The sequence below is a fragment of the Pleurodeles waltl genome, chromosome 9 (assembly GCF_031143425.1).
Source record: "Pleurodeles waltl isolate 20211129_DDA chromosome 9, aPleWal1.hap1.20221129, whole genome shotgun sequence".
Classification (NCBI taxonomy): domain Eukaryota; kingdom Metazoa; phylum Chordata; class Amphibia; order Caudata; family Salamandridae; genus Pleurodeles; species Pleurodeles waltl.
The window spans coordinates 174592737-174664825 of NC_090448.1; positions in this window are offsets into that span (position 1 = coordinate 174592737).

A 72089-nucleotide genomic window follows, 5' to 3' on the forward strand; every position below is an offset into this window, starting at 1 on the left:
AAGAGGACTGAATAATTTGCAAAAAAGCATGAAATAATCTGCAGCAGGAGGAGCAAGTTAGGTTGTCTACTGATATTGCCTGTGTTCTGATATTATCCAACTTGTCCAGCTCCCCAAAACTGTTATATATTCATTTACATAGTGCAGGAGTTCTGTACACTGCTGACATATTGATTTCTGTCATCCTCAGAGCACTTGCTGATACATTAGAAATCCTACAAGCTTAAGGTGCCTAAAGTCTTTGATCCTCATTACAAGTACCCCGTAAATTTTGATGGCCCCTTATTAGAAGATACAGGGTTCATCGGATTTATAACTTATTTGTATTTTACTCAGAAATTTTAAGATTTCTAAAGTAAGCCTTGTAGTTTACCTCCTGGCTTTTGTTTGAGTGTATTTCTTCCGACCTAGCTCACAGCAACGGTTTGAGAATAGCTAATGGAATCCAGTCGCCGTCGCTGCCAGGGATGGCTGAAGTAGCAGTGTGGTGGGTGGCAGGTTGGGAAGGTAAGAAAAGATAACATTTTAAAAAAGAAACACTTACCTGCACTGTCGAACACTGCCTCAGTGCTCCCACCGCCTGAGTGCTTCTCTGCTCCCCTCCCTACCCAATCCAGTCACTTCTCTCATGCTATTACACAGCATGACAGCAGCACTAGGATTAGCCTGAGCGGGCTGAAATGCCTCTTAGGGAGGGAGTGGGAGCCTGCACTTACTCTCAAACTGGCTGTAAAAGACAGCTTGGGTGGAGAGTTCTAAGTGTGCATGTCAGTTTGGCTGGCCCAGGGCGACCGGCCAAACTGCTATGTGCACTTAGAGCATACCACCCCTACTCCTCCTCCCTGGTGACGTTGGGCTTGCTGGCCCCGCCCCACCCTCCATAAGCGGAAAAATAAAATGATAATAAAGTACTTTATTATAATTTTATTTGTCTGCCTTTCAGCAGTGGGCTGACGCTCCTCCACCATAGCAGAAGGGACACCCCTGAGGAAATCTAATCGGCCCCACCTTTGAAATAGCAGACCTTCTATTCAACATATCCTTGCTTCCTCATACGCCTTTGACTAATAACTTTTTAGATTGGTCTCCTGGTAGGTAATCTACTGTATTGAAAATATATTCTTAATTAGAAAAAATATCAGTCTGAAGATATTACAATTCTTTGTTTACTATCAATGTTTAATAATTTGTATAAAAAAGAGATGTGCTAATCCTGTAAGAAAATAAAAGGAAGAGATAAATAAACTCAACAGCTAAGTCCATGAAAGGAATATCCTAATGGAGACTAAAATAAGGAACCATACAAGCTGCCAATGAAGAATGCGTTTTATAAGAGAGGAAACCCACAATTGTGTCGCTTTTGCACTGGTGTATAATAATAAATGAAAGAAAAGAAAATACATGAAAAAGGCTTACAGAACAGAGCAGACAAAATGGCGAAATGAAGTGAAAAAGAAAGAACCTTTGAAGGAGGTGAGCAAAGCAGAAATGGCTGCCTTTAACATAATTTCATCAAGACATGCTATGCATTGGTCAAGTACTGATTCTATAACTTTGATCAAGCCATTTTGTACCAGCAATCAGATTGATTGACTTGTACAAAATTACATTTCTGTTAACTAGTCGAGAAAGAACTACATGTACATTTGTTGAAATTAAATGTCGGACTAACGGAGAAAAGTAAAATTGCTCTGCTACCAGGTCAAAAGTACCCCACTCATTTACTCAAAGCATGTAAACTTGAATTTACATATAAAGCACATACTATTTCTAATCCTGATATAACATTGCACATACTATTGACTGATAAATAGCTCAGTCTGGACATGTTGACTCAGTTCTTGTTATCAAGTGTTAACAGATATTTTCAGCAAACATTTTCAAACCACAACATTAGTTTAATTCAGTCATCAAATGTTTGTGAATATAGCAATGTTCATGAATTCATTGATTTCCGGTGTGGTGATCTAATTAATTTAATGAAATCAAATAAGGCTACAACATTAAGAATGCATTAAGCTAACATACAAAAGTCTAAGTTTGGAGAAAGTAACTGTAAAGATCTTGAGGGAGGTGCCCCTCCTATTCGAAGGCAGGTTAGTCTTCCACAGAAAGGAATTAACTGGGAAGTTAATGACAGTCACATAGACTAGAGATTCTTCAAGCTCTTCCTTATATATAAGGTCGGTCAAGGGAATACAGAGGACTTTCAGATTCTATTAATTGGCATGGCTTCTCTAACTTCTTTCGGTTCGAGTGCCACTCTTTTCAGCTGATTCATAGGTCTGCTATTATATGTAGATAGGTTCAACCATATGGCAAAACATGAATGCATTTAAATTGTTGGAATGACTATAGAAGCTGGAACCTGATGTTATCTTTAGGGGGAGGCTGGGGTACCCGTATTCCCACTGCAAACCTCATGGTCCCCCATGGTGACTCCCCAATACAAAGTGTCATGAGGGTAGCCAAACATCCTCCATTTTGCAGATTTGCCTACAATTGTGGCTATAGTCCTGTTGTCCTGTTGTCCACTTTGGGGGTCATTACAACATTGGCGGTAAAAGCCGCTTACCGCCGTGCAGAACACCGCCAACACACCGCCGCCGCGGCGGAATTCCGCCACAGCTATTATGACCCACATCTCGAAATCTGACAAAATTCAGACACCCACACAAGTCCGCCACACCAAAGGTCAGTGATAAACTGGCGAAAACAAAACCTACACCGTCACGCCAACAGAAATACGCCCATGCTATCACAACCCACGAATCCACGCGGCGGTCTTTCAACCGCGGTATTCCATTGGCGGTACACACCGCCGCGCTCAAAATACACACACTTCTACAAAACACCGCCACATTGGACAATTCCAAATACACACACCTGATACACATACACACACCACTCCGACACTCCCAATACAATATAACACACCCACACCCACATCACCCACAAACCCTTATGACAACAAATCACGAACGAAAGCCAGAGAGAGACAACACCAGCAAGAACACTAGCATCCACAGGCACACAACACCATCACCCACACTACTTCCACGCACAAAACACCACACACCACTACATATCACCACACTTAGCAGCACATACACCACCCCACACATCACACACACCACCCCATGGCACGGCAAAGACACCCCAGGTTCTCAGAGGAGGAGCTCAGGGTCATGGTGGAAGAAATCATACGGGTAGAGCCACAGCTATTTGGAGCACAGGTGCAGCACACCTCCATAGCAAGGAAGATGAAGCTATGGCGAAGAATAGTCGACAGGGTCAACGCAGTGGGACAGCACCCAAGAAATCGGGACGACATCAGGAAGAGGTGGAACGACCTATGGGGGAAGGTGCGTTCCGTGGTCTCAAGACACAACATCGCGGTACAGCGGACTGGCGGCAGACCCCCACCTCCTCCCCCACAACTAACAACATGGGAGGAGCAGGTCTTGACTATTCTGCATCCTGAGGGCCTCGCAGGAGTCGGTGGAGGAATGGACTCTGGTAAGTCAAATCTTAACTATCATATCCCCCACCCTACCTGCATGCTTTCACAGACCCCTCGTCCTCGCCCCCTCCCCTATTACTCCAACTCCTCACAAATGTACTAATAACACAAACCACCCATCCCAACACCAAGCCCTGCATGACACAACATAGCATGGACACCCATCACTAAAGCATGCCCATTGCACATACCCATAACACCCCCCTCAACCATCCTCACACAAGCCCACACACGGGAATGCTAGCACTGGGGTACATGCTTACCCACCCATTGCCCACCATGATACACACAGATGCAATAATCATGCTTTTATACCCCTGCAGGACCACTACCCAACGTCACCAGACAGGAGGGTTCAGACATCTCCACCCCACCCACAGAAGAGGCCCACAGTGATGACAGCAGCTCTGTCCAACTGGAACTAGATGACCAGCCCGGACCATCGTGGGCCTCGGGACAGTTGGTTCCCCACACCCAGTCACAGGCCACCACAGACCTTCCACCCTCTGGTAACAGAAGCACAGCACCCACCCAGCGGGCCCATACCTCCGTCCCCAGGACACGTCAATCAGCTGTGTGTCCACCACTACAGGGAACCCAGGATAACCCACCACCCTAAAAACAACAGGGACCTGGGGGCAGTGGTAGTGGGCAGACGGTCCAGGGGACGGAGGCACAGGAACACAGGGGAACTGGGAGGGCTGCTGTGCGACATGGGGCAGACAGGCCTAGGGAACCCACTCTCCACAAGGCCCTCTCCTCCATCATGGGAGCCTACCACCACTCCCAGGAGACGATGGCAACGGTACTGGCCAAGTTTCAGGAGACCCAGCGTCTGCAGGAGGAACAGTATTTGGGCTTTAGGGAGGAACTCAGAACCACCAGCTCCGCCCTGGGCACCATCGTAGGGGTGCTGAAGGAGATACTTAACACCAGGAGGGACACTGTGGCACTGCAAGGGGCCCCTGACACTAGCATGGACGATGAACTGCCCACAACCTCCGCCGGCGCTAGTGGACAGGACGCCCCGCCACAGGGCCACCACACCAGCACCCCACCCCCTGCAGACGGAGAACCACCCTGCAAACGGTCCCTGAGATCCAGGAACAAGACAGAGCACGATGCCAAGACCCCCGACAAGAAATGAGACCACCCTGATTGTCATCCTACTGTCCCACTTTGTAACCCTGTCCATCTTGGAACTGCCCCAGCTCCACTTCCTATGCCCATCTGGGCATTGCACCTGTGAGACTAATAGACTGGACTCTGCCATGGACATTCCTCCACGATCACCCCTCACCATTTTACAACCCCCCTCCAATATTGAGCACTTCAATAAACACCCTTGAACCACAAAACAATCTGGAGTCAGTCTGTGATTTCGAAAAATGTGTATTAGCAATTACAGTGCCAAAATGCGTTTTCAAATTTAATGTCAACATACCTATGTCACACATCTCAAGTCCATGAGGAATCTAAGCAGATGACACACGTTGTAAACCACACCTGTGAAACCGTAAGGGAAATATACAACTTAGTTACCGTATACTGGGTGAAATCGACAGACAGGATAGAGGTAGAAGTGAGAAAGTACTTGTTGTAGGCAGGAATGTGTTCTCACCTGTGTGTCACTGGAAATATTGCTGGATAACTGAGTCCCTGTTGTCAATGTCTTCTTCCTCTGCTTCCTCCTCATCACTGTCCACAGGCTCCACAGCTGCTACAACACCGTCATCTGGACCAACCTTCTGCAGAAAAGGCACCTGTCGTTGCAAAGCCAAGTTGTGAAGAATATAGCAGGCCACGATGATCTGGCACATCTTCTTTGGTGAGTAGAATAGGGAACCACCTGTCATATGGAGGCACCTGAACCTGGCCTTCAGGAGGCCGAAGGTGCGTTCGATCACCCTCCTAGTCCGCCCATGAGCCTCATTGTAGCGTTCCTCTGCCCTGGGATTCCTCACTGGGGTCAGTAGCCATGACGGGTTGGGGTAACCAGAGTCCCCTAATAGCCACACCCGGTGCCTCTGGAGTTGACCCATGACATAAGGGATGCTGCTATTCCGCAGGATGTAGGCGTCATGCACAGAGCCAGGGAACATAGCATTTACCTCGGAGATGTACTGGTCTGCCAAACATACCATCTGTACATTCATCGAATTATAACTCTTCCGGTTCCTGTACACCTGTTCACTCCTGTGGGGTGGGACCAGAGCTACATGGGTCCCATCAATGGCACCTATGATGTTGGGGATATGTCCAAGGGCATAGAAGTCACCTTTAACTGTAGGCAAATCCTCCACCTGAGGGAAAACGATGTAGCTCCGCATGTGTTTCAGCAGGGCAGACAACACTCTGGACAACACGTTGGAAAACATAGGCTGGGACATCCCTGATGCAATGGCCACTGTTGTTTGAAATGAACCACTTGCAAGGAAATGGAGCACTGATAGCACCTGCACTTGAGGGGGGATCCCTGTGGGATGGCGGATTGCTGACATCAGGTCTGGCTCCAACTGGGCACACAGTTCCTGGATTGTGGCACGGTCAAACCTGTAGGTGATGATCAAATGTCTTTCCTCCATTGTCGACAGGTCCACCAGCGGTCGGTACACCGGAGGATTCCTCCATCTCCTCACATGTCCCAGCGGACGGTGCCTAGGAATGACAACAGCGACCACAGAGTCAAACAACTCAGAGGTATGTACCCACAGTCTACACAGAACACCATTCATACAAAAAATCTGGCCTGTATTTGTGTTGCGCGACAAGGCCTAGGTCTGTGTGACGCAGTTGGTAATGAGGCCATGTGGGCCCCTGAAATGGCGGCTGCCTGACCTCTAAAGTGGGACAATGGGATGTGAGGTAACTGCGCTGGCGTTGTACACCGTCGCGGTAGGCGGTCGAAGACAGCGGCGCAATGCTGCATTGGTTAACATTGGACCCTATGGGTCCCAGGAGCCAATGACGATGTACGCTGGCGGTGATGTTACGCACCGCCACAGACGTGACCGCCATTTTCTATCTGTTGAATCACTCGATACCTGATCTTCGACAGGAGAGGACCTACACTGCAAATGCTGCTGTGACCTCGGTCTGGAACAGACAATGGCTCGTGCGTCTGGGGAAAGGGCCCCAGACTTCACTGCCGAGGAGTTGGAGAAGCTCGTGGACGGGGTCCTCCCCCAGTACACGCTACTCTACGGTCCTCCAGACCAACAGGTAAGTACACAGGGAGCACATTGTATGGACTATGCCTGTGTGCAGAGGGCTGGTTGTAAGAATGAAGGGGGCACAGTTCTGCGTGCATGAAGGGCTGTGAATGCATGTGCTACATGGCAAGGGTAGGGATGTGGGCCACTCACTTCAACGGTGCAGTTGGTAATGACTTCTCTTCTTCCCCTGTACATGTCATGTAGGTAAGCGCCCACCAGAAGAAGGATATTTGGCGTGCCATCGCCAAGACGTCCGGACCCTGGGGGTCCCCCACAGATGGAGCACCCACTGCCGTAAAAGATGGGAGGACATTCGCCGCTGGAGCAAGAAGATGGCGGAGGCTCAGCTGGGGATGGCCTCCCAACGTGGGAGGGGTGCCCGTCGAACCATGACCCCCCTGATGTTCCGGATCCTGGCGGTGGCCTACCCTGAGTTGGATGGGCGCTTGAGGGCATCACAGCAGACACAAGGGGGTGAGTACAACATAATTCAGCGGACTTTGCGCACAGTGAAGGTGTCTGGGTGGGGGAGGAGGGCTGTGGGTTTCCCTAGGCCAGGGCGAGTTCCGTGGGCTAGGCCCCTCCGTAATGCAGGCCATGTGGCACCCCACCCCACCACTGTAGAGTGCCAAGTACAGGTATACATGCCCCTGTGTCATCTATGTGTGCAGATGTCGACCATAGCCATGTAGGACATATCCCAGGAATTGCAACTGTAGAGCCCAACAGCGCGACGTAGTGCAGGGGGCTGCTGTGTCTGTCATGTCCGCCAACGGTAGCGGTAAGCCATGCACTGTCCCCCCCCCTTTTTGTGGTCTCCCTGTTCTTGTGTGCATCAGCATCATCAGGCGGAGGTACAGTGGCACCGGAGCACGAGGGAGCTGCATCCCACATGGCCATGGAGGGCCACACCACGGACTCGGAATACACCAGTGGGACGGAGGGCGAGGGGAGCTTCACGGAGGGGGACAGGATCAGCAACCAGTGACACGGACTCGTCCTCCGATGGGAGCTCCCTTGTGGTGGTGGCAAAATCTGTGCCCCCCACTTCTACAGGTACAGCCGCCACCCCCCCCTACCAGCACCGCCCTCCCAGCAGCCCCTCAGCCTTCGCCCGTGCCCACTCACCCAGGAGGTTGGGCATCACCTTCGCCCCAGGCACCTCAGCCCCTGCCCCTGTCACCTCTGCTGCCCTCAGTGAAGATGCTATTGACCTCCTCAGGTCCCTCACTGTTGGGCAGTCTACCATTTTGAATGCCATCCAGGGTGTAGAAAGGGAATTGCAACACACAAATGCATTCCTGGAGGGCATTCATTCTGGTCAGGCTGCCCTTCATCGAACCCTGCAAACTCTTGCCTCAGCACTAATGGCAGCCATTGTCCCTGTGTCTAGCCTCCCCCCTCCAACTTCCTCCACCCAGACCCAATCCCCTGTACCCCAGCCTATCCCAAGCACACCATCAGACCAGCCTGCACACACCTCACCACACAAGGGAAGCTCAGGCAAACATAAGCACCACACATCCCACAGGCACTCACGCAAGCATCACACACATACAGACACACCAACATCCACTGCCTCCACTGTGTCCCCCTCCTTGTCGTCTCCCTCCTCCCTCCCAGTCTTGTCTACACTTTCACCTGCATGCACTACCTCTACAGCCACTACGTCCCGCACCAGCACACCCACCAGCACGCCCCGCTCACGTGCACTCACCACCCCCACTCCCATTTACACGTCCCCTGTGTCCTCTCCCAGTGTGTGTGTGACGCCCCCTCCGAAGATACACAAACGCAGGCACACACCCACCCAACAGCCATCCACCTCACGACAGCCTCCAGCGCATGCACCTTCACCCAAAATCGCCAAACGTACACCTCCTACAACCACTACCTCTTCCTCCACTCCCAAACCCCCTCCAGCTACCCGTCCCAGTGTTCCTAAGAAACTTTTCCTGGCCAACCTTGACCTCTTTCCCACCCCCCCCTCCAACTCATAGGTCCCGTACTAGCACCTCAGACAAAAAATTGCCGGGACCAGTGGTGCCTGTTACAGGTATGTGGAGTGCATCGGCCACCAGGCCAGCCAGTGTGGTACGGAGCAACAGCACAGCCAGTCCCCCCCCCTGTGAAGCACCAGAAGTTGGACAGTGCCCGGCGGGAGAGGGGGAAGACTCCAGCCAGCAAAGCCACTCACAAGGGTCCCGGGGGTAGTGTTGACTCAGCTGTGACTCCTCCCAAGGTGGGGAAGGGGCAGAAGAAATCTCCAAAGTCTGGGAGGGGCAGCACGGCGGAGAAGACAGCCATCATCCCCGCTGCCCAGGAGGCCACCGCCAGCCCAATCGTCACTGGCCAGGAGGCCACCGCCGGAGTCACTGCCCAGGAGGCCAGCCTAATCGTCACTGGCCAGGAGGCCACCGCCGGAGTCACTGCCTAGGAGGCCAGCCCAATCGTCACTGGCCAGGAGGCCACTGCCGGAGTCACTGCGCAGGAGGCCAGCCCAATCGTCACTGGCCAGAAGGCCACCGCCAGAGTCACTGCCCAGGAGGCCAGCCCAATCATCACTGGCCAGGAGGCCACCACCGGAGTCACTGCCCAGGAGGCCAGCCCAATCGTCACTGGCCAGGAGATCACCGCCAGAGTCACTGCCCAGGAGGCCAGCCCTACTGCCCAGGAGGCCAGCCTAATCGTCACTGGCCAGGAGGCCACCGCCGGAGTCACTGCCCAGGAGGCCAGCCCAATCGTCACTGGCCAGGAGGGCCCCGCAAGCCACAGCCCAGCTGATCCATGAAGGACCGCCAGCCACAGGCCTGCTGGGCAATGAATGACTGCCTTGGCAAGCACCGCTGAACAGGTCAGAAACTGCCAACTCAAGCACCACTGAACAAGGCAAAGACCGCCATGGAATGCACCGCTGAACAGGGCAAGCACCACTGAACAGGTCAGAAACTGCCAACTCAAGCACCGCTGAACAAGGCAAAGACCGCCATGGAATGCACCGCTGAACAGGGCAAGCACCGCTGAATAGGTCAGAAACTGCCAACTCAAGCACCGCTGAACAAGGCAAAGACCGTCATGGAATGCACCGCTAAACAGGGCAAGCACCGCTAAACAGGTCAGAAACTGACAACTCAAACACCGCTGAACAGGTCAAAGACCGCCATGGAAAACACCGCTAGCCCATTAGCGGCAGGGGCAGTGACGCAACAGGGACCGTCACGGGGTGAGTGCTGCACTCTGGGCACCAGTCCCCCTCCAGAACCAGTAGAGACATGCGTCCACTCCGTCTGTCCTGCACAGGATGAAGCACTCTGGGCACCAGTCCCCCTCCAGAACCATTGGAGACATGCGTCCACTCCGTCTGTCCTGCACAGGATGAAGCACTCTGGGCACCAGTCCCCCTCCAGAACCAGTGGAGACATGCGTCCACTCCGTCTGTCCTTCACAGGATGAAGCACTCTGGGCACCAGTCCCCCTCCAGAACCAGTGGAGACATGCGTCCACTCCGTCTGTCCTGCACAGGATGAAGCACTCTGGGCACCAGTCCCCCTCCAGAACCAGTGGAGACATGCATCCACTCCGTCTGTCCTGCACAGGATGAAGCACTCTGGGCACCAGTCCCCCTCCAGAACCAGTGGAGCCTGTAATCCACTTGAGAGACTGTGGCTTTGCACTCCCCAGGATATGGCAGTGGGCAACCCACCCACTGTAGAGACGTGAAAGACTGTGGCTTTGCACTCCCCAGGATGGTACAGTGGGCAACCCACCCACTTTAGAGACTTGAGAGACTGTGGTTTTGCACTCCCCAGGATGGTACAGTGGGCAAGCCACCCACTGTAGAGACTTGAGAGACTATGGCTTTGCACTCCCCAGGATATGGCAGTGGGCAACCCACCCACTGTAGAGACTTGAGAGACTGTGGCTTTGCACTCCCCAGGATGGTACTGTGGGCAACCCACCCACTGTAGAGACTTGAGAGACTGGCTTTGCACTCCCCAGGATGGTACAGTGAGCAAGCCACCCACTGTAGAGACTTGAGAGACTGTGGCTTTGCACTCCCCAGGATGGTACAGTGGGCAACCCACCCACTGTAGAGACTTGAGAGACTGTGGCTTTGCACTCCCCAGGATGGCACAGTGGGCAACCCACGCACTGTAGAGACTTGAGAGACTGTGGCTTTGCACTCCCCAGGATACATCAATGGGCATGGAGCCCCCTTGTGGATCTAGCGTGGTGCACTCATCCGGCTGAGGTGCCCCCCCTTCCCTTCCCACTGAGGTGCCTGTTGTATTTCTATCTGATGCCCCTGCAGTGTTCTCTCCGTTTTGATCAGGTATCTAGTGTGGGCCTCGCCCATGCATTTTGGGCCCAGTGGTCCACGGACAATGAATGGTGCATTAGCTCACTACTAATCGTGGTGTGTATTTTGTTTAATGTGTATATATATATGTATATATTTGGTTACTGTATTTTTATATATTACAATGGTTCAACTCATTTCCTTTTATCTTTGCATTCTTCCGGGGGGGGTTGGGGGTTGTTACTGTAATGTTTGGTTATGCATTGGTGTGTATGTTGTAGTGGGTGAGGGTCGGGGTGGGGGTTGTGATGTTGGTTGTGTGTGTCCCTGTGTTTTTCCCTCCCCCTCCCCTATGTCGTAGGTGCAGTACTCACCGTGGTCTTCGCCGACGGCGTTGTTGATCCTCGTATAGGAGCAGGAAGACTATCGCAGGGAGAATATGGAGTTCCGGCTCCATGGCGTCAGGATTCCTCTTGGGGTGTGTAGAGGTGAGCGTTTTCCCTTTGAAATGGCTGTTTCTGCCGTGTTTTTATCTGCGGTGAATCCGCCCCGGAAAAGGTGGCGGATTGGTAGGTTGTGATACTGTGGGCGGTACATTGTCCTCCGCCTGTCTGTCGACGGTGACCGCCGCGCTGTTTGTCTGTACCGCCGTGGCGGTCGGAGTGTTAAAGTGGCTGTCTTTGTTGGCGGTTTCCGCCACGGTCATAATTCAAATTTTTTTGCCCACCGACCTGTTGGCGGTTTTACCGCCGCTTTAACACCGACCGCCAGGGTTTTAATGACCACCTTTGTGTTGCTAAAGTCCAACTCAACTGCCCACCACTTCAGAACTCCTCACAACAAGAGAGGAGGATTGGAGCTGCCAGGCAGGACACCTCAAGTACAACAGCAGGACACCCTTTAGGTCAGAGGGGCACCACAATGCAACTTTTGACTTTCATGAAGAGTGTCATTCAGGTTGAGCAAAGGTAAGTCTGACAGGCAATGCTTATGTTCAGGTTAAGACGCCAGGTGCTATAAGTGAGCTAAGTATGTAGGTGCCTGCTGCCTGAGGTAAACTTTGCTGGGCTAATGATACCACAGGCATGACCTCCTCAGCCTGCATGACCTCCTCAGCCTGCATGACCTCCTCAGCCTGCAGATCTAATCCTTCAGGAACCTCATAGGGCGAGAACAATGCTGCAGCTAGTAAGTTAATGTTCTAATGTTTGATATCTGCTATTGTATGAATGTATGTGCATTTGTGATTGTGTGCTTTGAAACAGCTTGTGTGTGTGTGAATTGTGGGTGAATGTGTACCTGCTTGTGAATTAATGGGGGTATCAGTGAGTCGAATGCAGATGAATGAGTGTGTGTCTACATGTGTGGGCCACCCGACTCCCCTTGAATCACCATCCACCACTGCTGAAGCTGGCTGGCTGGTGGCTCAACTCTCACCCTTCAGCATCTTCTGATCTATAAAGTAGGTGCCTGTTAGTGGCTGAGAGGGCGCACCTCAAGCATACAAGAGTTCGAGTACAATGCAGCTTTGTGAATGCTCAGCTAGAGATGTTAAATTGTCCTGAATCTATGAGTTGTGGGTGTCTTATACTGGGAATCTAACTTTGGCAATTACTTTTTCCATTAAATTGATTTCAAAGTGCTCATATATTGTGAAATCAGTGAACAGAGAGACAGGGTGATTTGCCTAGGATCAAACAATTTGCTAAACAAAGAGACCAGAGAAGGCAGTGCATTGCTACCTGCTCCAAAGGCTGTCAATGTATTTCTGTACTGCATTTTGGTGAATTTACAATTAAACAAGATGTTAGTTGTACACAGATGTGACAGTGAAGGGATGCCAAGTCTGTAGAAAGATGGAGCAATGAGGAATCGCTAGGACTGTGGCTAAATAGGACAGTGAATAGATGCTGGGAGAAATGGAGAGTGAAGAGATAGAAAGGCTGTAGAGAAATACAACAGTAAAAAGATACAGGTGATGTGGAAAAGGTAGGCAGATTTAGAGTGATGCTGGATCTATTTAGAGATAGGGCACCAAAGGCATTTATGGGCTAAGAGGAGATGGAGCAGTGAAGAGTTGCTGAGACTATAGAGAGATGTGACATTTATGAAATGTGAGTAATGTGAAGAAATGGGGTAGTAAAGAGTTGCCTAGACTGTAGTGAGATGTGATAGAGAAGAGACACAGGAGTGGGGAGTGAAAAAGAAGTGAAGAGATGAAGGATTTGTAGGGTGATTGTGAAGTGAAGAGAGTGAGGGACTAGGAGTGGGGGTGCTGAAGTATAAAAATAATCGCATTGCTATAATTCATATTTGTTGTGGAGTTTTGCAGAATAAGGATTTTCATGTTTTGATGTTTGACTTCAAGCATTCCAAATCACTATTCCACTTCCACCAACAAAAAGTGCATCACTACTATTTCCAGAATACCAGAGAAACACCAAATCACAAAAGAAATGGAGACCTTTTACAAGTCTGTGTTATATGTGGCATTGTCCAATTTTGGTCATCCATAGGATTCAAGACTCAAACATAATGCATTTTGTTGTCAAAAATGAGGGGTGTGCCCATGTTGCCTATTTCATTGAAAAGCATTTACATTTTAGATTGCTTGAAGCTTATCTGTTGGCCCGGGCCCTCTCTACAGGGTCACCCCAAGACATTTTTGCCAAACCTGTCCTACTTTTTTTAATGTGTTTTTGTTGGCCTTAGTGCTCTGCATTTATCAGGGCTAACCAGTGCTAAAGTGCTTATGCTCACTCCCTAAAACATCGTAAAATTGGCTTTCACCTGACAGGCACATTTAATTTAATGTGTGTTTCTCTATTAAAGTAGTATACCATATACTCAGGGCCAGTAAATTAAATGCTGCTAGTGGCCCTGCAGAACGTATTGTGCCACCCACTTAGGTAGCCACTAAAACATGACCAACGTCTGCCCTTGCAGCATGTTGGTAGTTGTAAACTGCCAATTAGACTAGGCAAAATAACCCCCTTAGCAAGCCTCAAACTCCCTTTTGTTGCGTATGTAAAGTAAGCTCTAGCCAACACATAAGGCAGTGTGATTTGTAATTACATTTTGGGCATACACTTTTAGGTTTTGCATGTCTTGGCAGTGAAAAACTCACAAATTCATTTTTCACTAATGTGAGGCCTATCTCTCCCACACCATAAGATTGGGTTACCTTATTACATTCAACAGTGAAAGTCTTTGATTGGGAGCAGGTGAGAAGTTTATGTTTGGTGTCTGAGAAATTGTAATTTAAAATTCTCCTTAATGCTAAAGTCAGATTTTAAGTCAACATTCTGAAAATGCCACTTTTAGAAAGTTGCAGTTTTCTTGCCATAACCATTTGGTGCCTGCAGCCTGTTCTTGTGTCACATGCCTGGGTGTAGTTGACAGCTGGCCTTTGTGTATTCCTCCCAGAGAGCCACACAATAAAGGGACTAGGTGTGCCTGGATGGACCATTTCAGGCAGGATGGGTGGTGGAGTTCTTCACAGACCCACTTGTACTTCAAATAACATGCCTCCCTCTCACACAAAGAACTTTACACTAGCATATTGTGCTTGTAGACAGACTAGGACCAGGGAAGGGCAGCAGAGAATTCCAGACACTTCTGTGAGGAGAAGCCTCCAGACATTTTTCCTATTTAAAAGGAGGCACCAGGTATAATAGTACTTTCAGATTTACTCTTGAGTTCACTTCCTGGACCTGTGTTAGGCCTCTCAAATGACTGCCTGCTGGTGTGACCCGCTGAGTACTTCAAAAGACTGCTTTGCTGCACCATGAAGGATGGCTCCGCTGCTTGAATTCTATTCTGCTGCTTGAGCCCTGCTCTTCTACTTGAAGCCAGGACTTCCACACTGACTCCAATTGCTAGTTGGATGGCATCATAAACTGAGCCTAAGGAAGAGAAAAGACTCCAACTATCTTGAACTTGCACCTCAATCCTTCCTGAGTGAGTACTGATCCTTCAAGAGGTGCCCCTCTAGTCCAGGGCACTTGAAAGTCATGCTTAATATGTCCAGATAGCCCAAATCCAAAACTTGGCACTTATAAAATGTTTGCTGAAAAAGTGCTCTGCGAAAAAGAGGAAACCAGGATCTACCTGCTTTACCATCTACCCAAGGTAAATTATTGGGATGCCTGACTTGCAGCAGCTCGTGCTAAGTTCTTCTCCACAGCATCAAATTGTGTACAGTGGTTCCTCACAGAGGTGTGTCTAGTCTCGCAAAACCCTCTCTGGCCACAGCCTGCAGTTTTGTCCCACCTGAGATTTTTGACATCTAAAAAAAGAGAGTCCAAGTGAAGGACACAGCCAGCTGCATTTCCCAGGTGAAATTTACTTTCTCAGCTATTTTATTCCAAAGTTTCTTTTACGTCTGGAAGTACACAGAGCCCAGGCCCAATTCATTTTGTGTATGTGATCCACACTCCATCTCGTTTGGCCATAACTATGGACTTTGACACAGCCTCTTACGACTAGATATCTGCAGATGGCCCTTTGATCTTTTAGGTGCTATTTTCCACTTTGAACTCTAAAAATTCATAACTCTGGTTCTACTGATTGGATTGTTGTTCTTTCAATGTCAAATAATGTATTAAAATTTACTCTTTTTTCTAAATTGGTGTGATATTTTTCTGTTGCTGTGTTTTCAATGTATTACTGTATGCCTCTGAGTTTGTGATGATACCAGAGGGTTATGCATGGGTTAATTTAGAGATTTTTGTTCAGCCTCAGAAGGACTGTAGCTGTTTCTTGAGAAGGGCTCTCACCCCTCTCAACCATCAACTTACTTTCTCACACTGAATTTTTGACTTGAGACTCCATAGTATGTGGCACAATTTGGCTCATGCCTAGAACATGATAAACGCATAATTGTCAACTGGCCCTATATCAAGGGGGTGTAACCTCAGCTTATTGTAATGTGATCATTGAACTGAGCTATATAGATAGATACTTTTTGCCTCCCCTATTCCTATTTTTGCTGAAAAATGTTTTTTGTGGTTTTAGTACTCTGTGCAATTTACCACTGCTACCCAGTGTACAATCCTTCAAACCTTGTAGAATTGGCTTACACCCTATCATCACATTTAAAAAACCTGTAAGTTCCTAGTAGAGTGGTATTATGTGTACCAAGGGCCTGCAAATTATATGTTACTAGTGGGACTACAGCACTTATTGTGCCACTTTGTACAGTACCCCTTCAAAACATATCTTAGGACTGCCATTGTAGCCTGCGTGGAGTTTTAGATTGCTGTTTTGCCCTGTCAAGGTGCAGTGTATTGAAAAAAGTTGGAAATGTACTCTTAAGTTTTACATGCCCTGGTAGTAAAAAAAAAATCTAAAATTCATTTTCAGTACTTCAAGGCCTCTCATAGGATGGCATGGGTTAACTTATTACGTGTAATAAGTGATAACTTTTGTTTGGAAACAGGTAGAACTATCACGTTAATTGTTACTCAAATTAATTGTTTAAAATCATCTTTGGTGGCAAATCTCGATTCAAGTCACAATCCTAAAAATGCCACTTTTAGAAAGATGGCATTTTCTTGTACTGACTTTTTGGTGCCTGCAGCCTATATCCTTGGTCACATGACTAGGTGGCAGTTAGTCTTTGTGTATTTTTCCCAGACAGTGATACAAAGGAGGACTAATTGTTGGCAGAAAGGGTGATCCTGCTGGATGGGAGGGGCAGAGCTGTGCACAGTCCCACTTACATTTTAAAGAAGCTACCCCAGCACACTTACAAAGGACTTTTGTCACCATAGATATCCTAGGACCAGGGCAGGTAGGAAAGAAATTCCAGCTCTGTGTGTGGGGGCGGGGGTGGCTTTAGATGTTTCTTCCACTTCAAAGCTGGCACTCAGTGCTAAAATAGGATCCTCAGTATCCTCAGACCCGCTCTTCAGTATTCACCTAGGCCTTTGGATACTACAAAAGAACAGCTCTGGTGCCAGAGGACCACTTTGCTGCTTGAGGCCTGCCCTGCTCTCTGAGAAGACAGACTGGACCTGCTCCCTTCATCCCAGGTAGAGTGTCTCCAAAAGTCAACTAGCTGATATCTTGTTCTACAGGGATACAACAAACTCCAGAGGCTGCCCTGCAACTGCCTATCTATCCTGTTGCAACTGGACTTGCCTGGTCTTGCCACTGGACCTGCCTGGGCCCTGCGTGCCCTTGATAGAGTGAGTACCTGATCCCCAAGAACCACCTCCACAGGTCCTGACCCTTTGATTGGAATTAAAGTGCACTCCTCCTCTAAAGAAGAAGACATTCTGAAGTTTTGGGCTTTTTGCAACCATAAACAGGCCACTTTGTGCCAAGATCTCTCCGCTTGCAATGACCATAAATGTGAGCTCCAGTGGACCTGACTCTTCACTATATAGAGTGCCAGAGATGACTGGCAACACAAGATCTGCACTTTGCATTAAAGTATCAACAGCATGTTGTGACCACCAACATGAAGCTCCAGCAACAATCTAGCATGACTCCCATCAGGATCTTCACGGTACACTGACAACTGCCTGTGACTCCCAGCCTGCCATTCGCACTACAATGATGACCATCCACAACACTCTCCCTGTTCATCATGGCCTCCTCCTCCATGAAGGGAACTCTTGGTTCCAGACTTTGAAAAGGTAACTTTTTCAGCAGGACTAACCTGGTCCGTGTATCTGTCCCACACTCCATTGCAGTTGACCTAAACTTGTGACTTTCCTCCAGTCTAGCATGACCAGATAACTGTGAGTGGTGTTTTGTGCTTTTGGCCACTATAATTACCTAAATCTTTGAAATTGCATATCTCCAGTTTTACTGATTGGATCTTTGTCATTTTGGTCTCATTTCACTTATTAGTATAAGAGTATTTGTGTTATGCATTTTATTAATCATGATGCGGGGGGCGAAGCTAGCCAGCCAGCAAGATGGCCGGCACTTTGTGAGGCTCTGCTCCGGCGGGGGCCCAACTTATGCATTTACCCGGCCAGGACGGAGCTGGCCGAGCGGTGAGGTGGCGGGGGGGGCCTGAGGTCGGCGTTGCCCCCTTGCCGCCATGAACGGAGGTAGATCAGCGGCCCGAGAGGGGGAAATCGGACCCCTTGGGGCGCGGCATGGTCTCAGCCGCCGCGCCAACGCGGAGACGGTTGCGCGGTTCCCGGGAAGTCCTGGAGGGCTCCAGGGGCTGCGCTCATTGAAGAGGCGTGGGGGGGCCTGCTCGGCGGCGGTGTTGTGCCGCAGCCTCCCCCCCTGCGACTGGAGAGCCTTTTCTTTTTGGCGCGGGCGGTTTGGCGCGCTGGGCGACCGGGGGGCCGCCTGCTGCTGGAGGGCGACTTGAGGCGGCAGAGAGGGCCCGTGGAGGTCATACATTGGTGCCTGGGGGATTTGGGAGGCCGCTCGGTGGTCGGATCGGACTGCTGCCCTCCACCCCAACCCCCCCTTCCTGCTGGCTGGAGTTTGGTGGCCACTCGGCCGGCTGCGGATCGCAGGCCTGAAGACGCCAAGTTTGGCGTGGGAAACGTCTTGAAGTGGCAGCACGGTGTGATTTGGCCCCGGTGCCTTGGGCCCACCTTATAGAGGTCAGTGGAGCTGCGGTGCCCTTTGGGACAAGCATTGTGCGAACTGCTGAAGTGACGGAGCTAGGTGTATGGCCCGGAGGCCCGGAGCCGGACAGGGCTGATTGGTAGAAGACTAGTGGAATTTGCATGAGAGACCTACTTACCTGCCTTCCTGGCTTGCACTTCCACGGAGGTCGGTGATATATAGCTGGAGAAGTTCTGTCGACTGAGTGATGGGGAAGGCGGAGCAGAGGCAAGCTAAACTTTCATTTGAGGGAGGCAGGCGGAGGGGGGGGCACCTGCTGCCCAGCCGGTGGAGCCTGCGACAGATGGGGAGACATCGGATGGATCGGTCAAGGCTATGTTTCTGGACTTAAAAACCAGCCTGGCTGGCATAGATGGGAAGCTAGACCAGGTGACTGAGCAACTTGATCGCATTAAGACTCGGGTGGACGAGCATGACTCCCGTCTTGACCAGTTGGAGGCGCGTACTTCCGGGCTGGAGGACGCACAGCGAGGGGAGAGTGAGCAGCTGCTGCGTATGGAGAGGGTGCTGGAGGTCATCCGGGCTAAAAATGAAGATTTGGAGGCCCGGTCGACCGAAATAACCTCAGACTGATAGGACTTCCCGAATCCACAGACATGGGCAGAATGGAGAACTTTGTTGAGGGAATGTTGTCCGATCTTTTTCCTGGTCAGTTATCCCGCTTACTGGTGGTGGAGAGGGCGCACAGATCGTTGGGGCTGCGGACCCCGCCTGGGACCCCTCTGCATCCTATTATCATCCGACTCCTAAATTATCGGGATCGGGACACGACTCTGCAACTGGCCAGAGTGCGCCGCCCGGTGGTCTATAAAAACACTGAATTAAACTTCTTTCCGGACTACACCCCTCGCGTGCAGGCGGCGCGCAGGGCGTTTTTGCCGGTAAAGCGCTCTCTGGCCCAAACGGCTGCTAGGTTTTCGCTTATATACCAGGCAAAGCTCATGGTGCAGCACGGTGGGTCTCTTCAATTCTTTACGGATCCCAAGCAGGCGGCGAGATATACTAAGTCCCTCCCACGGAGGTCTGAGGCGGCGCCTGCGGAGAGCCGTGCCGCTGAGAGGGAGTCGCTGAGCGACAATGACTGATCGACACGGAGGCCTTCTAGCAGAGAACGTGCTGCTGTATTTGGCTGTGAGATACTTTTGTGCCGTCCGTCCTGAAGACACTCCTTTCGCATTGGGCCCCCTGCCTGCCCTTCCTGCCGTTAGTAGGCGGGTTGGGCGGTTAGCTTTCGCCCTCTGGATGAGTCCCTACTATTCACATGTTCGGATATTTGTGGTTTTTGGGGATAGGGATGTGCATTTGACCCGTTTGGGGGGTCGGTGTGGGTGGGGGTGGTGGAGTTTTTGGGTCTGTTGAAACTCAGGTTTTTCTGCTTTTCTTTCTGCGTTCTGTGGATGGGGGAAGCTAGCCGGGATGAAGGAGCGATAGACTTCTGCTGTATGTCTGCTGGGAAGCGGAGATAACACAGATGAGAGCATCTTTGATTAGTTGCTTAACATGGAACGTGCGTGGCTTGAATGACAGACGGAAGGTGCGCCTTATGTCGGCTTACGTTAAGAGGCAGAACATAGATATATGCATGTTACAGGAGACGCACCTGGTGGAGAACACCTTGCATTACTTAAAGGCGGGATGGATTGGGGAGTGCCATGGGTCTGTGTATTCGCGTTATGCTAGAGGCGCAGCGATCTTGATACAAAGGGGTTAAAGTGGCGTACTAGTAAGGTGATTGTTGACCCGATGGGACGGTATGTATTGCTTAGTGGGGTGTTGATGGATAAGGCGTGCCGCCTCGTGTCGGTGTATGGACCCAATACAGATGACCCTGAGTTCTTCAGTGAGGTCTGGCGATTGATTGAGTCTCTGGGGGGAGGAGCGGTGATATGGGGAGGGGACTTTAATGTGACCCTTGATCCTGTTCTTGATAGAGAAAGTGCAGCTCGGGTGCAGCGTTCTGCCGCTGCTCGCGTCTTGTCCACAGTAATGGAGGATGCGTCGTTAGTTGACCTGTGGTGAATGAGACATCCTGCTGTCCGGGAGGGCACTTGTGTAAATTACGTGCATCGATCGCGCCTCGATCGCTGGATAGGCTTGCGTGATGTGGCTTTATGGACCCGTTCCGTTGACCATTTGGCTCGTACACTGTCGGACCACTCCCCGGTGCGGGTGGAGCTGGAGATACCTGGTGGGCCAGCTAAGACTCATGTTTGGAGGCTGCCAATAGGGGCGCTTAGCGATGAGGTATTTCGTGAGGAGCTGCGCCGAGACATTAATCTTTATTTTGAACAGAACGCGGGCTCGGTGGGGTCTGCTGGCACGCTGTGGTAAGCCTTTAAGGTGGTTGTACGCGGGATGTGTATTTCAAAGCAGCATGGTGTATTACTCGCGCTGTGGCGCGAACTGGCAGAACTAGAGGGTCAGATTGCTGATCTGGAGACCAGGCTGGTGTCAGACTGGTCGGGAGATACATTGGCAGCTTTGCGGACTGCGGTCTCTGTGTACGAGGAGGCCTCTTTGAGAGAATTACATTTCTTAGGGAAATTTGCACAGGCCAGGCGCTATGGAGAGGGCGACAGATCTGGGTGCACTTTGGCAAATTTATTCCGCAGGCCATGGGCTAGCAGCTACGTGACCGAGATGGATGACCCGAGTGGGGAGCGAGTGGCGGGTACGTCTGAGGTTTTGAAGGTCTTCACTGCATTTTTCTGGGACCTCTATTCTGCCCCCTCTGTGATTCCTCGGGAGGTGATTCAGAGATATTTCTCGGACATTAGTCTCCTCTGGTTTGACAGGGCGCATAGGGAATATTTGGATGCTCCCTTCTCTATAGAAGAGGTAAAGGCTGCAATTAGGAGCATTCCGGGAGACAAGGCCCCTGGGTTGGATGGGTTGACACCGGCGTTTTACAAAGAATATGCTGACATACTGGCGCCCTATCTGCTGGCGGTGTATGATGAGGCCCTGCAGGACGGTGTCCTCCCGGCCTCTCTGCGTGAGGCGCTTATTGTCACGATTCTCAAACCGGGTAAGGCTGCAGCTAGCTGTGATTCGTATCGACCTCTATCGATGATTAATATTGATAACAAGATACTGGCTAAGATGATAGCGGCCCGGCTGCAGCCTCTCATGACGAGACTGGTGTTGCCGGATCAGTTGGGGTTCATTCCGGGGCGGTCCACTGCGCACAACCTGCGCACATTCTTTGCAGTTGCTGGTTCAGTTTCCTCTGATGAGGCGGCTGCGGCGGTGTTTCTCGATGTCACTAAGGCGTTTGACTCATTGTTGTGGCAATACCTGTTTGCGCTTCTGGAAAGGGTGGGAATGAGCAGACGTTTTGTGAATTGGATACGCTTATTATATTCCCAGCCAGTGGCCCGCTTACGGGTGAACGGATGTGTGTCGGAGCCCTTCGTGTTGGCGCGCGGAACCAGGCAGGGATGCCCCTTGTCGCCATTGCTTTTTGCAATGGAGCCTCTGGCGGCTTTTTTGAGACAGCATCACAGTGAGCGAGGGCTGCCGTTCCGCCAGTGGGCGATTCTGATTTCCATGTATGCCGACGATGTGGCACTGTATGTGCGCGACCCTGCACGCAACTTAGACGTGATGTTAGATGAGATTGTCGGGTTTGGAGGTATTTCTGGAGTGGCGATAAATTGGACTAAGTCGGTTGTGTTACCTCTGTCGCCTGGAACGGCCGAATGTCGATCCCGATATCCCATTGTGTGGGCAGATGGGCCTGTAAGATACTTAGGTCTTTGGCTGAGCTGTGATGTTGAGACGCTCTGGCTGGCCAATTATGGTAAAGCCATGGCTTGGCTAGAGGACAGAATTACAGCATGGCATTCTTTACCATTGTCTTTGACTGGGCGGATTGCGGTGGCAAAGATGATTGTACTACCTAAATTTTTGTATTTGTTCATTAACCTCCCGCTGGTGCTTACGGTTAGTTTTTTACAGCGACTTCGTTCCGCGATGATCCGATTGGTGTGGGCGGGTGGTCAATCCCGCATAGCTGGGAAAAAATTAGTGCTGCCATTTGAGATGGGAGGACTCGCAGCCCCTGATTTGGAACTATACTATTACTGTGCGCAGGCCCTATTTGCATACTATTGGATCAGACCGATCCGATATCTGCCGCACCTGGCTCCCGAAAGCGATGCGGTGTGGCCTGACGGTCTTGAACGAGTGTTGGGCTGTCTGGACAGGGCTCGGCCTCGGGGCATAGATACAGTGGCTTCCACGGTCTAGGCCTGGTCGAACATATTAAAGCGTTCTGGAACTAATGTGTCGTTTGCGCCCTCTATGCGTGTGGTGGCTGCGGGTGATGAGATGATGTTTCGAGACTCGCAGCTCCGGAGTTTCCTTCAGGCTTTTGATTTGACAACTCTGGATGACTGGTTTGATAGATTGATGTCCCCCGGGGAGGTCCTGGGCGATAGACCTGCCACTGCGCTTCATTGCTTCTATGTTCTGCGGATATGTGCTATGCTGCGCGCTAGCTTTCCTGGCTCGCCTGCAGCCCCGGCGTCCTGCAGCGCACTGGAGGCACTGTGGAGTGCGCGGTCTCCTAAGAGGCTTATCACAAAGCTGTATGGCTGTGTACAGGAGCAAGGGGAGAAGACGGGGTTGTCAGCAAGGGTGAAGTGGGTGAGGGATGTAGGGGAGAACATTACAGAGAATGCCTGGAGAGCGTGCTGTGCGCAAATGAAAGAGCTGTCGCCCAACTACAGGTTACGCCTTCTACATTTTAAGTTCCTGCACCATCTGTATTACACCCCCCGAGGTCTATGTGCTATGGGACTACGGACGGATGACGTATGTGTGAGATGCCGGGCCCCTGCTGCTGATTTTCTGCACTTGGCGTGGGCCTGCCCAGAGGTGTATGCTTACTGGAAGACAGTTTTCTGTGCAATTTCTGAGATGATTGGTCAGGAGATTTCTCTGTCTCCCGTGATGGCGCTGCTTGGTGAGATGAGTGGAGTGCAGACTGCGATGCGACGCCTGGCTGGCATGATGTTGCTGCTGGATAAGCGCAGGGTGGCAATTTGCTGGGGCCGGGCTCGGTCTCCTCGGGCCTCGGATTGGCTGCGAGATGCTGCATACTGCCAGGAGCAATTAACGAATTACTGGGAGCTGATGCCGGCCGGCTCTAGGCCACAAGATATCTGGGCGCCTCTCCGATTATACTTCGAATCTATGTCTGTCTGAAGAGCCTGACACGGATGGGCATTTTGAGGTGTTGAGTGCTGTTCCCGCTTTTATTGGTTGAAATCAGGTGGAATGGTTGTTGAGAGAATGGATCGCTCCTCCCGGCTCTTTCCTCCTATCCTTCCTTCTTTGTGTTGGGATTTCTGTTTCTCCCTCTCTACCTTATATGTTTAGAGTCCAGCCCTTGGGCTTGATGACCTGCCAAGTTTGCTTGGCAGGGGACTGCTGTACACACATACTGAACACTCCTCTTTGGACTAACTCAGCTTGAATGTTGAGAACTTTTGAGATTTGAGACATGGGGAAATTTTTGTAGCGCTGAGGATACACCATTGCTAAAATGTCTCTGTGTTATAATCGTTAAGGCAGAAGTGGGTATTATTATTGTTGTATGCTGTTTTTATAAAACTGTAAATAAATATTTTTTTAAAAAAATCATGATGCAGTTAATTAAATTCTTTACATAATAAAAAGAACACATTCAAAGTGTAAAAAAAAAAAATCAAACAAATGAAAGATAGAAACGCACACAAGAGTCAGGAGAACTCTTCAGTAATTGTCCTTAGTGTTGTCAAACATACAAGATTCAAAAGGGCCAGTTCACTGAAAGTGCAAATGGAGAAGGGGGAGCATTTAAGAGTGATAAAAAGAACATGTTACAAGTAGAGAATCACTTAAAAGATACAAAAGCACATGGCAGACAAGATATTTCTTCAGTTATTGTCATTAATGGCTGCCAACAAGCAAAAATAAAAGTACCAGTGCCTGGAAAGTACAAATGAAGGAGGGGGAGCATTTAAGCAAAAGCTTCTCAGGTAGGTTGTGCATCAAGTTTTAATAGCTTTGCCGCAATGTTGATAAAATCTACCAGGCAAACTATTGCGTGGGCACTTGTACCTTGCAAGCAGAAAAGCAGGGCTTGACGGCATGTTCTTACTGCACTAGAGTTGAAATGATTTTGTAGCAGCTTTCTGCTTGCAGATTGCAAAGTGGGGCATATGCAGAATATGTGTAAAAAATATTATTTTGGCCCCTGACACAGCCTGTATGATGGCGAGCTTGGTTCCCAAGCCCATTCCGGCAGCGCATCCTCGCTGGCAGCCCGAAACTTATCGCTAAGAATCTGGATTTCCAAAAAGATAGCTCTGTCAAGTTGGTGATTTGTGTGCGTTATTGCATAGCCACGAGCATTTAATTTATTACATTTTGCTCTACTTTTCTACATTGGTGTGGGATGTTCCTTGTGTTCTGCTTTCACTTTATTACTGTCTGTGTGCTACATAAATACTTTAAACATTGCCTGTAAGTCAAGCCTGACTGCATTTGTGGCAAGCTACTAGAGGGTTACGCACAGGTTAATTTAGTGACTTTTGTTGTTCATCCTGACAGGGATTATGGTTGTTGTTTGAGAAGGGTTCATACCCTTCTCAACTAAACACCCAATTACTCACAGATGGATGGATCAATAGATAGACTAATAGATAAAGAATATTACCTTCTCCACATTTGCTTAATATATATATGTAATATCCCCAAATCATATCTGGAAATTCCACTGCTGAAACTACCTTATTAATAACAGTTAATGTAAGAATATCCTTCAGTTAAAAAACACTGGTACACTGTATGCCACTCAGGCCTAATTCTATGACTCTTATTACTAAAATCAAATCAGGGACAACATCATTTGAGTAGGTATAGGCTACAGAGAGAGTCAGACACAGAGAATATATGGAAGAACCATTCTGAAACTGCTATAGTCCACCGGAGCTGGGGTGATTCATCAGTCATTTTGGACCTCAAAGTTTGTTTGGAACAATGTGGAAAGTGTCAGCCATTAGCATCCAATCAGATTGGCCTACACACAAGGCAGGCACTTGACTAATCAGAAAGGCTGAAAAAACTGGTGTTTAAGTCAATGTAATTGGTCATGTCAGTATTGATCTTTGTGCTTAGGGCATATGCATACTACATTCTTGTTTTAAAGATCTCCATAGTATCTTCCCATCAGTTCAGAGGTTTTCAGTTTAAAGATAATCAAATCCTCACTTGTGATTTTCCCCTCATCCTTACACTGTAAATTGTACACAAGAGCCTAAAGAAATAACCATATTTGTGCTCTATTTAGCCCTTAGTTTTTAAATCACCGATCTCATTATGGGGCATTGATCATAAGTGAATGTGGGTCCTTTCTCTATGTTAAAAATACCATGTGTATTTTCATCTTGATATGAGGCCAGGGGAGTGGTTCTCCGGTCTCTAACAACTGACTTTTTTAGAGACTTCCAGTTGATGTCTGATGTGATCCTTTCAAAGGTCTAGTGTCAGCATTCATGGGCAGAGATCACTCATAAGGAAAATGCAGATTGAAGCTCAAGTACTGAAATCATCAGTTTGGTAAACACATGAAAATAATTATCATTGATGTTTGTACGTTTAGTACTCAAGAGATCTTGGAGGAAAGTTTGGCTTTGGTGACCAAATGGGGAGGGAGGAGCACAGAAGAGGTGATACTAGGAATGGCAATGGTCTCTCTGCATTTTTTTAAAACAATTTTATTTTCCATTAGAAAAATGAAGAAACATGAATAAACATACAAAAAAAACCAATATGTTCCTCCACCAGAAGTGGTAAATACGATTCATAGGTAGACACATAGGCGGTCATTCCTAGATTGGCGGGCGGCGGTCGCCGCCCTCCAAGCGGGAACCGCCAGAAGACCGTACTGCGGTCAAAAGACCGCAGAGGTCATTCTGAGTTTCCCGCTGGGCTGGCGGGTGACCGCCAGAAGGCCGCCCGCCCGCCCAGCGGGAAACCCCCTTCCACGAGGATGCCGGCTCCGAATGGAGCCGGCGGAGTCGAAGGGGTGCGACGGGTGCAGTTGCACCCGTCGAGATTTTCAGTGTCTGCCCCGCAGACACTGAAAATCTATGTGGGGCCCTGTTAGGGGGCCCCTGCAGTGCCCATGCCAGTGGCATGGGCACTGCAGGGGCCCCCAGGGGCCCCACGACCCCCGTTCCCGCCAGCCAGGTTCTGGCGGTGAAAAACGCCAGAACCAGGCTGGCGGGAAGGGGGTCGGAATCCCCATGGCGGCGCTGCTTGCAGCGCCGCCGTGGAGGATTCCCTGGGGCAGCGGGAAGCCGGCGGGAAGCCGGCGGGAAGCCGGCGGGAAGCCGGCGGGAAACCGCCGGCTTCCCTTTTCTGACCGCGGCTTTACTGCCGCGGTCAGAATGCCCCCGGAAGCACCGCCAGCCTGTTGGCGGTGCTTCCTCCGTCACCTACCCTGGCGGTCATGGACCGCCAGGGTAGGAATGACCCCCATAATTAATATGGTTCACCGACCAACACTGAAAAACTAACATGATACAGAAATATTGTGTCAAAAATATCAAGCACAAAAACATTGTTTTCCACTTATATTGAATATATATATATATAGTAAACATTAAAAATATTAACATGTAACAGTAATATAATGTAATTTAAATATATTTAAACAATATCAATATATATATATATATATATATATATATATATATATATATATATATATAAATATATACTTGTTTAAACAAACACATACACATACAAATGTATGTGTTTTTTTTACACATATATTATGTAAAACTAATAATAACCTCTTAGCTGCTGGGCCTTTCCCCTCCAGTGCTGAGCCCTTTTTTGGCTATTTGGGGTAGTTCGTGCTTAGGCCTTCATAACTTTTTGTCCACATAAGCTATCCATGCCAAATTTGCGAAGTTCTTTTCCAACATCCAAGGGATTCTGAAGGTACTCAGAGTTTGTGGTTTCCCCTGGAGGAGACCAAGAAATTAGCCAAAATACAGCAAAAAAAATGTTTTTTTCAATACAATTGGAAAAAAGGCCTGCTGAAGAAGGCTTGTGGTTTTTTCCCTGATAATGGCATCAACAAAGGGTTTGCAATGCTAAAATCACCAGCATCCTAGCTTTTAGGAACAGGCAGACTTGGATCAGAAAACCACATTTTTCAACACAATTTTGGCATTTTACTGAGACATACCCCATTTTTACTATTATTTGTTCTTTCAGCCTCCTTCCAGTTAGTGACAGAAATGGGTGAGAAACCAATGCTGGATCCCGGAAAGATAAATATTTTTGGAAAAATAAACAAAATTCGGAATTCAGCAAGGGGTCATTTGTGTAGATCCTACAAGGTTTTCTTACAGAAAATAGCAGCTGAATTAAAAAAATATTGAAATTGAGCTGAAAACAACAGCCATTTTTCTTCATGTTTTACTCTATAACTTTTTCCTGCGATTACAGATTTTTGAAAGCAATATACCGTTACATCTGCTGGACTCTTCTGGTTGCGGGGATATATAGGGCTTGTAGGTTCATCAAGAACCCTAGGTACCCAAAGCCAATAAAGGAGCTGCACCTTGCAATAGGTTTTCATACTATATCGGGTATAACTTGCTGGAATATAAGGAGTGAAAAATAGGTATCAAGAAAACCTTTGTATTTCCAAAATGGGCACAAGATAAGGTGTTGAGAAGCAGTGGTTATTTGCACATCTCTGAATTCCGGGGTGCCCATATTAGCATGTGAATTACATGGCATTTCTCAAACAGACGTCTTTTTTTACACACTGTTTTACATTTGGAAGGAAAAAATGTAGAGAAAGACAAGGAGAAATAACACTTGTTTTGCTATTCTGTGTTCCCTCAAGTCTCCTGATGAAAATGGTACCTCACTTGTGTGGGTAGTGCATTTGTGAAAACTAGACAACTAGGAGAATCCAAGATGGGGTGACTTGTGGGGCTCTGACCAGGTTCTGTTACCCAGAATCCTTTGCAAACCTCAAAATTTGGCAAAAAAAACACTTTTTCCTCACATTTCGGTGACAGAAAGTTCTGAAATCTGAGAGGAGCCACAAATTTCCCACTACCTAGCGTTCCCCCAAGTCTCCTAATAAAAATGGCACCTCACTTGTGTGGGTAGGCCTAGTGCCCGTGACAGGAAATGCCCCAAAGCACAACATGGACACAGCACATTTTCCAAAAGAAATCAGAGCCGGTTTTTACAAAGTGCCTAGCTGTGGATTTTGGCCTCTAGCTCAGCCGCCACCTAGGGAAACCTACCAAACCTGTGCATTTTTGAAAACTAGACACCTAGGGGAATCTAAGATGGGGTGACTTGTGGGGCTCTCACCAGGTTCTACTACCCAGAATCCTTTGCAAACCTCAAAATTTAGCAAAAAAAACACTTTTTCCTCACATTTCGGTAACAGAAAGTTATGGAATCTGAGAGGAGCCACAAATATCCTCCTAACCAGCGTTCCCCCAGTTCTCCCAATAATAATGGTACCTCACTTGTGTGGGTAGGCCTAGTGCATGCGACAGAAAATGCCCCAAAACACAACGCGGACACATCACATTTTCCCAAAGAAATCAGAGCTGTTATTTACAAAGTGTCTTGCTGTGGATTGTGGCCTCTAGCTCAGCCGACACCTAGGGAAACCTACCAAACCTGTGCATTTTTAAAAACTAGACACCTAGGGGAATCCAAGAAGGGGTGACTTGTGGGGCTCTCACCAGGTTCTGTTACCCAGAATCCTTTGCAAACCTCATAATTTGGCAAAAAAACACTTTTTCCTCACATTTCGGTGACAGAAAGTTCTGGAATCTGAGAGGAGCTACAAATTTCCTCCTACCCAGCATTTCCCCCAGGCTCCCGATAAAAATGGTACCTCACTTGTGTGGGTAGGCCTAGGGCACGCAACAGAAAATGCCCCAAAACACAATGTGGACACCATATTTTCCAAAAGAAATCAGAGCTGTTTTTTACAAAGTGCCTAGCTGTGGATTGTGGCCTCTAGCTCAGCCGCCACATAGGGAAACCTACCAAACCTGTCCATTTTTGAAAACTAGACACCTAGGGGAATCCACAATGGGGTGACTTGTGGGGCTGTCACCAGGTTCTGTTAACCAGAATCCTTTGCAAACCTCAAAATCTGGCAAAAAAACACTTTTTCCTCACATTTCGGTGACAGAAAGTTCTGGAATCTGAGAGGAGTGATACATTTCGTCCTACCCAGTGTTCCCCCAAGTCTCCCGATAAAAATGGTACCTCACTTGTGTGGGCAGGCCTAGTGCACGCGACAGAAAATGCCCCAAAACACAACGTGGACACATCACATTTTCCAAAAGAATCAGAGCTGTTTTCTACAAAGTGCAGAGCTGTGGATTTTGGCCTCTAGCTCAGCCGCCACCTAGGGAAACCTACCAAACTTGTGCATTTTTGGAACCTAGACACCTAGGGGAATCCAAGATGCGGTGACTTGTGGGGCTCTCACCAGGTTCTGTTACCCAGAATTGTTTGCAAACCTCATAATTTGGCAAAAAACACTTTTTCCTCACATTTCGGTGACAGAAAGTTCTGGAATCTGAGAGGAGCCACACATTTCCTCCTACCCAGCATTCTCCCAAGTCTACCGATAAAAAAGGTACCTCACTTGTGTGGGTAGGCCTAGTGCCTGCGACAGGAATGGATCACACAAGGATCAATGGTAGTCCTTGAATGAGGGCTACTGTTAACCCTGGAGTGATCCACTCCTGATGCAGGCACTAGGCGCAGGCACACAAGTGGGGTTGTGTTTTTATCAGGACAAGTGGAGAAACACTGAGTGGTAGGAATTTTGAGGATCCGTGCACATTCCTGTAGTTTCTGTGATGAAAAAGCAAGGAAAAATAGTGTTTTTAATCAAGGTTTCACTTTTGCAGGGTATTCTGGGTAAGAACATTTTGTGAAATCCAAACACGCCACACTTCCGTAGACTGCCTTGGGTGTCTAGTTTTCAGAAATGTCTGGGTTTGGTAGGTTTCCCTATATGGCTGTCAAGCCCAGGACCAAATACTCAGGTGACTGTCTAACAAAACGACCCTGTTTTGTGGTAGGTAATTTTGATGTCTCCACAATCCGTTTTGGGTACTTCCCTGTAGTGGTCACTTGCCCACTCACTAAAGTGAGGCAGTTTTTTGCTGGAGACTTAGTGGAACGCTCAGTGGTAGAACATTTGTAGCTTCCTGCAGATCCCTGGACTTCTGCTCACTGAAATGCAGGCAAAAGTGTTTTTAGGCAGATTTTGTGATTTCAAGGGGATTCTGGGTGAAGGAAAACTGATGAGAGCCACGCAAGTCCTGCACCCTTGGACTCCCCTGGTACTAGTATGTTAAAGTTAACCCACCACTCACACTGGTTGGTTTTAGCACTTCCAGAAATTATGGTTTCAAAGCATGAATACTTATCAAAGTATCTGAATATTGAAACCAAGCCTTCTGAAGGTGGGCCATTAAGCCACGTCGAGGCCCCAACCTCTTTATGGTCCATTCACACGCCATTCACGCACAACAAACAACCCTTTCATACCGCCAGCCACGGGCCCAATCCAACCAATCACTGCACTCACATTAACTTACCGCTGCCAGACAAGCGCCCATCACATTCACACACCACAGAATGGATTAAGTTTGACTACATTTTACCACCTGTCAAGTAACTCCTCTTTCTTCCTGAACATTACCGAATGCATGCGTAACAAACCTTTACTAATGACTCCCATGACAGCCATCCGAGGCTCCGGGAGACATGTTTTTCATGTGCCTTTAATGCACTCACTGTGTTAAATCCAACTCCTTCCAGTTTGTGGATGCAAGTTGGGGGTGTCCGAGTATGCCGTACAAAGCGATTCCTCGAACTGAGTGAGCATATCTACCTTTGAAACTAAGGGAGACATGCTGGGTAATTTTCGTGATGTTCTCTAAAGAGAAGGTAATTGGCTATGAAAAAGGGTAGTGTTTGGCACACAGGGGAGTCCGTGAGAATGTAGCATATGTCCCAGCCAACATTATGTGCAGTGCTGTGACTGTAATGCACTTATCATACAGCAAACTGAACATCTACTAAGTTCTGATGGAGGATGCACATGAAAAGCAGGTCAAACACTGACTCATACATGTCATTGTCCTTCAGTGCTGGGATGGCACCAATGGGTTTGAATCCATAGGTGTAGATGATGTACATCTGTACTACCTTTACTATCTGCCTTCTACCTGTGCAATATCCCTGTGAAGGTACACCTACCATACGCTTTCCTTACCCATTCATGTCTCTGTTCTCATCAGAGTCCTGACTAATCCTGTATAATTGCCAAGTGAACCTATACTAGATTGTGGATGCAAGTTGGGGGTGACCAAGTATGCCTTGGGAGGCCTATTCCACAAAATGAGAGAGCATATCTACCGTTGAAACTAAGGCAGATAATCTGGTGAAGAAATCCTAAACTCTCTAAAATAAAAAGTAAAACAAATATCCTGTGGGACTCATTCACCAACACTTCTACTTTTGCTTTGAAAGTGAAGCTACAAATTGAGTTTGCTCAATTTCAAACAAGTAGAAATGTTGGTGAATAAGTCCGACAGGACATTTGTTTGACTTATTACACTTACTCTGGTTCTCGTTGGCAATTATGGTGGTCCTTGTGTAGTATACTTGTTACCTAACAATCATTTCAAAATTCAGTCATGCTTTTAACATTCTGCCACACAGAGTACTCCGTGACAATGTGGCATATGTTCTGTCCAGTACTATATGCAGTATGGGAACCATAATGCACGTTAACTGAACAGAACACCTACCACGTTCTGACGGTGGATTTATGTCTCAAGCAGGCCATAAGGAAGTCCATGATTTCCTGAAGTAGATGAAGTATAATTCTGTGGCTCCTTGCCTAACGAAGCAGTGGCCCATGGACGTTCGGTATCCAGGCACTGCCACTGAAAGGATTACCCAACGGCAGCTCCTCCTCAGTCAATTTCCCAGAACTTTACTTTAGTATGATACAACATAAAGCAAGTAGGGACACAGGGGCCTGGTTGTGATGGGCACTGGGGACAGTAATACCGACTTTCCTGCCGCTTTCCATGCTTCGAGCACACTTTACAGTGACGGCATGGACGATCCTTTTTGGGCATTTTAAGAATGCGATCAGCAAAGTGTCGCTCCTGCAGCCTTGCCACATCCTCCAGAACATATGAGGTGGAGGCTGCTGCTGCTTCTGTAACAGCAGTAAGGCTTTCAATTCAGACAACTGGAAATCAAGGAAAGTCATGAGTCTTCCTGTGGTTGTCTGATGGTAAACAACATATGCATTGTATGTTGCCATCTGGATCAGGTTGGTAAACAGTTTCTTGTACCAAGTGCGAGTTTTACGACACGCATTGTAAGGTTGAAGAACCTGGTAATTCTTGTCCACTCCGCCCATGTACTCATTGTAATCATGTATACAGATGGGCTTATGAACTTTGGCCATCTGACCCCAAACCGTGATGGGGGAAGTGCTCTCATCATGAATTTTAGTGAGCACGCATGCATCACGCCTATCCAAGAACTTGACTGCGAGCAGTTCGTTGGAACGCAATGCAGTACTCTGGAATTTCTAGAGCCTCTTGCAAACAAGCTCCTGCGGGAATCCTTTGCGGTTACAATGAAGTGTACCGCAGGCCACAGTGCCAGCTTTGTAGAGCTCACTGAACAGCTCTACTCCTGTATAGAAATTGTCCACATAAAGGTCATAACCTTTGTGAAGAAGTGGCTGGACAAGTTCCCATGCAATCTTACCTGTGACCCCTAACACAGGAGGGCAACTGACAGGGTTTAGGGTAGAGTCCTTCCCTGTATACACTCTCAAGCTGTACACATAGCCAGAAGAGCTCTCACACAGCATGTACAGCTTTCTGCCATAGTAAGCTCTTTTGCTCGCAATGTACTGTCTGAAAAGCATCCGTCCTTTGTGCAAGATCAAGGACTCATCGACTGCTATATTCTTTCCAGGAGTATAGATCTCTGGAAACTTGTCAGACAAATGTTCCATGACAGGCCGAATTTTGAACAACCTGTCATGGTCTTGGTGGTCCCGGGGCAATGCAGCAGAATTGTCATTGAAATGCAGCATGCGCTGCAGTAGCAAAAAACAATCTCTGCTCATGTATGGTGCGAAGATGGGGGTTACCCAAACTGTGCGAGTCGTCCAGTAGGACTGCAAGGTGGGTTTCTGCACTAACCCCATTTTGAGCGTAAGGCCCAAAAATATCTTCAGCTCCACCAGCGAAGTGGGAGTCCACTGGTGTGCCCTAGAACTGGGTCCTAGAGTACCTCCATGCCCCCTCAGAAATTGGTATGCACGCAAATTTGTTTGCTGCACAATTTCCTGAAGGAAGTCAACATCCAAAAATAGATGAACGTAGTCGACTGGCAAAAAGTTGGCCGTATCGACTTTACATCCTGCGTCACCACTAAAAGGTGGAATTTGGGGCCGAACTAAATTGGGGGGCTGCCAAGAGAGCACTCTCTCTGTGCTTGCGGCCGCACGCACCTGATCTCTGGGTTCCGCTAACCCGCTGTTGCCCCGCTACACAGACTGTGCTTGCAAAGAGACAGCACGAAAGAGGTGCCATTGGATAGGACTCTGCCGACTGAAAAATCACTCCCAGATTCTGCCCCATTGTCCTCTCCCTCAGATGTTGTCTCAGTCTCTGATCCTGCCTCAGAGCTAGCCTCCATAATCTGAGTTAGGGCTTCAGCAGCAGTCATCCAACAAGATGCCATCTCTGCTACTGGCTAAACTGTCCCTCTAAAGTACTAGCCTATGTAGAAGGCAGATAGAGTCACAAAATTGCTTGTGGGCGTGTGTGATGTGTCCAGTAGTTAATGTTGTCACCTTACCTTCGCTTCTTCTCTGATTCAGCAGATTCTCCAAAGACACTGAAAATAACCAAAACAAAGACACACTATTACTTCACCTTACCACATACCCATCATCACAGCCTTTAGCGCTGGTGGCATCCAGTGTAACAGTCATTTTTGGTGCTCTGCCTCCCATGACCTCCTCTTCTAATTTCCTCAGTCCCACCAAGCAAAAGTGCCCCTCATATCTCCACAGCCCCCCCACATACATTTCATTTGTTTTAAAGCGCAGGTAATGCCTGGCTTTACTAATCCACTCAGCTAAATACATTTATATCCTTTGCAGCAGGCATATAAACCATCTGCGCTACTTTATGGCGTCACAAGCCATGAGTGTTCAGAAGCCCTTTTTTGCGGGCGAAACGCATTATGCGAGTAATAAACGATATGACTACATCAGCTTGAGAGCGCATCATTTATTGTTTGTCTTGACGTTGGAACTTATTGCCAGATTGCTCTGCTGGCGGAGATGCCCCACCCCCCACGGGTATTTACTTCAGGAGGAGCAACTGCTGGTTGCAATATATATATGTAACCTAAAGAATTATTCACCGCACTCCAAGGAATCCTTTATAGCGTCTATTGTTCAAACAAGCAGCAACCACCAATGCGTTTCAACTCCACTTGAGTCTTGAACAAAGCTCAAGTGGAGTTGAAACGCTTTGGTGGTTGCTGCTTGTTTGAACAATAAACACTATAAAGGATTCTTTGGAGTGCAGTGAATAATTCTTTTGGATACATAAATATTTCGAGGGTGGTCTCCTCTGACACCGACACCAGCAGCTGAGTGCACCACGATGGTGATCCTGACCTTTTGCTTGGCAATATATATATATATATCCACACATACATATCTACAGAGATTTGTCTCTTGTTACATATATCGCTATATATATATATATATATATATATATATATAGAGAGAGAGAGAGAGAGAGATAGACTGACTCTCTACATCACTTCTTTTTTTTATACATGTGTGTTTTCCATGGGGCCAATTGTGACCCCATGGCAAAGCACATGTATAAAAAAAAGCATTTGCAATACAATGGATCTCGAATTTGCTCGAGTTAAAGCTATTAGCGTTGTAAACCCCTAACCAGACTTTTCTTGCCACATAAACTGAAAAGTAAAACAGTTTTACATAAGCGAGACAACAGCCGCCATGAGCGCAAAGCAAACACACACAAGAAAACAGAATTTCGCTTGCAGTGAAACATTGGCAAAAGTGCAATTATCCATGAAACTGGCAAAAGTGCAAGTATCCATTTACCTAGCATGCCTTTCACTAATTAAATCAAGCTAATTGTAAAAGGCAAGCCCTCGAACCAACCAAACTGATGGGCTTGACATGGGCCCACAAACAGATTACACCACGGACAGAGCGCTTTGCGCTCGTCCCTAAAAATGCCCCCATAGGAGGTCAGCCAATGGGCTGAACCCAACATTTTCATATTTTTTTTTTTTAAATATTCCCTGGGGGGCGAAATCGGCCCCACAGGGAGAAACATTTTTTTAAAATTACAAATATTGACCCCCGGGGTTGGCCCGAGTAAGAAGGGCCGACCAGCCATTTTATTTTTTTATGTAACTTTTTCTCTCTTTATTTTACTATCTGGGGGGTGCGATCGCCCCCCAGGAGATCCCCAACATCTATTTTTTACATAATTTGGCCCCACGGGGGGGCCAGCTCACTCACATGGGAGCCGAAACTCCAAACAATATCCCTGGTGCCTAGGGCCGTTTCCTGCCCATGGATCCCAGCAGCGCTGTGATCCATGGGCAGGAATCTGTGCCAGGAAGGCATTGATGGAAAGGGGAGACGCTCCCCTTTCCATCAATGCCTCCCTGGAATCTGGGGAGGCAGTTTTGGCCTTTTTTTCCCCCTCCGGAGTGGGGAGAGGACGCTCACCTGCTCCTCCGCAGCTCCGGTGGGGAAAAAACTGACGTCAGCGCACCACGCAGCGTGCTAATGTCACAGAGGGGTGGGTGGGGGTTTGGGGGAGAAGCTGAAATTCTTCCGCATCTCCCGGGTATTTAAAAAAAAAAAGGCTCAGTACATCGTGCCGGAGGATTTTTTAACCCCCTCCCTGGTGTCGACCACTGGTCGTGACCCGCACCAGGGAGGTAGGCCGACGCCCTCACCAAAGGGGTTAAAATAATAATTTAAATGTATATTATATATTTTGTTAATGTAATAATATAACAAACACATATATGTACATATATATATATATATATATATATATATATATATATATATATATATTAATATATATATATGTCTACATCAATATATCTACAAAGCAATCGTTGAATCTCTGGTATGAGAAGCACTGTCACCCCGTGCGTGAGTGAGGCTGTTATGCTGAGATCTGTCACCGACTATATATGTATATATATATATACATATATATATATATATATATATATATATATATATATATACACATATATGCACACACACACATATTATTATATATATATATATATATATATATATATATATATAGCTATAAAAAAAAGCTGAAACAATTAAACTGGAAAACTTTTTTTTAAAACATACCAATTAAATTACAAATAAAAACAATATAAAAAAATACTTTTTACTAAAAATACATTATATATTACAAGCTTTACTAATTAAAAAACTAATTTCAAACATACAGAAACATAATAAAAATATAATTTTAAATTTCTAGGAGTAATACATATTACATTCCCACTCCACTCCATGCATCAGTAGGGAAAGTGTTTCACTCAGGAGGGGTAAAATTTACTATTCCTACTCCAGTCTGTGCAACAGTGAAAGTGTTGAACTCAGGAGTGGTAAAATTTACTATGTCCACTCCAGTCTGTGCAACAGTAGAGAAATCGTTGGGCACAGAAGGTGTCAAATTTAATAATATTCCCATTCAAGTCCGTGCAACAGTAGGGAAAGCATTGCACTCAAGAGGGGTAACGTTTACTATTCTGACTACAGTTAGTGCAACAGTAGGTAAAGTGTTAGACTCAGGGGGGTAACATTTACTATTCCAGCTCCAGTCTGTGCCATAGTAGGGAAAGGTTTGGACTCTGGAGGGGTAAAACTTACTATTCCCACACCAATCGGTGCAACAGCAGGGAAAGCGCTGTACTCAGGAGAAGTATAATTTACTATTCCCACTCAAGGTCTGTGCAATAATAGGGAAAGCGTTGGACTCAGGAGGGATAACATTTACTATACCCTCTCCAGTCAGTGCAACACGAAGGAAAGCGTTGGACTCAGGAGGGGTAATATTTACTATTCCTAATCCCTTTTCTGCAACAGTAGGGAAAGTGTTGGACTCAGGGGGCATAAAAAGTACAATTCCCACATAATTACATAATTATTAACAATTAATTAATTATAAATCATTTATAATTATTATTTAATTAACTTTCCACCCTCTACCCCAACAAATCCAATAATCCACACCTAAAATGTAAATTAAAAAGTATAATAATTACACAAGCTACATAATTATTTTCCAATCAACGAATTAATAATTCATGAATAATTTATTATTTAATTAACTTTCCACCCTATACTCCTAAAAACCCAACACCTGCACCTAAAATAGCTGACAAAATATTACTTACACAATTTCCATACTTAATAATAAAATAAATAATTAATTATGATTTTAGAAAATAAACGTATTAATTGTCCCTAGGTAACTTCCCACCCTATGCCCCTACAAACCTCACAACCCACTATGACACTATAAATTATTATTTTGCCTTTAAATTAAAAATACAAATAACTTAAAAATATAAACTATATTTAAAAACATTAACTACAATTACACAAACAATATAAAACATAGACAATTAACACTTTATTTAAACACATAAACCAAAATTCCTCACCTTAAAACATAAATATTTCTGTCAACAATATTTTTGCATGCAGTATTTCTGCGTCAGGATATTAAAAACACAATATTTCTGTAAGTCAAAATTTTGAGTTGTTATTTTGTCCTAACACCAATTAATACTATTCTCGTTGGGTATGGGTAATGATCCCAGAGTGAACAATGGAAAGAAAGAAATGAAAGAATGATTCTGGTCAAACAAATTCCCAACTTATGTGCTGTTTCCAGCAGCATCATTCTTTATCCTTCTCTCACCCTGTCTGCCCCAGACCATCTCCACCCCATCTTGGCCTACAAGGCATGAAGTAGTTATCAAGCCCTGGGGGCATGTCAAAGCCTGTTGGGTGTATTTACCTTTTACATATGTCAAGAAGGGGGTCCATATTCAATCAAAGCATAGCTTTGTTTCTTGCACTGTAGCTGTCAGACTCTCTATGGCACATAGGTCCTATATTTTGACCCACCATAGAGCCATTATAGGGATCTCTGGGCCCGTCCACTAGAAAGCAACCACCAGTCACATCCAGAAAACAGTGTGTGATCAATTTGCCTGAAGGGGGGTTAAGTGGGTAGCGCCTTCCTCAGCTGGCACCTCTAAAAGTGCGTGAAGAGGGTGGGGATTCAGCATAACTTTCAGGATCACATACGTTTTGGTGTAACATTGCTTTCAGAAATGAGTCACCCCCGGGCATTTCCATCACATGTAATTATATGTGCCATGAGCCCCACAACCACATCAAAAAATGTATTCACCCCCATCGTGTGTGACAAGCAAACAAAGTGAAATACCATTGCAGGAGCAAAATATAAGCATTTCCTTGTATTGGGTACATATGGAGGCCTTAGATGGTGTCTGTCATGCATCACCATAGGCACCTTCCTCTATTTCCATACACAGATCTTGTGACCACTGTACCATATAGCTAACATCAACAATGTCAAGAGGGGGTTCTAGTGCTCTATAGATTAGAGAAATCCCTTTTCTCTTGTCCACTCCACTCAAAATGTCCCCTAGCAAATATGACTCGCCTATCCCCCACCACCCTTGATGGTATCGTCTTGGTGAGCCAAGTGAACTAGCTCCACTCTATATACGTCAGTGTGGTGTAGGAAGAAGTTGGTCGTACAATGGTCCTTGGTTTTGGGAACCCTGTCCACATATAAATCTTGAAGGGTGAGGTCTATACCTCTGATACACCTGTGGAACCTCCTATCCAGTATACCTGATAAAAAGTCCAGGTTCCCAAGAACTGGAGTATGTGGAGATTGATATAGCCTAATGTGTTTAGTTTGGGTCGCCCTCCTCCAATCGTGTAGGGTGGCCAGGATAGAGGACAACAAGTGGCCAACAGAGGGAAGGCTGCCCTGCATCTGCCACAGTAAGTTTTTAAGGAGGGGCTTGCACAAACGCTGTTCTAATCAAACCCACAGCATAGAGGGGTCTGAGACCTAGCCCAACACTGGAACAATTTGGGCAGCCATAATCTAGCAGGCCATATTCAGAACTTCCAGTCTACCTTCCTGTGAGGAACGACAGAGGGCTGCATTAGCAATCCTAGGAGGTTTGTTCTTCTATATGAAGGTCCATAACTTCTTCTGGATGAGAGTGATCACCATCTTTAGAATCCAGAGTGGGAGAACTCTAGCTGCATATAGACGTCTCAGTAAGAAGTTCATTTTGAGACAGTTGAGTCTGCCCAACCATGAACTATCTAATCAAACCATCTATAGAGGTCCCTCAAAAGCATATCCAGGGGAGGCGAGATTTTAAAAAGGAAAACATCATAAGTGTCTTACAGGATAGAACCCACTAGAGTCTGAAAGATGTTGTGGGCCCAATACCCCTGGACTCGACCTGTTGTTGGAGGCTAGTTGTTGAGGGACCCACCCCTATACCTATCAACTTTTTGTACATAGTTTGGAAGCTGGATATCTCCCTATACTTTCTCAGTGTGGCTCTGAGTGTGTCTAGGGAAACATCAGGGTTTGTGAGAAAACAATGTGTTTCTTCCACAAACATAGTAATTTTTAATTGCGTATTACCCATGGGGAGACCTGGGTTTGACTAGACATTCTGTATAAGGGGTTCAGCACATAGGGCAAAAAACGCCAGAGACAAGGGGCATTTCTGGCAGGTGCCCATTGATAATATATTCGGGTCAGACATGAGATCACAAGTCTTGATCCTCATAGATGGATTTACAAAATTGGCAAGGATATAGGATCATAAGCTTGGACCCAACATTGTCAGGGGTAGGACTGGTTAGAAATGGTCAGTTTACCCTGGCAAATACTTTCTCTGCATCCAAAGTTTAAGCATCTGCATACCATCTGCATTGGCTTGGTCAATAGTGTTAATTGCAGACTTAGGGGGTCATTATGACCCTGGCGGAAGGCGGAGAAGCGGCAGTAAGACCGCCAACAGGCTGGCGGTCTTTTTTTTGGAATTATGACCCTGGCGGTTACCGCCATGGTCATCCGCCGGTTCTCCGTTCCGCCCGCAGGGCGGAGACGACCACCGGGCTGGAGACCTGGGTCTCCAGCCCGGCGGCCGTCACTATACCGTCGGCGGTATTTGGACCCGGCTGACCCCCATGGATTTCATGCGGTTTGAAACCGCCATGAAATCCATGAGGTAAGCACTATCAGTGCCATGGAATTCCTTCCCTGGCACTAATAGGGGTCTCCCCCACCCCCCACCCCGACTCCCTCCCCTACACCCCCCACCACCCCTGCCACCCCCCAAAGATGGCAGGGCCCCCCTCCCCACCCCGACCTCCAACATCACATCACACACTCACACACGACACGCACGCAGGCACCACCAAAACACATACACGCACACACACTGACATACATGCCAACATCCACACACACAGTCAGACACGCACACCCACATTCAAACATACACGCACACATCCATACAGACATACACGCACTCATTCCCAAACACGCAACACCCCCGCAAGCATACATGCACTCACACACCCCCTCTACATACACACATGCACACCCCCATGCACGCACACAACACACAACCCCCCCACCCCATCCCCTAACGGACGATCGACTTACCTGGTCCGTCGATCCTCCGGGAGGGGACGGGAGCCATGGGGGCTGCTCCGCCGACACCACACCGTCAACAGAACACCGCCACGCCGAATCACAGGATGTGATTCAGTGGGCGGTGTTCTGTTGGCATGGCGGTGGAGGTGGAGCAACCTCCACTTCCCCGCCACCCGCCGGTATGGCTGTTGGCGGCTCCCCGTCCGAAAAAGGACAAAGAGCTGCCAACAGTCATAATTCGCCGAGCGGCAAACCGCCATGACTGGCGGTCTTGCGCACAGCGGTCCCTCAGTGGTCTTTTAAAAAGACCGCCGAGGTCATAATGACCACCTTAGTGTTGTCTCCGGTCTAATTGTGCCTAGTGAAGTCACACTGGAGCAGGGGTTTAAGTGTGGGCCACACCACAGCCAGACAGCTCCCTAGAATCTTAGTGAATATTTTAACATCACTGTTTAAAAGCACAATTGGGCTATATGACCCACGTTGGTTGGGGGTTCAGACAGTTTCAATACCATAGAAAGCGTGGACACCATCATCAACTGTGTCATTGAGCCACATTCCAGGAACAAATTAAAGACTTATGTTATATGGGGGACCAGCAACTCCCAAAACGACTGATATATAATTCTTGGCATGGACCTGCCTAATCTCGTAAGCCAAGAGTTTGTCAGCTTTGTTCCCTTTCTCATAATGGAGTTATTTAGTCTCCCATAATTTATAGGCAGCATTATGAATTCAGCAGAGATTCTAGCTCTCCCCTCACTTTGTGGAGCATTCTATGATTAGTTTGTGAGGCTGTCTATTTATGTTCTTTTTCTAGTTTGATTAGTGTGTCTTCTAGTTCTACTTGTTGAAGTTTACCTAGTTGGATAAAGGAAAAATTGTGGGCTATGAACTCTCCTCTCACGACTGCTTGGCCGCATCCCTAATTGTGGCTCAAGAGAGTTCCTAGGTTACAGTCTCAGTGAAATAGCACTTGAGCACCTCTTTAATGTTGGAATGAAGCAACAGGTCATGGATAGTGGTCTCGTTCATTTTCCAAAAGTGATGCGACCACGGGGGCATGGCTGAGAGTGACAAAGTGACAGGTGCATGCTCATACAAGACTTGGGTCTCAATAGTTGCATTGTCTACTTTAAATAACAAGGTGGTGGAGATCAGAAAAAATCAATTCAGAAGTAAGATTTGTGAACATTCAAAAAATATGAGTAATCATGGTCATGGGCTGAAGATGACACCAGACATCCACCAAATGCAAATCTGCCATGCTCTGGGACAGAGGCTGCAAGGAGAGGGACACTTCCCACCAGGAGGCTGAACGATCAAGCGCTGGATTTAAAGTCAGATTATAGTCCTCTACCAGTATTGCATGATAGTCAGATGCAGCAGCAATGCTGACAGCATGTCTGTAAAGAAGGGGGACTTTTGGTCATGGGAGCCATAAGTGGAAATTGTGGTATATGAGGTGGTTTCATCAGAATCTTGAATCATATACCATCTCCCTGTTGTGGGGTTATTTTAGCATCTACACAGGCACATTATTTTAGCTTTAGGCCTGCAGCCTTGTCCTTTAGTTGCATTTCATTGTATTCTTCTTAATATTTTAGCACAAGCTTCATTTTAGTGGAGATATTTTATTGTTTTTAATCAGTTACCCTTTCACACAGAATTTGTTATTCATTCATTCATTTCTTTGCATGTCATTTTCATCCTGTGCTCAACCCAAGGCTGCTTATGATAGTTTACTGGATATTGCTGGTACAAAGTGTACGATGTCTACCCTAGACAGGCACAATCTGTATTGTCACATCTGGGCAGTTCTTGGAACATCAGCTGCCTTATTAAAAAACACCACACTGCCCCTACGATCTCAGAGATGGGCAGCTTGGGGCTAACACTGCTATTGCTCTCAGATAGAATCTTAGTAGTGCAGATAGGGATTTCAGAATCAGTATTGTGACAGTATGGTGGGACTTTTCCTTTGTTTCAATTTCCTAGTCACAGCTCTAATGGTAATGTATTTAATTGATCTAATAATCACAATTCATGCCTTTCTACATTGAATGCAGTTGCTTCAATTGATGTATTGAACCAAATCCTGCCTCTGTTTGTCATTCAATGTATGAGACATGTATAACTGAGAGAAAGAGGTATGATCTGCTCCACCATGATTTCCCTGAGGAGTCTTAGAGTGTCATGCAATAGACTGCCACAAATCACCTTTATTCTTGTGTTCTGATGATGTGCTGCTAGCTAGTTGAAAGAGTTAGGCCAACAGCTGTCACACGGTGTGGGATCAAACTCAGTGCCCCATGCTTGGTGTTGATGCTGCCCAAAATCCAGCAGTCTATTGGTACAATGAGAGTTCTATGACATGACGCCACCAACATTGGAAAGGCACTAATTGTATGGATCTCCCAAGAATCTCTGTCTAATTACATGCCAAAGGCATCCTAATTACCTTATACAGAGATGTCCATGGTATTAGGGAATATCCTCTTCAGCTAGATAGGCAGCACCTATTTGATGCTGTAGGTTGTTCAAGCTTGATCTAATAAAAGGATTTCCCCAATTGGTGTTTCTATCTATGAACAATTCCATTCCATTTTTTAAAATGGTGGACGAAAACAAGGTCCTAATTGCAGCCAACATGAGACTCCCCCTCACAACACATTTAAGAAATAATGGCCTCACAGATAAGGAAGAGAAGTTACATTTGTTATTGAGGTTCACACTGCATATAGAACTAAAGTTTACTATTCTTGGGCCACCTTTCCAGCAGAAGATGGAAACTCACACACATTGCATCACTATAATCCAGCAAATGCACCTGCACAATATAGACCTTATGCATATTTAGAAATATCACTATCTTATCAAGCACACAAAAAGTGGCTTTCTGGCACCCTAACACACATTCCACAGAATGTTAGATTAGATCTTCTAAGTAATGATGGTCCTACTTGGCCAGAATTGGCCACCTATACAAAAGCCCCCAAATGCAGAGTCAATGCCAGTAGTAGAAGTACATTGTCCATACACTAATTTAATAGAAATATATAAACGTTTAATACCATTTTTAATAAGAACTTTAAACATCGCCTCAAAAAGGGCTGCCCTAATGTAACCACATGTGGCTCAAGCAGATATTAATCCTGCTACTGTGAATTCAATTATGGGTGAAGTACCCACCAAACATGAAGACATTTTATTTTGCTTAGCACAAGAATAAGCACTTTGGAGACAGTGTTTCCCCATATGGGACCCCAAGATAAGCATAGAATTCTCACAATGTGCTTGCCATTTGGGATGGTTCCCTCAGTGGACCACTGTGCCACTTGGGGTGCAGTGTTTACTGCACTCTATACTACCACAAACAGTACACCACCACTTGTGAATCTTCTGGAAGTGTTAAAACAAATACAAGGTGAATATGGGGCTGCCCCAGCCCTAGACGTAGGGATGCAATTAATGGGAAATTTTGCCACAATATCCACAATAATATTAAGTAATCTTAAAGGTGAAGCAGTAGCATTGGCAGTATGCCAGTGGCTCCGGGATGTTCCTGCACAGGATCAAGAATGTAAGCTGCCAAAAATCTCGTAGACCTATTCTACCATAGATCAGGATAGTTGGGGAGCCAGACCAGGTAAACCACAACTACAAGGTAAATCCAATAAGGAACCAAGCAAGCAACAAAGGTTTCTAAAAAATGCTGGGATACACAAAAGCAAATTAAAGACAGTGTAAAACAAAGAGGAGAATCTCCACGCCTGAAGACCTCAGAAAAGCGATATAATTTTTAAATAGGGACACTCTAAAAACAGTGAGAGAGAAGGGCATACAGAACAATGAAGCAAGTATGTGAAGGTGAGAAAAGATTCACAAAGCTCATCTGAAACTTCCATAAAACAGAAAGAGAAACTACCCCAACAGCAAGCACAATTCTAAAAGAAAAAAAGTGGCAGCAATTTTGATAAAAATGCCACACATAATGACAACTTTGCTGAATAACAGGAAGTGGGCATTGACTATGATAGAAAGCGTAGCAGAGGTCAAAATAGTTCACTGGAATCTTCAAGAGTTTCTGGATGTGACAGCAACTGATGACTTTGCAGACAGGCATGCTTCCCCCCTGTGAAATGAATAATGAATGATCATTAGAGAGATTCATTGATTGTGAGTGTGTGGGGTGATTGTATTGCTTTCCCTTGGGGGAATTTGTTTATTTCACTATGTTACGGTGCCCTGTCCCCCTCAGGATATCGGAGATTGGAGTGTCCCCTCTCTATTTCCTTTGTTACTTATGTCTCTCCCCTGGACAGGGTTTACAAAGTGAAAATTCAAATAGAAGGATACATAGAGTGCACAATTAAAGTAATATTTTAGGAAGATTAACACCATGTTATGACATCTTCTTGGCAGAAAAAGATTGGCCACCAGAATTTGTCTGTAATCTCCCACTAGGGGAAGATGTCATTTTGCCATCTTTCTTGGTCCTTGTTCCTGAAGAACTAAGAGAGGTTTACGCTATAGATTTGGCATTAGCACAGGCCACAGTTCTGTATCGCATTCATGTAGGATGAGATAAATACTTCCCCTACCATAGGATACCAATTATATCTACACCACAACCTCAACTACAATACTCCATTAAACATGAAGCTGAAGCACCAGTGAGGAAAATATTCACACAACTTGAGTACTAGGGTGTAATAGAATCCTGCATTTCATAAATGAACAATCTTTTGTTCTCCGTAGCTAAGCCGGACCATTCATATATAATAGTCTTAGCCTACAGACATTTAAATAGTAACACATATATTTGCTATTCAAAATGCACACAGCACAGCACTTATTAACAATATAGGACTCCAAAAATACAAAATAGCCTTGAATAGTTCCAATCTTTTTTTCTGCCAAAATCTAGCACCTAAAAGTAGGGATCTAAGCGTATTTAGTACACTTGGCTCCCAAAGGAAATTTTGCCAGCTCCCACAAGGGTATAGAACAGTCCCGGGCAGTTCTCAGCATGTGTAACAGGTATACTATAGGATATTGACCCCGAGGTGTTGTCCTATGTAGATGATATCTACCTACAGATGACGATCTGGTCAAGCATCTAAGATGGGTAGACCACAGTGCTGTGGGATTTGCCAAATTAGGCTACAAATACAATTTTAAGAAAATTTATTTTGTCAGGTTCCTGTTGTTTGGAAACAAGTTATCAGATTAAGAAAAAAGGCTGCCCCCCCCCCCACTTTCTAGAAAAGTGTGCACAGTTGTAACCACAAAATACTATCAAAAAAGGTAGAATCATTGTTGGGCTTTTTTAATCTTGGCAGAACATACATTCCAAATGATGCACAACACATTGCAACACTTTATGATTTGATATGTCCAGACCTTTCAAATAAACACTAGACAGTTCAACACACATGCATCCTTAGAGCATTGCAGAAAGACATGCTTGAAGCAAAACATTTACACCCAGGTGTAACCAAACAAACTTGGTCATCAGAGTAATTGTTAGTGCCATTGGATTAACCTATGTAACATTCAATGAAGGTGACACCGTTCCAATAGCATACAAAAATCATTTGTATTCTACTTCTGAGCAAAGCTTTGCTCCTACTGAAAAGATTCTGACTGCTGTTCAGATGGCTGTCATAAAAGAGAGACCTTTGGCCCAAGGGAAACACATTGTTGTTGTGACCATAATACCAGCCTTAGAGGCCGTTACAAAAGCTATCATTCCAGCAGCAAAATCATTACATTCACGTTGGATTCAATGGGCCACCTCTATGACTGCCACTGATCTTGAACACGGCGCCAACAGAGGAGTGGGCCGGACTGCCAAATAATGAACCAAACGACAGACAGCCACCCCGAAAACCACCCACCGCCAGCAGAGGAATGCCGACGACGATGGCAGAGTCCACCCACAGGCCGACGGAAAGGCCCAACCCGCCCATCAAATAATGAACCACCAGTCCGCCGCCAGTTCCGGGGCGGGAACCACCACCACGCAAAGTCAGACGGAAATGAACAAAATATAAGGAAACACTCACCGGAGGCCCACACAACGCGCGGAAGCAGACATGGATAGAGAGCTGCTCCTTGCCATATACCTCCACGACCGAGACCGCCGACGAAGACGACGACAGTAAGTACCACAACCTACGAAACAAGGGAGGAAAGGGCACAGTCACATTCCCACCCTGCAACGCCCCCCCAACCCTTCACAGCAGCACAAGTCATACACCCCACAGCAAGAGGTACTTACCTGACACAAGGCAAATCCAACTTGACCATAGTACCTACAAATGCCCCACACCCATAAACAATTAAACGAAAGACCAGGGTTCAACAGGGTGCCGCCAAAACACAGGCCACACAGAAATCTTTAATGAAAGCTCACAGAGCTAAATAGTCCAAACAGGGCCAATGGCCAGACCATACGGCTACAATTGCCATGGGCCACAAGGGGCCCAACCTGACTCCCAAAAGTGCACGGTACTCCACCTAATGGGGCAACAAAGGGGCATCCAGGCACCTCACGAATGGGGGCAGGGGGTGGTGGGGGTGGGGATTTGCGACGGGGGTGGGCCTTGGACTTTCGTTTGGAAGGTGGAGGTGGGGTGGGCTTGTCCTTTGAAGGGGGGGGGTGTTTTGAGCGGGTGGAGCCAGATGGACTAGGCTCAGCCCGGACCTTTTTTTTCTCTGGGGAAGGGGCACAGGAATGTGAAGGGCGGACAGGGGTGGACTGTGAAGTGGAAGGAGTGGAAAGGGCAAAGAGGTGAGCACGCTTGGGGAAAAGACGGGGTGGGCCAGTGGGTTGTAAGAGGTTTGCACTGGAGAGGAAAAGTTTCTTTGGAACAATTGGGGTGGTCCTGGATGAGAGCTTGGGAGCAGAGGCAGAGGCAGTGGATGTATGTGGTGTAAGGGTGTGTGTAGTGGGTGCAGGTGACTGGCCAGTATGCTGTTGTGTGGTGGATGTCTGATGGGTGGGTGTCTTGGTGCTTTTGTGTGTTTTTGGAGGAGGGGCGGACACAGTGGGAGAAGACAGGCAGCTAGTGTGGATGTATGTTGTATGGGTGTCTGCAAGTCTGGTGAGTGTGCTGCATGTGTCAACTACAGTAGTTGTGGTGAGTGCAGGTGTGGTGCATGGGGTGCATGTATAGATGTCTGCTATTGTGGTGAGTGAAGCAAGAGGAGCTGCAACAGTGACTGAAGGTGCAGTGCATGAGGGTGTGGATGTAGAGTGGACAAACAGGGAGGTGGAAGAGGTGGGCACACTGGGGGAAGTGGATGTTATTGTGTGTGCATGTGTCTGGTGGCTGTGTGAATGCTTGTGGTGGGAGGTGTGGTTGTTGTGTTTAGAAGTGTGCTTCTTGTGTGTTGATGTGCTTCACTGCGTGTCTGAATATGTGCCTTGGACGGGTGAAGGGAGTGGGGTGCTGGAAGGGGTAGAGAAGGTTGGAGGAGGGACGGAATGGCCAGGGCACCTGGCTGCCATCCAAGAGGAGGCCAGAGCCTGAAAAGATCTCTGTAGGGCAGACGCAGCACCTTAAATGCCATCCAGATAGGCATTTATCTGCTGCATCTCTGATGCTAGCCCCTTGATGGCATTGACATTGGTTGTCTGCCCTACAGAGATGGTTCTCAGGAGGTCAATAGCCTCCTCTGTGAGGGCAGCAGGGCTGACTGGGGCAAGGGAGGAGGTGCCTGGGGCGAAGGAGACGCCCACCTTTCTGGGTGAGCGGGCACGGGCAACTCAGTGGGGAGCAGAAGGGAGGGCGGTGATGGAATGGGGGGTGGCGGAAGATGTAACTATAGTGGTGTGGCCAGTAGGGTCTGCCACCGCTGGGGAGCCCCCATCGGAGGAGGTCTCGGAGTCACTACCTCCTGTGGTAGTTGCCTACCCCATGGAACTCCCCTCGCCCTCCCACCCACTGGTCCCCTGGGCGTCGGATGTCTCTGCCTCCGAGGATCCGTGAACCGCTGCTTCCCCACTTGCTGGTGCCTCAGCTCCCTTTGCCAGATGTTGCTGCTGTACCAAACCAACACAAAAGAACAGGGATGGGGAGACAAAACAGGAGAGACAATTGTAAATAACTGAATGGAGGTACATAATGGCCAGACATACACCCACCCAGAAGACACACCCAACAGGCAGCACCGTTCACAATGCCCACGGCCATGCCCCTGACTACTGACCAGAATACTGCTCTACACCCATCCCCTGGACTACCTAAGGAGGCAACATGTGGGAGACCTGACAAAGACACCCCTACACCCTTTGGGGACCATAAAGTAGATGGACACCAGTTGGAGTCCCTGCCCCTAAGCAGCATGAGCCCTAATGCACACACAGACATCCTTCTAGACTGAAGTTTCTGAAATGAGTACTCACTCCCTTGTGACTGCTGTGCAGCCTCCAAGCGCCCATCCAGGTCTAGGCACGCCACCGCCAGGATACGTCGCATGAGGGGGAAAGTGCCTGATGGGCACCCTTTCCACGTTGGGAGGACTTCCCCAGCTGGGCTTCACAGATCTTACGCGCCCAGCGGCGCAGGTCCTCCCACCTCTTTCTGCAGTGAGTACTCTGCCAGTTGTAGACCCCCAGGGTCTGCACCTCCTTGGAGATGGCATGCCAAAGTGCTCTCTTCTGGTGGGTGCTGACCTAAAAGGGTGACACAGATATGGAACACTGAGGTCAGGCACTTGCAAGATAGGTACAGCTGGCTAATTGTCCACTATGGGACGGACACTACTGTCGGACTTACAGGCCATACGCACACAGAATGCCATGCACCACGGCCCATGCAGGATCAGAGGTGCACACATATGTCCATTCAACACCATCCATTACACCCAAACAGTGCCCCCCCAAACCCAGACTCACCTGTACCTCTGGCCGTCCGTACAGTTTTGCGAGCAGGGGCAGGACCTCGTCCACTAGCCTCTCCAGTTCAACCTGGGTGAAGGCCGGGGCCCTTTCCCCTGCAACACGAGCCACATCCATTGCCACAGGCAGGCCACAGCAGTGTACACAGTGAAGTACCTGTCCGCACGAGATCAGGGAGTCAAGTGAATAATCAATGACAAAATTGTGTACGTACTGCGGCAGTGTGCACGTCACCGCCAGCGGTGATCATGATATGCCAGGATTCCCCATTGGCATCCATGTTAACCAATGACGGTGCGAACGGTGGTAAACACTGCCTTACGCTTTGACGTCAACCACTAGCGGTATGAGGTAACTTCCAAAACGAAAGGCATGGATTACAGTGGGCAGACATTTTGGCAGTAACTACACATCTATAAATAAAACTTTGCACGATGCAGGGCCTACTAGCCACATGAAGCACCTAAGCATGTGTCCATTCCGTAATATACCACACATGAAAAACTCTGTTCCCTCATTGTGGTGTAGATGTAGATCTGTCAGGAAGCAGTTAATGTTGAGTCACTACAATGAACTATGCAGTGCACAAATGATGAAAATGTGTGCCTATGTATGTGTCTTCATCACACCTTTTTGATACACCTCATAGGTACCGATCCTTGTGGTGAGGAAGGGCACCATCGGTGTAAAGACCACTTGTGGATATGAGGACCATGGTGGAGCGTCAGATCATAATCAATTACAGACTCACACTTGCAACAATTCAGGAACTTTGTGCTTTATTGCATCCTGCACTAACTCCGGGAAATTGTAATCAGCATGCCATCCCTACTGAAGTGCAGGTGCTCTCTGCACTCCATTTCCTGGCCATGGGCTCATTTCAAGTGACAGTGGGCATGGGTGCTGGATTTTCACAGCCAATGTTCAGCATGGTACTGACAAGATTTCGGAATGCATTTGTATGACACCTGCAGTCCTATGTGAGGCTTCCCCAAAGTGCTGACCTCCCTGCCATCAAGTCTGAATTCTATGCCTTTGCCAACATACCCCATGTCATAGGTGCCATTGATGACATCCACATACTGATCATCCCCCAAGAGTGAGTGAACAGGTGTACAGAAACAGAAAGAACTTTCACTCCATGAACATTCAATTGGTATATACTACAGACCAGTACATCTCACACATGAATGTCATGTTCCCAGGTTAAGTCCATGATTCCTTTGTGTTGAGGAACAGTAGTGTGCCACACAGGATGGAACAACTCCAAGAGGACAGAGGGTGGATCATAGGTAAGTGTGTCTGTCACTAACTGACACATAGCAGGCAGCCAGGCTGTCTGACTAAGGGGCTTAACAATGACGACTTTGTATTGCACCTTTTTCTAGGTGATTCTGGCTATCCAAACTTGCGTTGGCTCCTGACACCAGTGAGGAATCCCAGAACAGATGCAAAGAGGAATTACAATGAGGCCCATGGACGTACTAGGAGAGTGATAGAGTGAACTATAGGTCTCCTGAAGGCTAGATTTTGTTGTCTACACATCTCTTGGGGTTCCCTGGCCTATGGGCCTGAAAAGGTGAGTAGAATAGTGGTGGCCTGCTGTGTGCTGCACAACGTGGCAGTGAGACATTCTATCCCCCTCTTGGAGGTGGGGAAAGATGTCAATTCCAGGACCCAACTGATACAACTCTACTTCCAGTAACTGTAAGAGACTTGGGCCGGACATTGGGGTTTGTGACACACACTGGCAGTGTGCTCAGTCAAATGGGGGGGTGGGTAATGGTAGCTAAAACATGGTCCACTTCTGCATGGTACAGAGTAACATTTTCTGCATTTGCTTATTGCCAACATTTAGGCACACAGGACTCCCTTCATGCACAATTTGACAATAAAGTAGTTATCAACCAGTTGCATCCATACTTCAGTTTGTTCACAATTTAACACAGGGGACAGTGTTACAGGTGTGATATGTGTTTTATTGTTTGAAGTGAGTGAATAGTGCTATTTACAGTGATGGCAAGTCGTAAGGGGTGGGTGTCCTCAAGACCAACATGGTGGCAGCCTTGTTGGTACTAATGATGGGTCCATCCTTTCTTGCATTAGTTCATATTGCCTCTTAGCAATGTGTGGTGGCTGATTGAGTGGGATGGTTGCTGTGCAGATTGTTGCTGAGTTACGTCTTGAAGGGGGCCTTGTTCTTTGCTGCGGTTCCTGTGCCATATCTTGGCCTGAGGGTCAGCTAGGGCGCCTGCTGTTGATCTTCAGGGGATGACATGGTAGGCCCTTGGGTTTCCTGTGAGGGTACTTCCTGGGAAGTTTCTGCTGATGGTGTAATCTCATGGTGGGTGTCCGGTGCTGTTGTGGGGGCCTCTTGTCCTGTGTGGGTGTCAGACTGGTTTTGGACCAGCTGCAGCAGTGCTCCTGCTATGGTGGCCATTGTGGCGTTGTGATCTTTCCACTGCTCCATGGCCTGTTGGTGGTATTACTGCTGCATCCTCTGACTGTGCTCCAGGGTGGACACAGTCTGTGCCAACCTGTCATGGGTATGCTGGTAGGCCCCCAGTACCTCTCATATCACGTCCTGGGCTGCAGCATCCATCCTGTGGCCTCTCCCCTGGCCCACTGCCACCCTTGCACTTGCCATAGCCCCCTATGCCTGTGTCCCCTGCACAGGTCTGGCAGTATCACTTGTACTGGGGCCTTCGCCTTCCTGCATGTTGGGAGTGGGAGACTGTGGCCTCTGTACCTGTGTTCCACCAGTCTGTGGCCTGGATACACTGGTTTGGGGATGCTTGCCCTGGCCTGCTGGTCTTGACTGGGTGGTAGGGGTAACAGTGGTTTCCTGGGTGGGGCTGCTGCATGGTGAGAGTCCAGAACTGTGTGAGGGGCCTGCCTGCACATCAGTGTCCAGGAAACCTTCACCAGTGTCCTGTGAGGTGCCTCTGTCTCCCTGGGGGGCAGTGGCACTCCTTGTCCCGTCCGTTAGGGTTTAATGGGTGGTGGTGCCTGTTGGGGGACATGGACATGTCTGTTACAGCTGAATGAATGTTTTTGGTGAACAGGACTGGGCTATTTTGTGCTGGGGTTACTTTCTGTGGCTTTACAGGGTGCCTTTGTGAGGTTGACACTGCATTTAATGTTGACTGTGGGGTTGCATTGTGCGGGGGTGTTGTTCCATTGTGGGTACTTGCAGGGGTAGGTGACTGTGCACAGGGGGAGGGATGTGGGCCTGTTAGTGGGTTTGTGGTCATGCAGGGGGGATGGATTTAGTGGCTGATGCCTGGGTAGGGTGTTGGTCCTGGTAGGTGCGGGTGGGGTGGTGGATGCATTACAGGTATGGTGTATATGGGGTATATGTTGATGACTTACCTGAGTCCATTCCTCCAGTGAGTCCAGTGAGTCCCTCAGGGTGCAGGATGGCCAGTACCTTTTCCTCCCAGTCTGTGTATTCTGGTGATGTTGGTGGTGGTCCTCCCCCAGTTTTCTGCACTGCGATGTGGTGCCTTGATGCCATACCCCTGACCTTCCCCCGCAGGTCGTTCCATCTCTTCCAGATGTCGTCCCTGGTCCGTGGATGGTGTCCCACTGCATTGACCCAGTTCACAATAGTCTGCCATAGCTCCATCTTCCTTGCAATGGGTGTGTGCTGCACCTCAGCCCCAAATATTTGCGGCTCCACCTTCAGGATCTCGTCCACCATGGTCCTTAACTTCCTTTCGGTGAAACGTGGATGTTTGGGGGGTGACATGGTGAGTGTGGTGAATGGTGTCGGGGCTGGGAACATGGTGAGGGTGCTCTTCTGTGGGTCAGTGTGCGTCTCCTGTATGCTGGCGTTCGATGTCTGCCTCTGGTGCTCTCCGTCTTCTTGGCCTGGTTTCGTTGCAAATGATTATGGGGTATGTCTGGGGGTGTTTTATGGGATTATGGATGTGTGACACGCTTATCCAATGTGTGCACTTCTTGCTGTTAAGTCCACTTGCCTCCCATGGCGGTCGGAGCCGCCAATGGTCGTTCGGCCTCCACTGTCCGCTAAGGTGATTTGTGCATCATTAATTGGAGGGCGGGATGTGGGTGTGCTTGGTGGTGGTGGGGTGGGGATGTCCGGGATTCCCGCAGACAGGGCCATGGCGCAGAGTGGTGGTCTTGTGATTTTTGGCGGGGTTGGGATTTTCGTTCATTATATGGCGGGTTTCCATTCACCTCCAATGGCAGGATTCTGTTCACTGCCGCCACAGCGGACGGCGGTGTTTCCCGCCGTGTTCATAATGACCGCCTATGTTTTTGATCCAAAACTTCAGACCCAAGAATTCCTTCAATATGAACTTGAATCACCAATACCTGCAAACATTTTGCCTCTTGAGCAATATAAAATGATTATTTACCCTGATGGTTCGGCACAACCAGCGGTAGTCACTAAACAACAATACTCTGCCACTTGCATGGCTGTGAGTGATTTCATTAGAAATGGTAAATTCCACAGATTCACACAGGCCCTAGGGGACTGCAGAGCAAAACTGGCAGAGCGTGAGGCTCTAATAGTGGCACTAGAACATATGGACCATGAACTTCTAAAACTGAATATGTAGTGCATACATACTCTGGACCATCAATGTGTAAGACCACACATTGTGGGAAACACTTTGGCTGAAGAAGCAGCCACGTCAGCAGTAGCTATGGCTTCTGTTGCTGTGATTACTCAGTCTCATTCGAGGTTGGATGAAGAAACCCTGGCTGCTGAGAAGGCTTCAGCTGGAAGCAAGCCTCTGCCAAAGATGTATCCCCCCAATATTCCTAACACCCAAATGCCCAAAATGTTACATTCCCAGCCATACCAGGGGTGAGTGATTGTGTGATCTCCGACCAAGAACAAAGCTTAGATCTCGTAAAAGCAACACATGGGGGGTTGTTTCTGCACATACAGGTGTGGCAGGCACTATTCACTTACTTTTAAAACAATATTGGTGGCCAGGTCTATACAAGCAGACCAATCAGTATGTCCTTTGTTGTGACAGCTGTCAACAAATGTCTAGCAGCCACCGCAGACAGCCCTCCTAATTTCAAACAAACTACTACAATGTGTGTACCTGGGCAATTGTGGTCCCTTAACATCTGATGGTGAATACAAATACATCTTAATCACAGTTGATTCTTGCTCCAGATTTCTATGGGTATGGCCACAATGATCAGCTGATGCTCTAACGGTTATTAAATATTTGCAAGTGTTTATCAGGACATATGCAGTTGCTGCATTCCATTAGGGCCAGGGCCCGGCCTTTGCCTCCAGGGCACTTCAGGGACACTATGGTGATGATGGGTGTCCAACTCTATTCCTCATCTCCCTACCATCCTGATGGAAACATGGTAGTGGAGTGGAAAAACCAATACTTTTAGCAGTCCTTAGAAACAAGAGTATTAGTATGTGTCATAGCTGGTTTAACTGTATAGAGTCTAGAGAACACTTAATAATCTACACAAATGGTCTTTGGAAGTGTGTATCCCATTTGAGTTACTGTTTGACATACCTATCTATCTCTCGGATCATAATGGCTCTTGCGCAGTGGTGACAGACAAACCTTTTGACTTAAATTAACCTGTCACCATCTTCTAGGAATTACAACATTTCCATGATGAAAATTCATCTGCATGTGCTGCCACCTTGGGAGTGAGGGGTTCACCAACAACACCAACCGGCTGGATTCCAAAAGTTGAGAATCTACTGTGTGAAAAGATTGCTGAAAAAATAGAATTTGACCCATCATATCGAGCACTGTTTCCAGTCCTGGGAATACACAGTACCAGAACTGTCACCCCACCACCGCTGCCTGGTTCCAAAGAAAACCATTTTGTTTCAATTGACAATGTCACGTTACACCATGTGGCCAGTCCTACACAGTAGACCACGAGGACTCCTAGGTAGCTCCTGAACCCCTCTCACTGCCAACCAGGATGTGCCTCTACAAATCATAAGCAACAATGATAAAACTTCCCGAAGACTGGGAAGGGTGGAAAATGTACTTTCATTAGTACCTGTCTCTGCATCTACGACAAGAAATGTCCAAAGTTCTGAGCAATCATATTCAAATTCTACACAAACGGATGGAATTGTTTACTCTAAATCAACAAGGTGTACATCTGCCAGTTTTCCTTCTACATCAGCTCCAGTATTTTGATGAACTGCGTCTGGATATTTTGCCAACATCAACAACTCATTTTCAATTTCTACAGTGTCCTCTAAAGCTCCTGTATCAGGAGCACGCAAGCTATTCAATTGACTTAAAACTTACTATCTAATTTAGTCATGGGCTTATCTGTGAGTTCTATCAATTTTGTGTGCCTTTCTTCCTTGGATTGGTTCTGTGATCATATTCTTTTTACTGATACATGGTTATTATCTTCCTGGACGGTCTGCTGTTGAACTGGTGGATATGGTCTGAAGAGTGTCGTCCCTAGTGAACATTTCAGCCTGATGGGATAGTTTGGGATGAAGTTCCATTCTATATATTTGGACTGATTGCAATTATTCAAATTTCATATGTATTCAAAGTTTCTGTGAATTCTGTAATAACACCAGGGGTTGTTTCTGATGTTTAGGAAGTAAAGACAGTTGATTCTGTGCTGTCTGCGCTTGAATATTGTACTGAGTTTGAGAGTAAAGATGTTCATTAAACAACTGCAAATTAGGGGGAAATGTTTTGTCACCATCATTAAGGACATGATTTCATACATAAAGCCAGCATCCTGAGAACTGTTTATAACTATACACAATGGGAACATTGCCCAACTCTACTGGTGGGGAGTTCTAAAACATATGTTGAGAATTTTCCATATATTTTGGCCATGATGTCAACAATTCTTAGCCCTATTACTTTAAATTTCCACCTGTAAAATTCCAGAATGTTCTATTGACAGATAGTAAATTGATCTATTCTGATTGCTGTGTGTCCGAGTTGGCAATAGGAGGCTATGAATATTGATTAAAGTGGACTGACTTAAAGAGTGTGTGGGTAACTAGAAATTGCAAATACAGGGAAGTTTTTTAGAGCATGCCTTATTCCGTTACAAATTACAATTCAAAATAAAACTGTATAGCAAACAAGTTGTTTAGACTTAGTGAAAATTAAGCATTGAAAGCACCCAGTGTTCCGTCACCAGCTAAATTTGGTAAATGGTAAAAGATTTTAAATGTCACTGAAGAACGGCTCAATGGGTGAGTTCAAAATGGAACATTTAATTCAACACTTTCAGATCCCTAAGGGTAGTTATTGTGGCCAGTGGACACAAATGGTTTTCATGCACTTTTGTGAACTCCACAGGGGGTTTTAGAGCCAGCCGACCTGACCCCTTTTACATCTGACAACACAACACTCTGACATCATTACCACATATAGCGTTGGCAAACTATGTCAACAATGGTTGAAATATTCCACATTTACAGCCATTAAAGAATACCTTATTCTTTTGATGGAAAACACAGACTTACAAGATTTTCGGTTAAGCCCAAGAAAATCAAGCATAAATCCCTTTCTGTATGCAATATATAATGACATTTGGAAATTATACCAAATGGAAGTGGCCGCCCGGTTGAGACAGATAGATCAGCAAAACTTACAGAAAGCTTTAGCTGTTTTAGATATTGGTATGAACACTTTGTCCAACCACAGATACACTTTTAACAACTTTGTTTCATCTTCAATCGACATCATACAAAACAATATGTCATTTTTAAACCATGGGCAGAGTCAACTCAGGTCTTTTATGCAGTTACGTCGGACGTTACATGTTCTGAAAAGTGGTTGCGTGCCCTGACAACATGTCAGCTCCAGAGACCTCTGTCCTCAATTTAACTAAATGCGACAGCACCAAACAATGGCTAAGAAAGAGGTAACTTATATTATGCTTAACATTGAAAAGTTAGAAAAGTAGTCTTTTATTGTGGTGGAAATACCATCTTCAGTCTGGTTATTACACGGGTTTCTGCCCATTTCAACACTTCAATTCACAGCGTGCTTGAAGCACATTCCTGTGGTCAGATTTGAGAAGCTGGGAGATAGTTACATCCATGAGGTGTGGGAGCTACCCTTCACGCACAAATGTTTCAGTGCCATGAAAGAGGTCTTTATTAGCAGTAGCAAATGCAAGACTTCTGTGGGCCATTCATTGATTTGTAAACAGCTGTCCTTGCACAGAACTTTTGATGCTTCAATTATGAATTTAGCTTGTTAGCTAAAGAGTTTTCCTGTCCCTTTGATCTGTCTGGCACTGCAGGTGCTCTCAAATGGGAGTTATGTGATGCTGAATGGAGAAAGATGTTGTGGAATGCGAGCCAGAATTGCCTATGTAGTTTCGGTCTCCCACATTTTGACTTGTTGCAGGAATGTGCTTTTCCCCTCTACATGAGAGACAAAAGTAGCAAAATGTTGAGCTCATATTGCTACTTCAAATGTAAATTTTGACAAGCTGAGCAGACTGAATGCTCTTTTGTTTCAAAAACATTTGGTGCTTACATCTGCTCGCATTACCTATGCCCTCTATGTTGCGAGGTCTTCTGCAGAGATACAGTCCCTTTTAAATATCAACTTTCCAAAACATTTTGGTAAACTTATAAGTCTCTATTTGTGGTGTAGTACCTTCAGCCATACACTCAATTTTTTCAAGTGTTTTGGGGGGATTCCCTATTACTTTGGCATTGATTGGCAGCAATTTGCTGTTGCTGCTTTTTCTTCGCAATGGCTGCCCCATCTGAACAAGGATGAATGATGGCACTTCCACCAGCCCATTTGTGTCCTGAAAGCATGATGCATTATTTTAGAGCATCATTCCTGGATGAATAGGAGTCTAGCTTGTCTTTGTCATTCAGACCAGTTCTGAATTGCTTGCACCTTGTCTATGAATTCTTGTGGTGCCCCTTTGAACATGCACCAGAAGTGTGTCTTGCTATGCAGTGAGTACCTTCTTTGGACACAAGTCTGTTGGTTTTCTCGATGAGGTCTCATTATCAAATGTGCACACTGAGACTACAGTTGCTATGAGAGGCTTCCTATGAGCAGCCCTTTCTGGATCAACTGAATCTTGAAGCTACAACACCTGGCACAGCACAGGATGCTGCTGCCTTTGCCGTAGCCAGGGATGAGGCAATGGACCATATGTGCTCCCTCGCTTTCCTTGTCAACAACTTAGTTACTTTACCATCTACTGAAGTGGGGTCTTTCCTGGAATACATAACAATTAATGACATTGGTGATTTTTTAAAGGATCACAATTACTGTTGCTCTCATGTCTTTTGGTCTTAATTTGTATCAAATGTTTTGAGAAATTGTACATTGACCTATTCTAATGTGGTGCGACTTTCGTCTGTCCTGCTTGTCAACATGGACATTTTATTTCTTTTCTATGTATTTTAGCTTGCTTTTAGTAGTCATGTGATACTAGGCATTTTATCCTTAGGTTTTATTGTAGATCTCTGCACCTTTGCACCAACAATGGGGAGGGTGTTGTAGGGTTATTTTAACATTTAAACAAGCACAGAATTTTAGCTCTAGGCCTGCGGCCTGTGCCCTTTCACTTAGTTAGATTTCATTTTATTCCTCTTATTATTTTAGCACAAGCTTCATTTTTGTGGAGATGTTTTATTATTTCTATCAGTTGCCCTTTCATGCAGAATTTTGTATTCATTTCTTTGCACAACATTTTCATCCTGTGCTCAACTCAAGGTTGCACAAGATAGTTTATTGGGCATTGCAGGTACAAAGTGTACGATGTCTACCCCACACAGGCACACAAAATTTATTGCCACATCAGGGCAGTTCTTGGAGTATTCGATGTTTTATTATAAAACCCCACACTGCCCCCACCATCTTAGAGTGGACTTTCCAGTCAGCTTACCATCTCATGCTGTACTTTGTCATCACAGTTTCTGCTGAAACTCTGCACCTTCTCTTCATCAGTGCGGGAGGACTCCCAGCAGACCAACAGACCTCTTATCTGCCAATAGTACAGGTATACAAATTGGTTGTCCTTCCAGGGACTAGATGAGAACATTGGGGCTAACACTGCTATTTCTCTCAGGTAGAATCTTAGTAGTGCTGGGAGGGATTTCAGAATCAGTATTGTGAGAGTATGGTGGGACTTTTCCTTTGATTCACTTTTCTAGTCACCACTCTGATGGAAATGTGTTTCATTGTTCTAATAATCACAATTCATGCTGTTCTGCATAGAATACAGTTGCTTCAATAATAGTATTGATCCAAATCCTGCTTCTGTTTGTCTTTGCATGTATGAGAGTGTATAACTAAGAGAAAGGAGTATGATCTTTTCTACCACAACTTCCCTGAGGAGTCTTACAGTGTCATGCGATAGGCTGCCACAAATCACCTTTACTCTCTGGTTCTAGTGAGGTGCTGCTAGCTAGCTGAAAGGTTTAGGGCAACAGCTGTCACATGGTATTGGATCAGACTCATTGCCCCACACTCTGTGGTGCTGCCGCCCAAAATCCAGTACTCTTGTTGGTAAAACCAGAGTCCTACGACAACTGTGTGTGACTGTCACCCAGAGCAGGATGTTCACTTGTAGAAGAATAGCTACCACCTTGGTTTTTTTAGAAGCCACAGAATGGAACTGATGGGGATAGAGTCGTGATCTGAGCATAGGGACATCTTTTGCCAACAGGTGGGTCTCCTGGAGCAGCCCTACATCTGTATGCTTGGAGTGCAGCCAGTGGAGGACCACTTTTAAATTACATGGATAATCAAGGCCCTGCAGATTGAGGAACCAAAAATTAGGCATAGTCAGCTGCCATGTAGGCAGGGGAAGCAAGGAGAAACATCATTCAAGTCCCTCCTCCGGGACCAGTCATCACAACTGAAATTATTAGGCCCTGCCCTGATAGATTCAACAGAATAAATAATGAAAAGGAAAATAAAGTAAGGAGAAGGCATAATTAATAACAAAGTCTCATGAGGCTGAAAACCAGTCTTGTCTCCCTCCACCCTCCACGAAACAGCTAGTTTGATTTCAATGGCAATAATACAATTAAAAAAATACAAATAACAATAAATCACACTCAAGAATCACAAAGATACGACCCCAACATAATTCCTCCTTAGAGGTGTCCCATACAAGGGAAGAAAATTAAAGGGGCTAGCTCCTTATGGTCTTGGGCTCTATCACCCACCGGTTTTAATGAATAAAGCTTAACTGGCAAAGTAGCACTTGGTTTCAACCAAGCTCAGGAAAAGCAAAAATGGTACATCCTTTTATCATGAAATACTAGCATCTTACTGCACCATAGAGATGAGCCAGAGCCTTATGAGTTGTCAGTGGTGGCTGCCTGGCAGCTCCGCCGCTGGGGCCAGGCAGGAAGGCCACCTCAGAGGTGAATAGACAGGAAAGTCAGAAACCCTACAGCAATTAAAGTCCCTTTGTGTCCATCTACAGTTCCCCGTTTATGATTTGTTGGTTGTTTCTGTGAGAAAGGTCCTCTTTTGACATGATTAGTCTCCACTTTTTGCCAGATATTTGGTGTGGTTTCAAAGTTGTTAATGCCCAGGACCCCTGCTAACCAGATTCCCTGGGCCAGATCGCTTTCCCAAAACTGTTATGATGGAAACACCTTTAGGTGCCACTGTAAGTCCCTAGTAAATGGTACTAAGGTACCCAGGGCATGAGGTACTAAGGGTAGGCCCCCAATGGCAGCAGCACGGATTGTGCGACCCTCAGGGACCACGCATCCAAGTGCACACAGCTCTGCCGGTGCAAACCTAACATTTAAAACTGACATGACACACAGCTTGTGTGCCCTGTCCACTACACACTGCATGCAATATAGGAAGGTCACCCCTTTGGCAGACCTTCCAGCACTAAGTCAGGGTGCACTATACTGCATGTTTGGGCATAGATGCATGAGCAATATGCCTCTACTGTGCCCCTGCTGAACCTGGAGCATAGTAAGTGAACAGAGCACCCATTTTACACAGCTACATGATGGCCACTGATAAACCCACTCTGGTACAAGTATTAGCAATAGGTACCCAGGGACCATCTTAGAGGTGCCCCCTACCAAAGCCAACTACCCTGGCATGGTTGCTGGCCAGTCACAGACCGCCTGCCACCAGCAGGCAGGATTCTGGAACTCTGGGTCCAGAGAGCAAAGCCCTTCCTGGCCAAAGGTGTTACACTTCCTCCCCCAGGAATGTGGGCAGCACTGCCTAAGAGCTTCAAAGCTTGAAACTCAACCCCAAGCCCTGCTGCTAGCAGCAGATGGCCACCCCTATTGCAAAATACCACTTTTGGTGGGAGCAACGACAGAGAAATGCACAAAGGACAGGAGGAGAGTCCACCCCCAGCTTGCACCACCCCTAAGGCAATGCATGTGAGGTGACCTCTCCATTTCATTTTCCTCCATCTTGCATGGTAGAAAAATAGCCTATCAGGGGTACGGAAGTGACCTCTGCCCACAGGAAGTGGTCACTTAGTGGGTGTAACCACCCTAAAGTAGATGACCCATTGGTCACTACTAGGTGCTCCCATCCATGCCCCCTAAATTCAGTATTTATTGGGCATCCCTAGTCCTGCAGATCAGATCTCAAGGACATATGAAAATCAGCAACAAAGAAGACCCAAGGCTCGAGAACTGCATTCTTCACCCAGGACTCAACAATCGCCACTGAGGGATTGCTCAGACATCGGACAGACTCTAAACATCTACAGAAAACCTCCACTCTTCTGAAAATCACAAAGATCTTCCTGCAGAGTGAAGGCATCACTCTTTTACAACAAGACCCAAGGACCAGTGAAGTCCAGTTCACTGACGGGGTGATGACCAAGGAACCGGATGCCATAGCCAGACCAACTTTCACCCACAGACAACTAGCCCCAGAGGACAAACCCTGCAAGAGTGCCAAGTTAAGTGGCACTGTACCCTCCATTGGCTGAAACATGCAACAGCCCAGGGTACTGATCACTCAATGTAAACACCAAGAAGAAAAGTCCAAAAGAACCAGAAGGAAGCCCAATTCAAGGGTCTTCAGAAACCATCAGAACTACCCACCATAGTGGCCCTGCTGACCTTCAAGCAACCCTCAAATTGACCTCCCTCCTGCTCCCAAGGGCACCTTTGCACACAGCTCTTGGCTCATCTATTTGCTCTGCACCCAGCCTTCCTGGGCCCTGCCCTAGAGAACCAGCATGCTCTAATGGTCCCCCACCCCTTGTGACCTCTACATTCCAAGGGGACACACCAGACTAACCTTAAAGTCCACCTGTGCAATGCTTTTCCAAGTGGTCCCCCGCTGTGGTCCTGCATCGCTCTAAAGACTTTTCAGCAGCTCTTCCTGCCAAAAATGGGCACAGCAGTACTCCTCTGACGGGCCCACAAGCCTTCTTGATGTCCTTGACCTAAGAAAAAAAGGTAAACACATTGCCTGATTTTATATGCATTTTTTAAAGTTTTCTCCCATTGATTCCTATGGTGGGTAATTACACACAAAAAGACTGTTTCTGCTGAAATTTGAAAAATCATAACTTACAAAGTATTTACCCAATTTTGATGATCTTGGGCATTAAAATTTTATAGAAATCTGAAGCATTCCTGTAAATTATCTTGATTTATTCATTTAAGTGAATGTCTTGCTTTATTGATACTGTGAGTACAACAAATGCTTTGCACTTCTCCACGATTGGCCTAACTGCTTGTCCAAGCTACCTTAAAAATTTGAGCATTAGGTGGTCTATTTTTTACGTCTGCAAACCAACGTGTGGTTGCCCAGACTCTCTGCACTGCGTGCCTGGTTTTGCACACTACAGAGTGAGCCAGCATCCTACAGTTTCTCAATGGTGTTGCTGCGATTTCCATGAGTGATGTGTCCTCCAATCAGATTGGGTTGATTCCTGTGAGCCCACCTAGTCTCCCTCTTCCAACAACAGTCACAGTAATTGCATTGCTTCATCCTTAAAAGAGAGAGACACAGGTTTGCCCTTATAATGGATATGGAAAAGAATTTCAAAGGAAAAAACCCCAGTGATAGGAAATGATGAGGCTCTGAAGTAATGGGCTTAAATGAATTGCATTTTGTCAGAGTGCATTTTGATATGTCCTGTTAGAGTTGTAATGTTGAACCTTCATACACCATGCATCCTAGCCCCAGGCTGCCCCCAAAATATCATCCTCAATGAAGTATCCACACCAGGTATCAGATGTGAGTTTGTTGTGAATTTAGTGTGCTTTTGGAACTCTGGGACCTCAATCAAGTTCAATCTTCTGAGCTTCTGTTGAAGACAATAGGGTGCAAAACAGGACTTGGACATATCCCTACAGCTCTAAAGCAACTACTGACTCCAATATCCCTCAAATGTGAACATTATTTCTGCAGGACCTGTTTTCATTATCATCTATTTTGTCTTGCAGAAGTTCACAGTGCCTTTCCAGCTCATGAACTCTGGTGCTGAGGACATCTAATTCATGTTTCTCTTCAGCCATTGCTATCTTGATGTCATCCAACCTGTGGTCAATCTTCGGTAAGTTTTGATCCAGCTTGATAAATGCATTATGGAATTCCGTCTTGATGACCCACAATTCTTTGCAAATTTCTTCCAATATCTCTTGAATGTCAGCATTGTTGCCAGATCCACCCGTCATGTATCATCAGTTGCGAAAGAGCTGGCATCGCCATCTCAGCTGATTCATCAGTGCTAAGTTTGGGGGGGTGTTGAAAAGTTTGGCTATCCTTGAGTCTTTGGATAGTTTCGTCTTCTTAGCAGGCATCAATGCTCATGACAAGCACTAGCAGAGAGTGGTAGAGGAGAGGGGTAATCACTGAACTAGCTTCACACAATCACTCTTTCCAAGGGCAGATGGGGCACAATCTTCCAGTATCTAACAGAATTTTTTTAAGGCAGAGGAATCCCCTTGTAGTTTGGGGCCACTTGAAAGCACCCCCTTCGAAAGGTCTTCACAAAGTATTTAGTCACTGGCCTGTCCACCTCATTGCCTTAAACTGCCATCCACCACAAATGTCAGAGGCAGCTACCTTCCAAAGCATTAATCGGGTGTGTAGAAGATGAGAAACCTGCCTTCATATGCTCTTTATTACTCATTTCCGTCCAAGTCTAGATCTCACTACTTCTCCATTCAATTGTCCTCCTGGGGGGATCAAAGGAGGTCCTGCTGACCCCCCCATGGAGCCTCTCAATTCACTCGGTTGATGCGCCTTCAGGTGCCATGGTAGCCTCTGTCTGTATGCCATTTTGAAGAAAGGAGAGGAAACGCCGGGGGCTCTGCAGATCCGCCATCTAGGGACTCTTTGCTGGTATTATCCGAGGGGGGATTTCCTCTACCTCAGTCCTCAAGGTTTTCACCACTCCTAGCCATGAGCATGGCTATTGTGGCATCTGGGGCCATCACACAGGGAGAGCTTGTTGAGGACACACCTACATGGGTCCCCGTCATGGCCATGCTCTTCCTTTTCTGCAGTTTTGGTAAGCTCCCAGCAGGTTAGTGGTAGCAACAAGATTTCCATTGGTTGATGGCTATCACTCCTTTCCTGGACTCAGTCAATCCTCTTTCTAGAAAAAAGCCACAATTACGATTCCAGATATGAAAGTGTGACTTTTAAAATGAATATTAACATGAAAAGCTTGCAATATAATGTGTAGTGAAACTGCATCGAAATGTTTTAAAGTAGAAATAATGTACGCGTTTGAAACGTGCCCACGTGGAGTGGCCACCAATGTATACGATGACTAATGAAACTGACTAATAATGAATTAACAATGTATTAATGTATGGCTTTGTATTAGCCTTAAGAGTTATGTATTAGGTTTATGCTAAATTAATCACTAGGCCTTAGTTAGCAAGGGTCTGGGCCTAGCTGCCTGGTCTCATATTAACTGTGTTTTCTAACGTGCAATGTGCTGCTTTCCTGAAGGACATGAAGCTGTACTTTTCCAGAAGCTAGAGATATGTGTGTAGCCGTAGTAAATTCTTTCTCATGGGACCCGACTTGTTCAAGGAGGTATTCTTGCCGAATGCAACAGTGTAATTCGCAACAGGTGCAAAGTCGCCTGGACTAGGAGAAGACAATGGAACTACTGACTGGAGCGACAAGTGTAACTTTTCTTACCTGACATTCCACCTGATAAAGACGTCACTCACAGGAGCCAATCAAGGGCATTAGAACTGTCTTAGGTGAAAATTCTAGTAAGGTGTGTGACGGATTATTGGACAGAGATAACGATGCACCAAATATTGCCCAATGGGAAATTAAAGACTTGTTCGACAGCTTTAATATAACGGCGTGACCTGAAGAGAAATCAGCCATTCTTCCTCGCAATTACCGAGCCTTTACTGAGCTATCACTCTGCCATTCCTTGCCATTCTTCATCATCCTTTACCATTCTGAGAGACTTTGACCCATATTTATACTTTTTTAGCGCCGCATTTGCGCCGCTTTTTGACGCAAAAACGGCGCAAACTTACAAAATACAATTGTATTTTGCAAGTTTGCGCCATGTTTGCGTCAAAAAATGGCGCAAATGCGGCACTAAATAAGTATAAATATGGGTCTTTGGGTGTCTTATACTTTAAACCATCCTCATCCCACCCCTTGTCCGTTATGCACTTCTCCTCCTTATGAGGGAAGAGTCTTTTCCTGCTATGCCCTATTGAGACTTACCTGTTCTATCCTGGCTGAAGGCGAATCGACTGATGTCCTGAGGATGAAGACTGCCGCTGCTTGCTGACTCATTCGGATGGGTAACTATCTGATGAAATTGTAATTGTCTGTTTGCCTTTTCTTTCTAGGTACCAACTTCTCTTTTGATATAGGCCATAGTTAGATGTTCTTCCAAATTCATATTGCCAAATTATTTTGCATGAAGCCAAACATGCTGATGCTAATTAGAGGTTAGTTAAGGAGCTCACTATCATATCGGATGCAAATAGACAAATGGTTGAATTCTTGCTTTGTTGAATAATGTACTAATGATACTCTGTTAAAGTTGACTCATGTTAATGTAGTGCTTCGTTCTAATGTTCATGATCTATGCTTTGATAAAGTTTTGCTTGAGTTGCCAAGTTATAGTGGTTTTGATGTGCTTGCTTTTATTGAGGCGAATAAACATGATATTACATTGTAACTAATAGGGAATAAATATCCTAACTCTAACTAGATTTGTTGTGGTTATTCATGGCTGAAAGGTCATGGTGCGTCCGTTGTATTGATCTATATTAAATAATATTGATTAGCTGTATTGATTAGTATTGTGAATATTAATGAGGTTATTGGTCTATTGATTGTGATGCCAAAGGATATCTCGTCCTGGGAAGTCCCCAAACGCGGTCAAAAGGTTCATTGGCCTAGACGTGTCTCCTTGTAAGTACTTATCAAGGTTCTGACGCATTATCAAAAGCTTATTGAGAAAAAAAACAATTAAACAGGAATTCAGTCTTGACATTGGGTTTTAATTAGATAAACGTAATAAATTTTAATGTAGTTAAGTGTGGGAGGACTTTTTAGAGTCACTACTTCAAGCAGGCGGTTTATGTATTGCTGAAGGTGCCAATTATTTAACATGAAAAGACCAATGCATTGTTCTTCAAAGGTGTGTACTTGTAATGGTGTGTGCTACCACCGACTCGCTGAACCTACTCTCCATGGATACCTCGCATCTGTAAGGCAGAAAAATGGTTTGTGTGAGCAGGGTGGTAAGTTTATTATGTCTGAAAAGCTACAGATTCCAACATAGCCTTTGTAGTAAGCCGATGGAATGATTATCATTAGAGAATATTTTCTGCAATTTCATAAATAGTCCTTTAACCATTCATGCTTTATGCCGGCAGATATGCAGGTGATGGTGGCAATAGGTGGTGTGGGCACACCACCATAACAGGAAGGGGAAAGAAAGGGAATAGAGATCATAGGTACATTGGGTGCAGCAGTGCAGGAATTAAATGCAGCAATCCAAGGTTTGTTTAAATAAGATGTTATAATCCAGAAGAAAAATAAAGACTGAAAGTTGAAGTTTTTCAAATAAAATAAGGAAAAAGATGAGGAATGCATTAAGTAGGTTTTGGTAAAAAGAATACAAAGGGTGTTGGTGGAGAATGTAAAAGCAGCTTGACACTGCAGGAAGGTCATTATGACATCAAGGAAGGTCAACCACCACAGCTGAAATAATATGAGTTTGAGGACAGGGCTTGGTGCAGAAGAAGACTGCGTTTCTGGTGGACACTGGCAGGTCAGCTTATTATCCCCTTCAGACCTGCACAGAGCATGAAACCTTCTTCCATATTAATTAAAAGTTCAAGAATTTTTATTTATCAAGTCACGGTAAACATTGACTGTCCTCATCCTTTAAACTAAGACATTTTTAGGTCGAGCCTAGGCAGTACACCTGCTGTCCCTGTGAGTTATGCTGTGTTCAGTATAGGGGGTTAAGCCACGCCCACTCTGGCCCTTCCTTCTTTGTTGTGCTTATCTTAAATGCTTCACTTTTTTGGTGCATTGTGCTAAATGTTCCTCCTTTGCCTGCTAAGCCAGTCCCCCCCCTCCTCCTTAGCATTCACTAAGAGAACATTTTTGTTGCCCATTACACTATGGCCCTCATTACAACATTGGTGGCAAAAGCCGTTTACAGCCGTGCAGAAGACCGCCAACACACCGCCGCGGCAGCGGAATTCCGCCACGGTCATTATGACCCACTGCTCGGAATCCACCAAAATTCAGACACCCACACAAGTCCGCCACACCAAAGGTCAGTGATAAACTGGCAAAAACAAAACCTCCACCGTCACGCCAACAGAAATATGCCCACACTATCACGACACACGAATCCACGTGGCAGTCTTTCAACCGCGGTATTCCATTGGCGGTACACACTGCTGCGCTCAAAATACACACACATCTACAAAACACAACCACATTGGACAATTCCAAATACACACACCTGATACACATACACACACCACTCCCACACACCCATTACAATATAAAACACACACCCACATCACCCACAAAACCCTACGACAAAATTACAGAAAGAAGGCCAGAAAGAGACACTACAAACTACTACCAAGCATCCACAGGCACACAATAACATCACCCACATAACTTCCACGCACCTCACACAAAACACCACTAAATATCACCCCACTTATCACTACACACACCACCCCACACATCACCCACACCACCCCATGGCACGGCAAAGACACCCCAGGTTCTCTGAGGAGGAGCTCAGGGTCATGGTGGAGGAAATAGTCCGGGTAGAGCCACAGCTAATCGGATCACAGGTGCAGCACACCTCCATAGCTGGGAAGATGGAGCTATGGCGCAGAATAGTGGACAGGGTTAACGCAGTGGGACAGCACCCAAGAAATAGGGATGACATGAGGAAGAGGTGAAACGACCTACGGGGCAAGGTGCGTTCCATGGTCTCAAGACAGCACTGAGCGGTTCAGAGGACTGGCGGCGGACTCCCACCTCCTCCTCCACAACTAACAACATGGGAGGAGCAAGTCTTGGCGATTCTACATCCTGAGGGCCTCGCAGGAGTAGATGAAGGAATGGACTCTGGTAAGTCAACTCTTAACTATTACATCTCCCACCCTACGTGCATGCTATCACATACCCCCACCCTCACCTTCACCCCCATCACTCCAACTCCTCACAAATGTCCCAACATCACAAACCACACATCCCAACACCAAGCCCTGCATGCAACAAAAAGCATGGACACCCATCACCAAAGCATGGCCACTGCACATACCCATACACCCCCCTAAACCACCATCACACAAGGTCCCACACAGGAATGCAAGCACTGGGGTACACGGTCACCCACCCATTGCACACCATGGCACACAGATGTAATAAACATCCTTTTATACCCCTGCAGGACCCCTACCCAACGTCACCGGACAGGAGGGTCCACACATGTCCACACCACCAACAGAAGAGGCCCACAGTGATGACAGCAGCTCTGTCTAACTGGATCTAGATGACCAGCCCGGTCCATCGGGGACCTCTGGACAGTTGGTTCCCCTGACACAGTCACAGGCCACCATAGAGCTTCCCCCCTCTGGAAACACCAGCACAGCACCCACCCAGCAGCCCCATACCTCTGTCCCCAGAACACATCAATCAGCAGTGTGTCTACCACTACAGGGAACCCAGGCTAACCCACCACCCCAACAACACCAGGGACCTGGGGGCAGTGGCAGTGGGCACACGGTCCAGGGGACGGAGGCCCAGGAACACAAGGGAACTGGGAGGTCTGCTGTGCGACAGGGGGAGGACAGGCCAAGGGAACCCACTCTCGACAAGGCCCTCTCCAACATCATGGGAGCCTACCACCATTCCCAGGAGACAATGGCAACGGTACTGGCCAAGTTTCAGGAGACCCACCGTCTGCAGGAGGAACAGTATTTGGGCTTCAGGGAGGAACTCAGATCCATCAATTCCACCCTGGGCACCATCGTAGGGGTGCTGAAGGAAGTCATCAACACCAGTAGGGCCACTGTGGCACAACAAGGGGCCCCTGACACTAGCCTGGATGATGAACTGCCCACTACATCCGCCGGCGCTAGTGGACAGGAGGCACCGCCAAAGGACCACCACACCAGCACCCCACCCCCTGCAGAGGGAGAACCACCCCGCAAACGGTCCCTGAGATCCAGGACAAAGACAGAGAATGATGCCAAGACCCCCGCCAAGAAATTAGACCACCCTGAATGTCATCCTTCTGTCCCACCTTGTCACCCTGTCCATCCTCAAACTGCCCCAGCTCCACTTCCTATGCCCATTTGGGCAATGTACCTGTGAGACTAATATACTGGACTCTGCCTGGACATTCCTCCACCATCACCCCTCACCATTTTACAACCCCCTTCAATATTGAGCACTGAAATAAACACCCTTAAAGCACAAAACAATCAGGAGTCTGTCTGTGATTTCGAAATAGTGTATTAGCAATTACAGTGTCAAAATGCTCTTTCAATTGTGATGTCAACATACCTATGTCACGCAGCTCTAGTCCATGAGGAAACAAAGCAGATGTCACACAGTCAGACCCACATCTGTGAAATCGTAAGGGAAAGTGACAACTCAGTGACCATACACGGGGTGAAAACGACAGACAATAGAGAGGTAGTAGTGTTAAAGTACATGTAGTAGGCAGGTTTGTATTCTTACCTGTGTCTCACTGGAAGTATTGCAGGATAACCAAGTTCCTGTTGTCGATGTCCTCTTCTTTGCTTCCTCGTCTTCACTGTCCACAGGCTCCACAGCTGCCACAACACCTCCATCTGGACCATCTTCCTACAGAAAAGGCACCTGTCATCGCAAAGCTAAGTTGTGAAGCATACAGCAGGCCACGATGATCTGGCACACCTTCTTTGGTGAGTAGAATAGGGATCCACCAGTCATATGGAGGCACCTGAACCTGGCCTTCAGGAGGCCGAAGGTCCGCTCTATAATCCTCTGAGTCCGCCCATGGGCCTCATTGTAGCGTTCCTCTGCTCTTGTCCTGGGATTCCTCACTGGGGTCAGTAGCCATGACAGATTGGGGTAACCAGAGTCACCTG